This window comes from Leptodactylus fuscus, chromosome 6, assembly GCF_031893055.1.
Source record: "Leptodactylus fuscus isolate aLepFus1 chromosome 6, aLepFus1.hap2, whole genome shotgun sequence".
NCBI classification, from domain to species: Eukaryota; Metazoa; Chordata; class Amphibia; order Anura; family Leptodactylidae; genus Leptodactylus; species Leptodactylus fuscus.
This window is the reverse complement of record NC_134270.1, coordinates 34810916-34883004: the sequence shown is the minus strand read 5'-3', so window position 1 is coordinate 34883004 and position 72089 is coordinate 34810916. Positions and strand designations below refer to the sequence as shown.

Sequence of the window (72089 nt, the reverse complement as noted above, 5' to 3'; positions counted from 1 at the left end):
TCACCTAAACCCCAACAGTACAACGACCTGCTGCTGGTGTAGGGGCCTGGTGACAGGTTTCCATTAAAGTATACCCAGTCTACCAATAAGTATTTGGACACTGGTGGTAGAATAGAAAAACAACATTTATTCCTATACAATAGTTGGTAGACCCAGCAGATGATTCCTTACGGATGGTATTGAGTGACACAATACTCCCGGATCCCTGGTGAAACTCCTGGGGTATGTGAGCCATCAGTTGGGTGCGGTTTCTCTGTCCAGCGCTCGTCGGTCTCTATCTCCCAGTTTCGGGGGTCTGCCAACACAGGGCACATTCCAACAATCACCACTCACCTTCCAGTTCATAATCACATAGGCCTCTGTCGATTTTGGGTAATTCAGTTTGCTTGCTATGCCCCTTAAGGATCCACCATTTCTGTTGTACCCCACAATTACTCCTTTCTCAAAATCAGGCAACTCTGCACTTTGTGGCATCTTACATGCGACTAATGCCAATGCTGTTTCCTACTTAGTGGCGGAAGGTGTGACGTACATCAAGACCGCAGATATCTTCATTTGCATGGGTGTCCAAATACTTATTGGTAGACAGTGTATGAGTATATGTACTGTATCATTCATTGATCAATATTGTCCTACAGACCAAATCCAAACATTCTGTACAAATAAGTATAGAAGCACTATTCTTAGCAGTACAGAAATAACAGGGGAAAATGTAAAAAAAAATATACCAGGACTTTGTGTCCGTGCAAAAAAAAAAAATGGTTTCCAGGCGGAGAGGCCGACACACCAGTGGTCAAATCCCACTCAAATGAATGGGTTTTAAAGCAAGCCATCTGCTGTCCAGTGTCCCCGGAGTTTAGGACGGACACCCGGGGGGCAGACAGCAGTGCTAGTATGAATGGAGATTCTGACTCTGAGACTCTGAATCTAGTAATAATTTTGTGGTGCAAATATGTTCCCTATAGTTCTATAGCATGTATCCCCTTTCTTTCATAGGACAAGAACACAGTTCATGCAACACAGAACATACTTGTATGTAGCCAGCTGGTGAACGTCAGAGAGCAATTCTGTAAGTCAAATGGGAAGTTGTAGATATTGAGACTGCAGGCGGTCACCACTTGGATGGGCTTATAGTTCTGCACTCTGCCTTCATGGTTGACGTAGACATAGGGAATATCTGGAGACTTTCCAACATCCACACTGAGTGATAGAGATCAGTTGAGTATAGACAACCTGTATACATCTTGCAACCAATGTTCATAATAGTTTTAACACTTTAAAGAGATTTCCAAGATAAAAATTATTTTTTAAATTAAAGAGATCCTATCATGCAATCACATTTTTTTCTCATTAACACGTAGGAATAGCCTTAAGAAAAGCTATTCATCTCCTACCTTTCGTTGTCTTCTCCGTGCTGCCGTTCACTTGAAATTCCCTTTTTTGTAGGTATGTAAATGAGTTCTCTCACAGCACTGGGGGCGGGCTCCAGCGCTCAAACAGCACTGCGGCATCCCCAATGCTGCGAGAGAACTCTCCAGCGCCGCCTGCATCTTCTTCTGGAATGAGGTCTTCACCGCGTCTTCTTCCGGCGGTGGCTTCTAACTTCTAGTCCTCGGGCCTAGGGCAAAGCTGACTGCACATGCCTGCAGCCACATGAAAAATGACCTCTTACACAGTATTGTAAGCAGTCATTTTCTCATGGACAGTGGGCATGCGCAGTCAGCTTGCCCTAGGCCTGAGGCCTAGAAGTTTGAAGCTTGCGCCGGAAGAAGACGGGTGAAGAGGACGTTGCTGAAGAAGATGGAGGAGGCACTGGAAAGTTCTCTCGCAGCATTGGGAACGCCTCCAGTACTGTTTGAGCGCTGGAGCCCGCCCCCCAGTACTGTGAGAGAACTCATTTGCATACCAACAAAAAACTGAATTTCAAGCGAACGGTGGCACGGAGAAGACAATGAAAGGTAGGAGATGAATAGCCTTTCTTAAGGCTATTCTGATGTGTTAATGAGAATAAAATGTGATTGAATGATAGGATCCCTTTAAGCCGGGGAATGTGCTGCTCCACTGTCTTCTTTTGTGGGAAGTCCTTGCTGGCTGTGATGTCCGATGTCCTTCACTGAGTCTGCTGATTGACCTCAGTGGTCATGTGCACTGAGGACTTCTGCCAGAAGAAAACACCAGAGCAGCAGGACCAGCGGAGCACTGCCCAATGGCAGCCAACCAGAACCAATTATACCATCCACCCTCTCCATAGTCTTATAGCAGATGTCTGGTCTGCCTCTACAGTGTGCGGTTTTTAGTTTATACTTCAGCTACTCTTCTGTTTTTACACTTTTGGTAAAGGGTTGTCCTAGACTGGATATTAATGGACTATCCTTCAGGTAGGTCATCAATATCAGATCAATCAGAGCTCGACATCTCGCTGATCAGCTGTTGCAATCGCCATTTCTGTAGAAATTCATTAAGGTGAACAGTGATGGAGAAGAGTATGGAAACATGGAGGTTCAGAATGGACAGGGAAAGAAGCTGGATAACAGTTAGGTATAGAGGTATCAAGAAGGATAGTCCTGACCTGCTTCCATAAGTAAGCAGCCATATTCTCTAATCCTGTACAACCCATGTAAGTAACTCCACAACTTGTATGAAACCATATGAAAAGGAGACATCATGGTACGTACAATTCATTGATCAGAATATCAGGGACCCAAATCTTCTCAGTAGGAATAGAAATTTGAGATACATTTTCGTATTCCTTTGGATCCCAGGTTAGAAATTCATCAACCCAAAACTATGTAAATTGCAAAAAGACAAAAGGAGAGAATATTGTAAAAACTATTACAAAAATGATCACAGAACAAACAATATCAAATGTGATATTATAGTTAAACATACAAATATGAACGATGCGGATAGATAATACAATGCAGTGTGAAATATAATTGAGCAAACATAGATGCAGCAGAGCCGAGTCTGTCACGTCAGTCTGGCACCCTCACTAACCACAAGAATTGTGCTGCAATTCCCATAGAAATTCCCATAGAGTCCCATAGTCCCATACAGTCATCTCTAAGGGATTGATGAACATAGTAAAGGACAGCGCTCAGCTATATCTGTCACCTCCATGGACTTTGAATGGAATTTCAGCATGCATGCGCTACAACTGCTACATTCTAATGGGACATGTGGTCCACCATTTTTGCAACTATTGATGGTTCCAGCAGGGACGTCCTTAACCATTAGACACTTATCACCTATACTATTTTAAAAAAGGAACATCTAAGTCTATGTTTGTACTACATTATTACAGTCTGTTGCTGTCACCTGTCATAGGATGACAGCAACAGACATTAAAGGTGGCAGAGTAATGGACACAGATGACACTTCCTTCCGCCCCATTGACTATAATGTAAAAAATATGATGGACGCTGTCTTCCGTTATGTTTGTCTTTTATAATAAAGTACTGCGTGGACGGAAAAGTAATAAAGCTTCCGTCATGTTTTTTTTTTTACATGTGGGTCAATGCACACAGACCCCTGATGGAGGAGAATCCATTTACATCTGTCTTTAATACCCTTTGATGGATGAGAGCAATGGACATTAAATAACAGGAGTGTGAAGGCACCCTTGGTAGTAAAGGGAACAAGGGATTTAGGTAAAAGTAGGGACTGTCCCAAAAAAGCGGGACACCTGAGGGCTATAAAGATAACAGTCATCTCTTAGGACATGTTTTATATCATTCTATAAAATGGCTTGGTCATATTACCTGTCTGTACCATATATACGTTGTAAGGACTTGGTTCTTCTCATCCTATATGGATAAATATTCCAAATAATGGATTAGTAACATAGCATATCATTGCGGTTACATATAATACTGTATAGGTCTAAAGATCTCATATAATAAACAATATAATGGACAGCAAAGTACAATAGTCAGAGACTGGACCTCTCTCATACATAGGCCAATACTTCATTGTCTTCTCTTTCTTCTGTCTATAAAATTCTTCTCACTTGCTCCAGGCCTCACTAAAAATAATAATAACCACAATAAAGGAGGTGGCACAGCCCCCGATGTAAGATGTATAAAACGGTGGCCCTCTACAGCATTGTGGAATCAACCAGCCTATACTAAGAGGGTCTATGGGGATCTATTTCAATAAATATCCTCCAAAACGCAAAGAGCTTTCCTACGTGGAGGGGGACGTTCTGACCCCTACATCTGATACCATGTGTAACTGATACCAGTTCCCTACTGCCTGGGGTACATGGGGTTACTTCTTTGTCAATACATCCAAAACCAAATCCAAAATTTGAATAAAAGTGTTGTGGTGGAAGGTATAACCTCTCATTGAGGCCGGGTGTCTCAGACAAGCAATGTGTTATAAGATAAGAGATAAAATAATCCTTTAATAGTCCCACATTGGGGATATTTCAGCGTGTTACAGCAGCATAGTAATACAGGTACAGGATAATACAGAGTAATATATTACAGACGTAGACACAGATAAGCTGAGAAGAGAAGATATACTAGGAGTCCATGGCAGCTAAGGAAAAAAAAAAAAAAAACGTAAAGAGGATCGAGGGGTATTTTGGTCAAAGATTAGTCAGGGAATAAAATGTATACATTGTCTTAATATACCCATTCTTAAATTAAGACTTTTGCTGAAGAATCATCTAGAGATGTATCAAATGTAAACATGACACTTAACATGATAATAACGTGGCACAGAACTTTAACTTGACTCTTTCAATGGCTCTTCAATGGCTGTGTTCTATGCTAAGATATCATGCTGCAGTGTCAAGTTAAACTTTGCTATATTAATTTGTTCTCGAAGTTCAATGTCAAGTGCAAATTGTCTCTATATGATATAGTAACATTGTGGTTTCACCAGACCTCCCAATCGTCCCAGATTCAGCGGGGCAGTCCCAGATTTCAGGTCCTGTCCTGCTTTCCCTCGTTCTAAAAGTTGATAGGTATGGTTTCACACTGTTTTCAGGTATGGTTTCATTGCTGTTTTTGGGGAATTCATTATAGGTTTTGAGAAGTAGGAAGGAGAAGTATAAGTTTTTCCTTGATATTTCCTTAAACAACTGCAGTGATTGCAGTGACATTATTCTCTATTAATCTCTGCATTAGTGTGATCCCCATGACATTACATATCTTCAGAGCCCAAAATACAATATGGCATTCATTACTAATATACCAACAGATGCAGCAAAGTATAACTTGACTCTTAACTGTGTCAAGTTAAGCTTTGCTGTATCTGTATATCTTTATAAATATCCCAGCAACAGATGTCTTGTTGACTCACCACTCCTAATATAGCGTAGACCATGACGTCTATAAACACGGTCGTGGTCTGCCTCCAGTTGTGTACGGGTCTCACACCCTTCTTGTATCCTTCCATGAGCTTGTCTGAGAGACGCAGGAGGGCTGGCTTGGAGGAATTATCCGTCCTGTGAGCTACAATGTAAGAGTAAATAGAAGAGTCTTATCATATATGAAATATGGGAAATGTATTACCAATGTGATGAACTCATCTAACAGAACAATGCATGCGTGTAGTACACACCATCAAAGGTTTCTATACATCAGGCCAAGCGAAGATCACTCCGCACAGAGAACTAATGATTATGACGATGACCATGAAGTCTTCCTCTTTCTCTTCCATTATTTCCTTAGCTTCTATGGACTCCTGGTATATCTTCTCTTCTCAGCATATGTGTGTCTACGTCTGTATTATATTACTGTGTATTATCCTGTATCTGTATTACTATGCTGCTGTAACATACTGAAATTTCCCCAATGTGGGACTATTAAAGGATTATCTTATCTTATCTTATCTTATAAATTAAGCTAAGGTGCCATGGTCCTCACAACTTCACAATTTACTGCAACCATTGCAGATTGGGATACATACACTATGATGAACTGAAGCTGCCCATGACTTTTTCCGCCATAGGGGATCACTGACGTAGCCTCCTGATAGACCCACAATTTTACTGTGACCAAAATTAAGTCAAGCCTTAGAGTCACAAATAAATCATCATGTCTTTATTGCAGCACACTATATCTATGACAAGTCGCCTCTGGAGTATTGTATTACGACTCCCATGAACACCCTCGGGATTCAATTTAGACAGACACAGTTGGTTTTGCAGCCTATTAGATGTATGTGAAACAGGTCAGAATGAATCTTGACTGACATCTCTTTTCATCCATTATCAATCTATTTCTCAAATGCCATCACTTCTGATCCTTTTTCATCAGGTTTTTTTTAATCTATTATGTTTAGTTATTACACATTGACCTTAATAAACTGCAGAAATACTTTATATTATATCACATGTTCACATGCTCGTCCTAGATGAAAAGCAAAAATGGCCGGGGGGCAGAAATGACTTTCATGGAAATGTAAAATGGACCATCTGGCTCTGGTGCTATAAAAAAGCCCCGTTTCTGACCAGCTAAACAGAATAAACCCCGAACGTCGAGAGATACAAAATGATGACAATGAGGAATCTAAGAACAAAATCTAAGGAAATGCTTAGACACTTAGACCCATGTCCTCATTACCATAAAAGACACAAGAACGGATTCGCCATCAATACATAATGAGATTCACCCACTCCGGTATGATTTAGTTCAATGGTACCTTGCTTATATACACAGTAATACCAATATATTCTGCAGAAATGAGATTTGCACTTGGCACAGTTCACGGTTATCGCTGGGTCTTATCTATGGCACTGCAGACAAATCTACCGCATTATCTTAAAGCAGAGACTCGTAATGACCCAATAACAAACTTCTATATGGACAAAAATGTTACCTTTACATCTACTGCACTTTCATAGTGGAGTGAAATTTCTCCACAGACCACCCCCTTATCCAGACCAGTGACAGATTTTTTACCTCCACCAAATATCATCCCAACCATCTTCTTTGAGAAGACCGCTCTTTGGTGGTTGTTTAAAAAAAATGTTACATTATATAAAGGATGAATACGGATGGACAGAACTTACCTGCGCTGAACATAAGGAGAGCCGGGACCAGCATACTGTGGTGTATCCAGAATCTTTTTCGTACCATCTTGTCCAGTAGCTTCAGATATAACATGTGATGTAACCAGGCACCAAGATTTGTTGGGTTTACCCCTTTCTTGACGTTCTATATCTCAGATTGTCCTTGATCCTCAGGCATTGGTCCTCCTTACAGTTCTTACGTTCGGATATCGCCCATACACGCTTGGGTTGGCTTTGCCCCGTAGGCCCAGTGGGGCTTGCTGTTCTAATCTGTGTTATGTCTTCTTACTAGGTCTCCAGCTCTGTCTTAGCTCCTTCCTCGGCATCAGTCTCACAAGCTATACCCTAGACCACAAGTCTTCCTCGTCTATAACAATCTTTTGTACCTATCCTTGTAGAAGATGTCAGATCTTACCCAAATGCAGATGCTGTCCTCTCTTTCTTTCTCCCTCTATGGCGAGCAGTACCTATCTGGTCGTCCGTCCATCTCTTCTGTCCCCTTTTTACTTGATGTTCGGTAACTTTCCTAGATATGTTTTCCCGCTGTCAGCATCTGGCAGCTTGTCACTCCTCTGCGTGATGTCACCCTGTAATCTAAGGAGTCAGGCTGAACCTATTGCCCCCTGCTCCCCTGCCCATTAGTACTGTCATGTCCACTTAATGCTAATCAGGCAGACGGATGGTTTTGCACAGAGCAATTAGTTACCTGAGATCCGATTAACCCCTCTCCTGCCACCAATACCTTGCAGAAATGCTCATATGCCATTGCTTTGAGTATCGGCCTTGAAATCCATAAGACAGAGGTCAAAAATCTGGATAAGGTTTCAAGATGATGCAGTTTATGCAAGAGACTTATGAAGGAGGCAGACCACAAGTCTGGGCTGGCTCCGACTTTTTTAAGGTTCTCTTAAAGGTGTAAGTGTAAATTGGGTGACAAATCAGATATCTTGATCATAAGACTTGGTTTTAATCTCTTATTAGGATTTTTCAGTTTGATCTAAATTTCTAAATATTTGTAAACTTTATACAGTGGGGGTTGATGGAGAGATGGCGTCAAGTTATAGCTTCATGAAAGCAAGTAAAAATTAAAGTTAAAGGGGTTTTCGAGGCTTATAAGATTGATGAGCTATATTCAAAGATCGGAGTAGGTTCAACTCTGAGGACCCTTACAGATCAACTGTTTGAGGCAACAGTGACAATCCATGAGGCCATATGGCATCATGTTCTTCAGTCAAGTGTCCTGATTGACGCCCAGTTCTATTCAAGTGAAAGGCGCTGAGCTGCCATATGAAGCACAGCCACTGTACAATGTATGGCTACACAATTCCTGTAAACGCTGCTGTCTATTTAAATGGCTGATCAGTGGGGAGGCCATACCCCCGCCAATGGATGACCTAGCCAAAGGGTAGATCATTAATCTTATAAGCCCAAACAACCATTTTGCTCAAAGGAACCCATGTTGGGTAAAAGCTATAATGTATACTTCGGAGTACAGGTTGGGGACCAGGACAAGCCCTGGGCACCGCACTACACATGTGAAAATTACAAAAGAACACTTGAGGGATAGGTCCGAGGGGAAAGGAATGCCATGAAGTTTGCTATTCCAAGAATTTGGCGAGAGCCTACCGACCACTCAACCAACTACTACTTTTGCATGGTCAATTCTTCCAAACGTCGAAGTGGCAAGAATGCTCCTCCAGTGGCGTATCCTGATATCCCATCATTAATTGCTGTAGTACCACACTGCACTGAGCCCCCCATACCTGCACCTTCTGAAGGAAATCAGCCATCATCAGAAGAAAGTGGCACATCAGATTTTGAACAAGAAGATGTAACTGATCCAGTCTATAGTGTCAGTAGGGGGAAAACGGAGCGATACTACCCCAATCAAATGGATCTCAACGACTTGATATGAGATATGGGACTCACAAAGTCCAAAGCTGAGCTACTGACCTCTAGACTGAAGTAGTGGAACCTTCTGGACGAAATTTGCAGAGCAGCGGAAACGGCATCGAACATTTGCTAGTTTCTTCAGCAATCGTGACGGTCTGTGCTACTGTCACGATGTCACTGGTTTATTCCTTGCAATTGGTATAGTCTTTAACTCACAAGAGTGGCGACTTTTTATAGAAAGCTCATCTAGAAGTTTAAAGGCTGTGCTGCTACATAATGGGAACAAGTATCCATCTATTCCTTTGGCTCACTCCAAACACTTAAAGGAGGTCTACAACTACGTCAAGACTTTGTTGGAGATGCTTAAATATGCTACTCATCGTTGTTATTGGAGATTATAAGATGGTAGCGTTTCTTACAGAGTGGTAACATAAAATATCTCTGATACCTTTGCCTATTGGATAGGAGGGACAAGAATGTGCAAGACCACAACGTACTGAGTTCTCTTTAGGAAAAAGCATTTTTATTGTTTTCGATGCCGTGGTCACAAAAACAAAGTTGATTAATAATAATTAGTATTTTCTGTAATCCCAACCTATACACTGTTAGGAAATAACATTTGATGAACAAGGACAAAAACTCTGTTACATAGTGTTATTTATGAAGAAGATCAAGAATGGTCCCTAATAGGGCCCACCAATTGAGGTATTCTGAAGGGCATTTGTAGCCCCCTATTGTGTAAGAATCCAGGTCCCTCAGACAAGCCTCTTACATTTTGGTGGGCCAATCCAACCGTTTTGTTAAATTTGTTAAGTCCATGGTGAATTTCATAGCAATTAGAAGTGATAATATTTCTAGTTTACATAGATCTATATCCAGGGATGACACAACCCGGCAGACATGTATTATTTAGCACATAGCTTACACCAGTCTGACAGCCGCACTAGCATGAAAGACTCATTTTATTAGCCAAACTCAATAAGAAACAAACAGTTCAGGAAGCGAGTCTCTATCCCCAGCTCACTATGGGAGTCAATCTAATTATACTACAATTACCTCCACTAAGAGTGCTGACACCAGAGCTACAGATAAAGTCCCGAGACATATGACGGTCAGTCTACCTAATCAATTGATGTCTCTTTCTCATTGGAAAAGTGGTATATCTGATGGGTGTGTGCTGCCTGGCTAGATATATTCTTCTAATTTACCAGTATGTTATAATATCTAAAGCCTATCAGTTTGCAACAAGAAGTGCTCATTACTAATGTAACCAAAACCAAAATTTTTAGAATTTGCCACTCATGGATCCACCAAAGTTCATTGTTATACTCTTCAAGCCCCATTTGGTGCCAGGGATGGTGAATAATATTTTTGAAAAAGTTACCATTCCTGCACAATCACTGCAGTCTGCCATGTCTTCTTGCCCCATGTCACCAATAAAGCCTCCGATTGGGCTTCAATGATCAAATAGGAGTGTTGATTTGATACGTCAATGTATGATGACGTCTGGGGGCAGGGAGACATGGCATACAGCCCAGATAAAAGACTGGAATACCAACTGGGGACAGAGATTGAGGTGGGAACATGAAACTGGGGCAGAGATGGAGGGGGACATGAAACTGGGGGCAAAGATAGAGGGGGGACATGAAACTAGGGGCATAACTTGAGGGGGAGACAAGAAACTATGTGCAGAGATGGAGGGGGAACATGAAACTGGGAGAAAAGATGGAGGGGAGGGGGACAACATGAAACTGGGCGCGGAGATGGAGATGGACATGAAACTGGGCAGAGATGGAGGGGGGAAAAGAATCTGGGGCAAAGATGATGGGGGAGATGAAACTGGGGGCATAGATGGAGGAGGACATGAAACTGAGGGCAGAGATGGAGGAGGGGACATGAAACTGGGGGCAGTACTGTGTGTTGTACAGCCTGCCCTTCATGCATGGTGAGTGCGATACACTTACAACTCACCCGTCTCAACGCTCCAGAAGGTCTCAACTATGCTGTTCACTGCTCACACCATCCCCCTGCACAGCTATCTTCTTCCTGCGTGAAACTCCTCCCCTTAATTGTCAGGACGCACGCTGCTGAGGCCTTACCCTGCCCAGAACCCGACACCTTAGGTAGCCTTGGGCCTCAAAAAGTAAAGTTTCTTTTTTATTTTTGGCATATTAGTGAGGGGGCCCGAGCCCCTAAGGTGTCGGGCCCTGTGGCAGCTGCCACCACTACTACCGTGGTAGTTTCGCCACTGTTCACACCTTATGTAACTTTCCAAAAATCTCAGTTAGGCTAAGGCCCCACGTAACTAACCAAATTTATCCATCAATAATAAATACCGTGGTAGTTTCACCACTGTTCACACCTTATGTAACTTTCCAAAAATCTCAGTTAGGCTAAGGCCCCACGTAACTAACCAAATTTATCCATCAATAATAAATACCGTGGTAGTTTCGCCACTGTTCACACCTTATATAACTTCCCAAAAATCTGTTAGGCTAAGGCCCCACGTAACTAACCAAATTTATCCATCAATAATAAACAAATAACCCCATAACTAATATAACTAAAACATAACAAAATTTGAGGAATACAAAAAAAATAAATAAAAATATATATTTATTGAAAAGTAATAAAACACATACAACACATATAACATACAATGGAGAGCAACACAGAGGGGTCCGACTGTATAAAAACAGTCCGACAGAATCGTACCCCTCTCACTACTGATGAACCCAAGAAAACATCCCCATATATGACATATAATCCGTATTAATCCAATCCTCATAAAAAGGAATAAATATATACACTGCACTGACAAAATGCACACATGTAGAATAAACAAGGTGCAAAATATTGACCCCCAAAAAGATTATATCACATATGACAAAGTCCCCACATCTAAGGTATGATAAACCTATAATGAGAAGTATCCTAATAAAAAATAGATAGGAGGTACAACAGTAAATGTCATAGGTCCAATATCAATACATACCCATAGACATGTTGGCAGTGTAAATAAACCATAAGGGGTTAACCCCGGAACATCAGCAGTGAGGGAACCAAGACACCCCGACGCGCATTTCGCCTTAGCGTGGCTTCATCCCTAAGGCCCCATGTAGCAGGAGTCAGTGAAAAAGCGCTGCGGGAAAAGCCGTGACAGAAATGCATTGTGGTTTTTCCTGCAGCGCTTTTCACAGAACCTCTGCAGACGTTCTACTTCTATTATACCTATAGGGGAACCTCCAGCATTTCTGTACGTATTATTGACATGCTGCGATTTCCAAAAACACATTGGTTCTGGAATTCGCCGCATTTCCACTGCGTGTATTTTTCTGCAATGTGTTGATGGGATTTTCTAGAATCCCATCCACTTTGCAGGGACTGTAAAATGCCACTGTTTTTGCCACGTGGGGCCCCGGCCTATGAAGCCCTGTGCAATGTATTTCTTACTCTGATTACCAAAACAATTCATTACAAGAAAGATATTTCTAAGTAATGTTCCTTATCCTGCTTCTATGGACAATGTGCAGCTATGGGCATGTGTGAACCCGGCCTTATAGGTGATCCCTCATATGGACAATCCCTGCTCTACATGAGGATTCCCTGGCGGTAATCTGATGGTTACGGGACTGGCAGCTCATACCCCCACCCATTATCTGTTATCACTGGAGGAAACTGCGTCCCCACCAGGTCACATGTCAGTTTATTGCTGTATTTTCTTTAGTACATAGAGCAGTAGGTGATATGTATTACAGTGTGTGTCATGTATGACGATATATCATGGCTTACATGTTGGGCTATGATACAGTTTTATGTTGGTGCAGTCACTGTTATAAATCTGTAATGGTGATCATGTACATGATGGCTTATGGTGCTGATCTCTGCTGTATTGTAGACACCACATGACATCACAAGGCACATGACATCACCAACATTCCGTGATGTCACAATGGGTGTACAATGTCTACAGCTCTTAATCTGAGCAATCTTGTGTCACTTGACAGATAGAAGAGGACGGTACAGATGAAGATGACTGCGGATCAAGATCACATACATCAGTGTGCCAGTCTGAGGCATGAAGAAGAGGGAGTATGAGGGAGATTTATGGAGACCGGTGTATATAACGCCAGCCTTCATATCCCCTGCAGGAGAGGTGGCGGCCTCTTCATAGATCAGGCGCACCCTCCACTAGGCCTCGCGCCTGCACACTCAGATCTTCCAGATTTCAGGGATCATTTAAGTCAGTAAAGTGACATAAATGATAATAAACCTATTGTGCCGCCTCCGCAGCGCAAAACAGAAAAAGTCTCAAATCTTTGCGCAAAACCCTCTTTTGCTCAGAAAATTGGTGACTATTTTATGCCTTGAATGTCAGAAAACTGATGAACAAGGTATAATAATCCTGCCCCTATCAAAATTGTGGTTTATTTATGATATGAAGGGGCTTTTGTTGTTGTTGTTTTTTCTTACCAGTTTGCCTGTATGGACGACGATGGATTCGCTGGACGACGATTGATTCGTTGGACGACGCTGGAGTAGGCAGCAGGCCAAATATGATCCAGGGAGATATCCGATCGCCATTTCTGGGGTCAGGAAGGAATTTTTGGCCCCCATGTGGTAGAAGTCCCCGGGGGTTTGTTTCGCCTTCCTCTGGATCTTCGGGTCCAGTGACTGTCATCTCAGGACAAGGGTAGGACTGGTCAAAGTGAACAGAAAGTTCTTTACCATCCATCATGCCTGACCTCCTGACCTCTCAGTCACTGTGACCATTATTTAATTTAAAGTGCCAGTAATAATTTAATTACAATGTTGCCAATAAAAAAAAAAAAAAAAAAAAAAAAGAATCTACGTTGTGCTGTTTGTCTTTTTTCGGGATTGCTGCTTACATAATAGCAGTAGATGTGGCTGCTGATACTGCCTATAATAACGTGTAGCTTTACATCACTCTGCTCACTGGGATATTACAATGTCACACCCTGTTATAGGTTACATTGCAAATACCGCGGGGTTCAGTGTTATAGGGTTTGGTACCCCTGACGGGGGAGAACACTGTGCATGCATCCTTCAGTAAGCAAGAGCAACTGAACACAAGAGAGACAGAGGGTCTTACATAAAAATAGGGAATAGACTACGGGCCCTATAACAAAACCTGGAAAGGGGCCACTAAGCAAAGCCTGCTTTACCAGACAGTGGCCCACAGTAACTAACTGCTATATACTAAGTCAGTCTATGGAAAGGAGAGAGTTGGAGTGATTTGCTGCAAATGTATTAAAGAATACCTTTCATGAATTCAGTGCACTGTCGGCTTTTGGAGTTATTGGTGCCATTACTGATCTCTGATAACTGTCAGAAGAGTGTTCCTGACAGTTTAGTCGGGCTGTGGAAAAAATCTCCCCCCCACTCCCCGACTATAAGACTGCAACTAAAAAGGAGAAAACTGAGCACAGGTGTGTTTGCCACATAACAGTGAACAATGGCATAACTACCAGGGTAGCGGCTGTCACAGGGCCTGGAACATTAGGGGCTACCGCACCACTGTGTTTTTTTTAGGGCCACTATGGGTTATAACACTGTGTACAGGGGCCACTATAGGGCATAATACTGTGTGCAGGGGCCCTTATGGGGGATAAATCTGTGTACAGGGGCCACTATGCGGTGTAATACTGTGTGTGTGGGCCACTATGGGGGATAAAACTATGTACAGTGGCAGTGGTGTAACTACCGTAGAGGCAGTGGAGGCGGCTGCCACAGGGCCCGGGCCATTAGGGGGCCTGGTGACAGCCGCTACCGCTGCGTTTTTTTTTTTGTTTTTTTTTAATAGGCTGTTACGGGCCCTATTTACTTGCCGATCCTGGCAGGGCTGGGATCGGCATGTGACACCGCGGGCCCCACAAATACTATCATTATACTCGGGGGTCTGCAAAGATATATATATATAGTATATACAGTATATAATATAATGATCAGTGGACCGGGAGAGGTAAGGGAACGTAAAAAATACTGTTACTTACCTCTCCACGATCCTGCCAGGCCTGCTAGGCCTCCTTCATACTTGTCTGACGTCATATGAACCCAGCCTGCTTCCCGGGTCATGTGACGTCCGACATTATTAAAGAAGGACGAGAGCGGCGGCCGACAGCCTTGGAGCCGGGGGACAGGTAAGCAACTGTTTTTTTTATATGTTTTTATTCCTCCGATTATTATACTCTGGGGTCTGAAAAGACCCCAGAGTATAATAATTGTTTATGGGTGTCCACAGTGGGACATAATACTGTGTGCAGGAGCCATTATGGGGGATAATACTGTGTGCAGGGTCCACTATGGGGAATAATACTGTGTGCAGGGGCCACTAATGGACATAACACTGTGTGCAGGGCTTACTAAGGGACATAATAGAGTGCAGAGGAGGGGGTCGGTCGAGGTCACAGTGTCGTTTGGGGGGAGGGGGGCCCATGTCAAAAGTTCGCCATGGGGCCCCACCATTCCTAGTTACGCCACTGTACAGGGGCCACTATGGGGGATAATACTGTGTGCAGGGGCCACTATGGGGCATAATACTGTGTGCAGGGGTCACTATGGGGCATAATACTATGTGCAGGGGCAACTATGGGGTATAATACTGTGTAGAGGGGCCACTATGGGGCATAATACTGTGTGCAGGGGCCTCTATGGTGCATAATACTGTGTACAGGGGCCACTACGGGGCATAATGGCGTGTACAGTACAGGGGCCACTATAGGGCATAATGACTATGAAGTCTTCCTTCTTTCTTCTTCTGTTCCTTAGCTGCTATGGACTCCTAGTATATCTTCTCTTCTCAGCATATGTGTGTCTATGTCTGTAATATATTACTGTGTATTATCCTGTATCTGTATTACTAGGCTGCTGTAACATGCTGAAATTTCCCCACTGTGGGACTATTAAAGTGTTATCTTATCTTAATAGTGTGTACAGGGGACACTATAGTGAATAATAGAGAGCTCAGGAATGTGGGGCGGAGGGATATTCGACAGGCGTCGGTCGGTTGGGGGGGGGGGGGAGCATGTCAAAAGTTCACCACAGGGCCCCGCCGTTCCTAGTTACGCCACTGGCAGTGAGATGTTTGCTGCTGCAGAGCCACCCTATTGCCCCCATCTTGCAGTCTTGGCACTTACTTGCCCAGGGCTCACTGACGCGGCTCATACAATAATTGTAATAGATATATAATACGTGTCACCACCCCCTAGGCATTCACGTAACACCTGTATATACTCAGGGCCTGGAGTGGATGGGATATAGACTTAATCTACGCCACGTTATTTTGCCTGGTCTGTGAGTCACTATGTGTCAGTGTGTTATTCTGCGCCTGGGTTCGGGGTGTATGCGGCAGATACATGTATACCTCTCAGCTTTTGTGTAGCTGAGTCACATCATTACAAGGATTTATACAGCAACTAAATCCATCATTATAAATATAATTTTAGCAACAACCGATCTTGTGAATAACCCGATTGACGCAGCGAGGGATGTATCCTATTGTAATCTGACAATTACATCTATGTGTTTTGATGTTTCCGCCTCTTGTCACAGTCATCTCCATCTTCTAGAAGACCCAAACCCGGGATCTTCAGTGCCCAGAGATTATTAAAATAGATTTTCTCTGTTTGTGTCTGGTGCATAATGAACCTGAGCTAAAGTATCAGATTCTTCCTGAATTCAATTGCCATAATGAGATTTCATTCCAGTACTGTAACTCGCTGATCTATAATTGTGTTTCTGGGAAGTAGGTTATAGGAACAAATGCTATAATCCGAATAACAAAACAATACCGGGGATGTCAGACGCTCCATGATCAATACAATTAATGAGGAAAATAAAACTAAGAGGCTTAATTAAACTAAGAAACAAAGCTGTCTATAATAGCAACCACTAGATGGCGCCTGCGCTGAGAATTTGCAGGTTGTCAACCACTAGATGGCAATGGCTGCTTGTGCTGCCAGGTAAGTTCTGGAACTCGCTGTAAGTCATGAACAGTGCCAACGCTGCGGGACCTGCAAACAGTAAATCGGCCTAGGTCATCAATATCCAAAATACTAGAAAAACACTTTAGACTGGGGCCTCATGTGGTGTAAACACGGCGGTTTGGCCATGGTGAAAAAATACACTGTTGCGGTTTTGGAAATTGCAGCATGTTCATTATACCTATGGAAACGCCGGCGCTTTCCCTGTAGGTATAATGGAAGCAGAAAGTCAGCAGGGGAAACCGCTGTAGGCTGTCCATGAAAAGTGCCGCGGGAAAAAACGCGATGCCTTGCAGCTGCAGATTTTCCCACAGCGCTTTCTTGCTGAAGCCCCCTACGTGGGGTCTTAGCCTTGAACCAAAATGTGCAAACCTTGACACTCCTCTGTTGCCATTGCTCTAATACTCTAGATGGCACTGATTGACAAGACAGGGGTTCTATACAGTGTGGCCCTATTAAAGGGGTTGAAAACCATTAAAGGGGTTTTCCAAGCTTTAAATATGGATGAACTATTCTTTGTACAGATCACCAAACTCAGATTGGTGGGGTCGGACACCTTATAACCGATCAGCTCATAGGAGTAAGGGAGTCCGCACACTGAGTTACGCTCTGCTCATTCTGAACGTAAAACTCGTTCAGAATGAGCGCGTAAAAACCAGATCCCATTGATTTCTATGGGTGCCGACATACGTGTGCTACCCATTGAAATCAATGGGAGGGTTTTTTCCCTATTGCTTTCAATGTATTACGCGCATATCACATTGAAAGCAATAGGGAAAAAAGCCTCCCATGGATTTCAATGGGGAACGCACGTATGCCAGCACCCATAGAAATCAATGGGATCTGTTTTTTACGCGCTCATTCTGAACGTGTTTTACGTTCAGAATGAGCGGAGTGTAACTCCGTGTGCAGGCTCCCTGACAGTGGAGATCTACACAGTATACATAGAAGGATGCAAACAGCGCCTTCTACTGTGTAGTGGCTGTTCCTGTTTACTGCAGCTCAGTATAGTCCCTATAACCAGCACAGGCACTATATAGGCTCAGACTGGCCCAAAGTTGAAAAGGGGAGTCCCCCAGTGGGCTCCTGACTCAGGCTGGGCGCAGATCAACCAGGCATGACACAGTATACTTAATAGAAATATTCATCATACAGCATCTTAACCAGGCTATATGACTGTATAATATACTGAGTAAATTATTTAAGATACTACTCAGTGTATTTTTATATCCTGTAGACATACATAAAGAGGAGTCCCCCAGTGGGCTCCTGACCCAGGCCGGGCGCAGATCAATGGGGTATGACACAGTACATTCTCTATACTTAATAGAAATATTCATCATACGGCATCTTAACCAGGATATGTGACTGTATAATATACTGGGTAAATTATTTAAGATACTACTCAGTATATTTTTATATACTGTAGACATACTGGATGGTTGAGATGACATCCAAGTGTAGAGTCAGGCCAACCAGTATCCTTCCTCCTTTGTTCCCCATCTTCATTATCACAATGTAGGGGCCCCAATCACCATGTTATTCCAGTATCTTCCATATAGGTATAATAAGGGCAGAAAGTCAACAGAGGAAAACTCTATGAAAATGCAGAAAAATCACGATGCGTTTTTTTTCTGCAGCATTTTTTTGTTGCGTGCTACTATACGGGGTCTTTACCTAAAGGTTTGCAACCCCTTTAACATTTGTACATTCACTTTAGGAATCGGACATAATATACATACGCCATAATACCCAATACTGTATTATAATATATTAGAATATAATAATACCCTACTTTACTATTATGTCACCCTGAAAATCCTGAGGACAACTGTGAAGAACGAACACATGTATCACAAAATAAAAGATTGTCCCTGAGAGTCCAGACGCTAAACTATTTAAAGCAATCTATGAAAAAAATAGAATTCATGAGATTATTTTTGCCAGTTGTGAAGAATTCCATCTCGGAGTCAGCTGCAGCTGTCAGGATCAATAATAAATAGTTATAAAGTGCCAAGATGCGGGTCCCCTCGCTATGCTCGGAGGTGTCGGCTGCAGCAGATGATAGTGTTTACAGAATTACACGTCATTTATCATTTAACGCCATACACCTGATGTCCAGCACTATGTGTGCCGTCTATTCAGATGGGAGATTTATTTGAATACAGGCTTGTTCATGTGCATAAATGCAATATATGCTGCTGATTCGCTTTAGAAGATGGAGAAGGGAGGGGATGGAGTCTTCCCATATAACTGTGTGTGCAGCCATGGGCCACGGCAACCAATCTGTAGTAATACAGCGGCTCCTTCCTGCTTGGAATGCCAGGATAAATCCGTGATAGATGAACATAAATTTTGATTGAAAATAAATATGTACAAATTATGCGGAAAATTATGTTTGAAAACATAGAGATGACGGAGCATATCATACAAGACCAGCTCTGGTCAGAAGGTCCGAATAAGAGTACTTCAATGTCTGAACCTATGTTTCAAGTCTAGTACAGAACTGGACAGAGAATTGTGCCCCCTAGAGAACAAGGATAGAACATTGCATCTGCATCTGAGCCCATTCAGCTGGTGAAAGCCAAACTGCAGCAAATTTGCAGTAGAATATCCCATAGTGGCCCTTCCACACAGTATAATGACCCATAGTGGTCCCTCCACACAGTATAATGTCCCATAGTGGCCCCTCCACACAGTATAATGTCCCATAGTGGCCCCTCCATACAGTATAATGTCCCATAGTGGCCCCTCCACACAGTATAATGTCCCATAGTGGTCCTCCCACACAGTATAATGTCCCATAGTGGCCCCTCCACACAGTATAATGTCCCATAGTGGCCCCTTCACACAGTATAATGTCCCATAGTGGCCCCTCCATACAGTATAATGTCCCATAGTGGTCCCTCCACACAGTATAATGTCCCATAGTGGCCCAAGTTGAGATATAGGGATCAGTTAATATTTTATATGATATTCTTCATCTGAATCATCTGATCAATGTAAGGTTTGACCATTGGTAGCCGCACCAATCTCAGAATTTGTGGTTGCAGTGGGCCTCAATATTTTTGCTTCTATATGGGCCCCAGGCTTCCCCCTTCACACAAAAAACTCTTTGACAGAATAATGTTCCATACTGGCCCCCACACAGTATAATAAATATACCATAGAGGCCCCTCCACACAGTGTATTGTGGCCCTTCAACACAGTGTAATGTCCCTTAGTGGCCCCTATACAGTACAATGTCTCACAGTGACCCCTCCATAGAGTATCATATCCCATAGTGGTCCCTCCACACAGCTTAACATCCCATTGAGGCCCCTATACAGTACAATGTCTCATAGTGACCCCTAAACACAGTACAATATCCCATAGTGGCCCCTCCATGGAGTATAATGTGCTATAATGGCATATACATACATAGGGTTGATCAAATGGGTTCTGATTACAAATTTTCCCAACATTTTTGTAGTCTGTCACCCACAAACTACTATTATACTGTGGGTTCTCTACAGAGCCCAGAGTATAATAAGCAGAGGCCTGGGGAGGTGAGTAAACAACAGATAACAAACAGTGCTACTCACCACCACGGCCCTGGCATATCCTCTTCATACCTCTTCTGGACTCCTAAATTACTTCAGGGACATATAGAACCATTACACCAGCATGACCCACATGATTGCTGAGACCCAATCACAGGCTTCAGTTGTCCCCACTGATCCTGAGAAATCAGTGCTGATAGTTTTGGTGCCTGAGTTTTGGTACGTTCTGTACTGTCAGGAGGGCGGTGTCAGGCAGGAGCAGACAAGGGATGTTATTCTGAGCTCTGACACTGGCTGCCTCTGATTGGAGCTCTGAGTCACACCCCCTGCCTGACCCTCCCCTTCTGACATTACAGAGCTTAAATAGTACATCAGATACCAAAACTAACTGCACTTGTTGCTCAGGAATGGTGGGGGCTAGAGAGAAAATTCCAACTGTGCTGGAATTAGTGGACTAGGATATGCTAAGAACTTAAATGGTTGGTAGTGAGGAAAGTCCTCTTTAAATCTTATAAAAAAAACAACTTTACATAAAAACCACACCTTTTTATTATAATAAAGCTATCCTTATAGAGAGACTTCATCTGTATACAAGGACTGGCATAAACTGCTGGGCTACAATGATAAACCTGTATTGGGGCGCCTTTATAATGCTGGCGTCCTTCATTCCCATAGGCACCTGGATAACATCGCTACTAGAGATGAGCGAACACTGTTCGGATCAGCCGATCCGAACAGCACGCACTCATAGAAATGAATGGAAGCACCTGTGACGCCGGCCGCCGGCAAAGTCAGCGTCACAGGTGCTTTCATTCATTTCTATGGGAGCATGCTGTTCAGATCGGCTGATCCGAACAGTGTTCGCTCATCTCTAATCGCTACCTGTACAGCCCCTATAGCTACAACCATGTATACAAGCACCTGACCATTGCCATTAGAAATGCTCGAGTTCACTTTCCAGTTAGAAGATTCACAGCTAACTGGGCAGATTGGCATCTTGGAGAATGAATGGAGACGATAATGTGTAAAGACTGTCTCATCTCTAAGTGACACCATGCATAGCACAGATACAGACATGTTTGATGTATACACTGGGATATAGAGTACAATATGAATCTGCAGACAATTGCTCCCCATTGATTTCCCTTCCCTCGGGTTGATAATTGTTCAGAATCAGACCCTGGAGAGGTATCAAGTTTTCAGCCAAGCTCTGCTACCTTGTTAGCTTTGTGATTAGATCAAGAAGTGTGCTCGCTCCATGCAGTGCTGAACATTAAACTTTATTTTATTCGCCTCGCTGATCTAATAAGCGTCATGGATCATTTAAATTATGGATGTGAGGCCATCGGCGGCAGAGGAAGCTTTTCTGAAGAACAATATCGGACTGATCTGAAACCTCCCCCCGTACTGTACAATGAATGTGGAGCCTTATTGTATCTCCAGACTCTCCTGTTTTCCTCGGGACTCACAGCAATAGGATGTGACAAGGGAAATAGTCAGATCTTCAATGTAAAATAAGGCGCATAATCTACACAGATGGGACAATGGAGAAGTCACAACCGTGATCTGTATCACATCAACATCAGTTCAAAAATTTTTAAATTTTGTAAAAATTTTTAATTGATTTGTATTTGATTTTAAGCCAGTTAATACTGGTGTTGTGATTTTGCCTTATATTGGAGGCTACAAATTTGCTTCATGGAGACTATTGATGGCGATTATTGGCTTATCATGGGGTTATATGGGTTCTGTCCATCACCTCACAGGTTCTGCTTAGGTATCCGTCATTTTGATGGGAAAATTATGCCCGATGCAGCGCTATTTCCCAGTCAAAAATGGCAAAATTGTGATGGCTCCTATTAGAGATGTGTGAACCAGTTTGGACTGCGCTGGATTCGACCTGAATTTCCAAACGTTTCATGCTTGACTCAAACCTTAAATTTTTGGGGTTCATCACTCATGGACCATTATTATACTCTGAGGTCTGCAGTTTAGACTAATAAGTGGGGGTGGGCATCTTTGTGTTGTGTTTCCCTAAGGATCCTCTTCTGGCCTCCTAGGTGACGTCACACACCTCAAGTGGACGTCCCAGTGACTGAGTCTCAATCAGTGGCGTAAATACCGGGGTAGAAGCGGTAGCGGCTTCCACAGGGCCTGGGACATTAGGGGACCCAGTGGGCCCAAATTATTTGTTTTTTAATAGGCCATTCAATAGGAGTAACCCCAGCCGATAACAGGTCCTATATATTTATCGCACCCCACTCCTGCTCACAGCCGCCTGCACTTCCTCTTCTGCGGAGGCGGCTGTGATCCGGAGTAGGGATCGGTAATTTTTCTATTTTGCAAATTTAGCATCACCATTATCGTACCACATAGTCAATGCTGTAAAAATTGTCGCAAATGTGCTTTTTTTCCCAATTTCACCTCATTCTGTATTTTTTCCCTCATTTCCCAGTACATTACACAAGATATTGAATGGTGTCATTACAAAGTATAATTTGTTCCGCAAACAATAAGCCATCAGGTGACTCTGTTAAACTGAGAAATTTATGTCTCTTGGAATGTGGGGAGGAAGAAATGGAGATGCAAAAAAACTGGCTTGGTCCTTAAAGGGATTCTACCATTAAAGCAACTTTTTTTCTAATTACCATGTCGGAATAGCCTTAAGAAAGGCTATTCGCCATGGGCCACGGCAACCAATCTGTAGTAATACAGCGGCTCCTTCCTGCTTGGAATGCCAGGATAAATCCGTGATAGATGAACATAAATTTTGATTGAAAATAAATATGTACAAATTATGCGGAAAATTATGTTTGAAAACATAGAGATGACGGAGCATATCATACAAGACCAGCTCTGGTCAGAAGGTCCGAATAAGAGTACTTCAATGTCTGAACCTATGTTTCAAGTCTAGTACAGAACTGGACAGAGAATTGTGCCCCCTAGAGAACAAGGATAGAACATTGCATCTGCATCTGAGCCCATTCAGCTGGTGAAAGCCAAACTGCAGCAAATTTGCAGTAGAATATCCCATAGTGGCCCTTCCACACAGTATAATGACCCATAGTGGTCCCTCCACACAGTATAATGTCCCATAGTGGCCCCTCCACACAGTATAATGTCCCATAGTGGCCCCTCCATACAGTATAATGTCCCATAGTGGCCCCTCCATACAGTATAATGTCCCATAGTGGCCCCTCCATACAGTATAATGTCCCATAGTGGTCCCTCCACACAGTATAATGTCCCATAGTGGCCCCTCCACACAGTATAATGTCCCATAGTGGTCCCTCCACACAGTATAATGTCCCATAGTGGCCCCTCCACACAGTATAATGTCCCATAGTGGCCCCTCCATACAGTATAATGTCCCATAGTGGCCCCTCCACACAGTATAATGTCCCATAGTGGTCCTCCCACACAGTATAATGTCCCATAGTGGCCCCTCCACACAGTATAATGTCCCATAGTGGCCCCTTCACACAGTATAATGTCCCATAGTGGCCCCTCCATACAGTATAATGTCCCATAGTGGTCCCTCCACACAGTATAATGTCCCATAGTGGCCCAAGTTGAGATATAGGGATCAGTTAATATTTTATATGATATTCTTCATCTGAATCATCTGATCAATGTAAGGTTTGACCATTGGTAGCCGCACCAATCTCAGAATTTGTGGTTGCAGTGGGCCTCAATATTTTTGCTTCTATATGGGCCCCAGGCTTCCCCCTTCACAATAGGCCATTCAATAGGAGTAACCCCAGCCGATAACAGGTCCTATATATTTATCGCACCCCACTCCTGCTCACAGCCGCCTGCACTTCCTCTTCTGCGGAGGCGGCTGTGATCCGGAGTAGGGATCGGTAATTTAAGAAAGGCTATTCGTCTCCTACCCTTAGATGTGGTCTCCGTCGCGCTGTTCCTTAGAAATACCGGTACTTACCGGTATGCTAATGAGGTCTCAGCAGCAATGGGGGCGTCCTTCTTCTTCATCTGCCTCTTCCCCTTGTCTGTCGTCTTCTTTCTTCATCATGTCTGACGCCTGTACTGCGCATGCTCAGTAAGGTCTGCACAGTCCTCCAACGCGCGAGTGAACTCATCCAGGCGTCGGAGGGCTGTACGGACCTTACTGAGCATGCGCAGTATACTCTGTTCGGTGAAGATATGAGGAGCGTACTGCACATGCGCGCAATTGCAGCCTTGGAAATATGACCGCCGGCCGGCATGCGCAGTCGGCTCTAACAGGGTCTCGCTGTCAGAGCCAACTGCGCAGGCATCAGACATGATGAAGAAAGAGGATGACAGACAAGGGGAGGAGGCAGATGAAGAAGAAGGATGCCCCCATTGCTGCCGAGACCTCATTAGCATACCGGTAAGTACCGGTATTTCTAAGGAAAGGCGCGACGGAGACCACATCTAAAGGTAATAGACGAATAGCCTTTCTTAAGGCTATTCCGACATGGTAATTAGAAAAAAAGTTGCTTTAATTGTAGAATCCCTTTAAGGGGTTAAAAGTGAAATCCTGCAGTGAAAATGCACAGAAAATGTTGTCATGCTACTAATTTAAACTCTGCCAATATGCCAATTTTTATGTACAGATTTTTTCGGAAGCTTGTGGATGAGATTCGGTACTTTCACCTCCTCCTGCTGTAATACAATGTAGGTTTTCCATCTGTTGAAAAGTTGCAGCAATTTGGTTACACATAGCCTAAGAACTTATAAGAAAAAATAACAAAAACCAATACACAATGACATATTTATTGTTTGTAAAACCGCTTTGACTTTGTTGTCTGTCTTGGCAACTTCATGTTGGCAGTGAAGTAAGTTGCTGAACGGAGTCACTGCGATATTTTAAGCAGAGTGACCCTGGCACAGTCAGCTGTTTAGTGTGCTGAGTAGTGGCGGAAGACTTCACGCCTGACTCATCACGTTGTTGTGTAAAGTCCTATATACTAATAATGGGACATGAAGACCAGGTCCAAGGAATGTAAGAACAATCTGGAAGTGTTACCGTTGAGTATAAAACCAGTGCCCTGTAGCTAAATCCACCAGACCAGAAAGCAAACCAAGAGACAGCTCTGCCAAGAACCAAGAAGCAAGATGTTGAGCCTTCAGCTAGCTAAGACGTCCTCCCCAAGCCCTTTCAGACCTTTTCTCCGACCTCTGTGGCCACTGTCCATAGACATCTTTTCAACCCTGGAACAAGACATGATACGCACACTAGAAGAGATAAAAGCCAGTATGAAGCTTATGGACCAGTTTCACCAGCAGCTGCTTCAAGAAACAAGTGGGCATAAGAATCTCCCAGTCCTGGCCTCCAGCAATACCAAGGATATCGAGCACAAATCTGAGACTCTACTAAGCTCTATCAGTGCAAAGTCCACTGAAAATAATACGGAACGCGCTCTAACCATCAGCGATATAAAGGCAGTTGACGGCGGTTTTGTGGTTTCCCTGGGGGTCCAAGACTTTTCTCCCCAAGAGCTGACAGTCAAGGTAGTAGGAAGGAAACTTTTAGTGAGCGGAGCCAAGGAATACAAAAGTGATGATGGAAACGGTTCCTTTTCCTACAAGTGTCAGATCTTCAGAAAGGAGCTAGATCTTCCCCAAGATGTGCAAGCTGAAGACCTGAGCTGTACAGTGACCGATGGGGGCCAACTGCAGATAGAAGCTTCCAAGACACCGTCTCAGGAAAGGATTGTGCCAATACAGCATACAGCCGTGCAGGCCAAGACCAAGGTCTCCGACAGTACCAAAGACTCTAGCGCCTAATCCCAACCCTATAACTGTATACCTGATCTATTACATTGTCATATGTTGCAAATAATTATGTACTTTTCTTAGACGTTAACAATAAAAAGATTGTTCTTATAAATGTTTTTAATGATTTCAAGTGTGTTTTACAAATAATGGGAGCGCAGTATCTGGGGTCAGGAAACCCCAATATGTATATGTTGTACTCTACTCTGTAGTGCGATGGATACATGGGGTTGTGCAGACATATTTTTTTGCCTCATATAACATATAGGACTGGACAGTTGCTGAGGTAGAAACAATATTAATATGGTGTTACTCTAATTTACATGACATATAGTGTTGCGTACCGCCAATAAAGTACTAGGTGGTATTATGCATTTAAAGTTCGGTTTGTTACTGTAACGTCACTTTAAGAAATGAATTCACCAGGACTGTCTGGTCCTGGTCCTCATTGCTCCGATAGAGCTAATTTACATAATGACATAAAAGGCAATATCTCAGGAAGAGAAAACACCATTTGATTCTAGTGACCCTAATCTATCTATCTGTAGGGCTGGGGTGATATTCTGGTTCTGGTGACACTACCCTATCTATCTGCAGGGCTGGGTTTATATGCTGGGTCTGGTGACAGTAACCTATCTATCTGCAGGGCTGGGGTGATATGCTGGGTCTGGTGACAGTAACCTATCTATCTGCAGGGCTGGGGTGATATTCTGGTTCTGGTGACACTACCCTATCTATCTGCAGGGCTGGGGTGATATGCTGGGTCTGGTGACACTAACCTATCTATCTGCAGGGCTGGGGTGATATGCTGATTCTGGTGACACTACCCTATCTATCTGCAGGGCTGGGGTGATATGCTGGTTCTGGTGACACTAACCTATCTGCAGGGCTGGGGTGATATGCTGGTTCTGGTGACACTACCCTATCTATCTGCAGGGCTGGGGTGATATGCTGGTTCTGGTGACACTACCCTATCTATCTGCAGGGCTGGGGTGATATGCTGGTTCTGGTGACACTAACCTATCTATCTGCAGGGCTGGGGTGATATGCTGATTCTGGTGACACTAACCTATCTATCTGCAGGGCTGGGTTTATATGCTGGGTCTGGTGACACTAACCTATCTATCTGCAGGGCTGGGGTGATATGCTGATTCTGGTGACACTACCCTATCTATCTGCAGGACTGGGGTGATATGCTGGGTCTGGTGACACTAACCTATCTATCTGCAGGGCTGGGGTGATATGCTGGGTCTGGTGACACTAATCTATCTATCTGCAGGGCTGGGGTGATATGTTGAGTTCCAATGAAGCCCTGATGAAGCCTTGTTTAGGGCAATACGCATCGGTTGACAGCACCCTATAGTACGTGTTGGTTTGTGACCTGTAGTTCCTTGTAAATATGCCTTATATTATATAGATAACCTGTCAGCTTATATATATATATACTATATATCTAAGGGTGCATTCACACTGAGTACACGCTGACTGATTCTGAATGTTAAAACACATTCAGAATCAGCGCGTACAAAGCAGATCCTATTCATTTTAATGGGAGCCGGCATACGTGCGCTCCCCATTGAAATGAATGGGCTGCTTTTTTCCCTATTGGTTTCAATGTGATACGCGCATATGCCGGCTCCCATTGAAATGAATGGGATCTGCTTTGTACGCGCTGATTCTGAACGTGTTTTAACATTCAGAATCAGTCAGCGTGTACTCAGTGTGAATGCACCCTAATAGTGCTGTCTGTATAACTAATGTCATTTGTTTGTTTATTTGTCACTTCATGCTTTACATAGCACTTCATACTTCAACATTAAAGTTACTGTAGAGTTATAGGTTGGACTTGATGGACCAGTGTCTTCATCCATCCTCATCTACTATGTAACTATTAATAGAGATGAGCGAATAGTGAAATATTCGAGATTCGATATTCATTTCGAGTAGAGCCTCAATATTCGACAACTCGATCGAATATCGAACCCCACACTGTATAGCATTCGGCCAATTAACGGTGGATCTGAATCAAATATTTACTGCGAATAGCTAGTAGTATTCGATCGAGTATGAATATTTCGAATACCGTAGTATTCAATCAAATACCTACTCGATCGAATACTACTCGCTCATCTCTGAATATTAGTATTCATGTACTAGAATACATTTTTGTCCCATCAGCTCGTCCTGTTAGGTCTTTTATGTTGTTAGGAGTATTTAGGTTCTTTAATTTCTATTTTTCTTACCTGGGGAGTTTTTGGCTGCGCAGTGTCTGAGGTGGCATCCTGGCGCTGCGGGGTTGTCCTGTCGTGAGTATTGGTGCACACCTTCTGACTTGCATGCGCGCACTGCTGGTAGGCAGCTTTATCTCCTGGTTGATTAGTCTGTCCTCCCATTTGCACCTGGGAGGAGTGGTCTCTACTCTGTATTTAAACCCATGCCTCCCATGGTTCTGTGCTGAGTGTCTCTTTTACAGTGCTAGGCCTTAGCAGGAGGAGTAGGTGGTTATCTTGGATAGAGGAAGTTCCGTGGTTGATTTTTGGGAGGTTTGGGTGAACGAGTTGGTTTGTGTGTTTTCCCTTCTGTGTTCACCAATCCTCCCTCTGTGTATAATTGACTGTGTGAGTGAATTGCCTTATCCTTTGATTTCTACTCAGTTTCCCTGTGTTTGTTTCCTAGTGTAAGGTTCCTTCCCATATTGGTTTGGGGAATTCCTTTCCTACATGTTTCCTGTGTGCTGCTTGTGTTGTTAGTCAGCGCACACCCTTGTCAGTCCCTGTCAGTAGCAGCTTCACTTGTTCGTTAGGGGTGACCCCCTTTAGTCTCCAGTCCCTAGAGGTCTTATAGGGCCTTCCTTCTCCCACTTCCCTCTAGGCCTACGGAATCAGTGAGAGAGGAGCTGTCGGGGTCAGGCTTAGCCTGAGTACAGCCGACCCACACCCGTGAGGCAGGGACCGGGATAGCTAGTGGGAGTAGTGCAGGGCAAGTTTCCCTACTGCTATTCCTTAGCCCCGTTGCAGCTACCTGGACTGACATAACAGTACACTCAGCCGGTAAAAAAAAAAAAAAAAAAAAAAAAAAGGTTCGTTTGCATTATGACGGACCTGAAACAGTTGTACCAGGCGGTGCAGCAGATTTCCACTGAGATGGAGGGGATCAAGCTACGAATGGATGCCATCCAAGCTTCTGGCGTATCTCAAGTACAGCAGTTGGCTCAACACACAGCCTCTCAGGTGGAGGGCATACAGAGGCAGGTGAGTAGCGCCCCTGTGGGTCGGCCTCTGGAGCCAAAAGTCAGCTTACCTGAACCCTTCCGAGGTAAGAGGTCAGATTTTTTCCGATTTCAAAAGGACTGTCTTTTGTATTTCCGGCTACGGCCGTTTTCCTCCGGTTCTGAGGTACAGAGAGTTGGGATTATTATTACTTTATTGAGAGATGATCCCCTCATCTGGGCACATTCGTTACCAGCCGACTCAGCTTGCTTACTAACTGTAGAGGCGTTTTTCTCCACAATGGGGTTACTGTATGACGACCCAGACAGGGTACGCACGGCTGAGTATAACCTACGACGTGTGGTGCAAGGGGATCACGCTATAGAGAAATATTGCACAGAGTTTCGTAGGTGGGCAGCAGAAGTACATTGGAATGACCCCGCTCTACTTAGTCAGTTTGAGACAGGGCTCTCAGACCAGGTTAAAGACCATCTAGTTTCTCACCCTGTTCCAGGAGATCTAGATGAGGCCATGCAGCTGGCAATTAGAGTTGGACGGCGCCTCCGGGAGCGTGGAGACAAGAGTCCTGGGGGGCTTAGCCCTCCTCAATTCTCTGTTTTTAGAGAGGACCCGGGGGACCAACCCATGCAGATTGGGGCCACTGTGCGAAGTGCAAGACCCAAGAGTGAAGGGTCCCGCACAGTACGCTGTTTTGTGTGTGGAGGGATGGGACATGTAGCAAGGGTATGCCCCTCCAGAGAATGGTTCGCCAAGGAGAGTAATAACCCCAGGTCTATTGAGGGTAAAGGGAGAAAACCTACTAAGGAGGGAGGTGTGCATATTTCCTGTACTCAGACTGCCGGGTTGACCCTTGAAGGATGGGTAAATGGGCAGAAGTGCCGGATTTTGGTTGATTGTGGTTCGGCAGTCAACCTTATTGACTCAGAGTTTTGTGAGCAATTAAGGGTGAGTCCTTTGGTCTTGGAGTCTCAGATACCGGTGTGGGCTATTGATAAGACCCCTCTACAGCAAGCTGTCATCTCCAAACAGGTGGAGGGTCTGGAGTTTATTGTGGGTGGCCACAGGGAAGAGATTGACTTGTTCTTGTTGTCTAAATTACCAGCACAAGTAGTTTTGGGGTGGCCCTGGCTGAAGCAGCATAACCCTATTATCAACTGGGAGACCGAGTCAGTAGTTTCTTGGGGGCAGGGGTGTAATGGTCGATGTCTGCCCATATCCGTTATGTCTTTGTCTATAGACAATTTGCCTCAAGAAATATGTGAGTTCAGGGAGGTCTTTGAGGAAAGGGCAGCCAAGACATTACCACCACATCGCACCTATGATTGCTCGATTAAATTTATACCTAATGCAGTGTTACCCAAGACAAGGTTGTACAATCTCACTATTCCGGAGAGGGAGGCGCTCAAAGAGTATATTGAGGGGAGTCTAGAGGTGGGGCATATTCGCCCATCTAAGTCCCCAGTAGCAGTGGGGTTTTTCTTTGTAAAGAAGAAAGATGGAGGGTTGCGCCCTTGTTTGGATTTTAGGGAGATTAACAAAATCACGGTGCGGAATCCCTATCCCATTCCGTTGATCTCGGATTTATTCAGCCAGATTACGGGAGCCCGCTGGTTTAGTAAAATAGATTTACGTGGGGCGTATAACTTGCTGAGAATCAAGAAGGGGGATGAGTGGAAAACAGCGTTTAACACACCCCTAGGACACTTTGAGAATCTTGTGAGGCCTTTCGGTCTAACCAATGCGCCTGCGTTTTTTCAGAATTTTATTAATGATGTACTAAGTGCCGTCATAGGGAGGGGGGTTGTGGTCTATCTGGACGATATACTCATTTACACCCCGGATTTGGAGACTCATTGGGAGAGAGTGAGAGAGGTTTTAGATCTCCTGAGGGTTAACCAATTAAGTGCTAAGCTGGAGAAATGTGTGTTCGCGGTCAATAAATTATGTTTCCTTGGCTATATCCTATCGGACAAGGGGTTCGAGATGGACCCTGAGAAGGTCAGGGCAGTCTTGGAGTGGCCGCGACCCGAGAACCTAAAGGCGGTCCAACGGTTCTTGGGGTTCTCCAACTATTATCGCCAGTTTATCAAGGGATTTTCTGAGGTTGTGAAACCTATCTCGGACTTGACTAAGAAGGGGGCTGACTGTGCTAAGTGGTCGCCAGAGGCGCTAGCTGCGTTTGAAGAACTGAAGAAGCGATTCTCATCCGCTCCCATTTTGAGACAGCCGGATGAGAGGTTGGCCTTCTGAGTGGAGGTGGATGCCTCCTCGGTGGGGGTGGGAGCAGTACTTTCTCAGGAGTTCGAGGAGGGTACGCATCCCTGTGCCTTCTTTTCTAAGAAATTCTCTGCCTCTGAACGGAATTATGACATCGGAGATAGGGAACTACTAGCAATAAAACTAGCGTTCGAACATTGGCGTCATTTCCTGGAGGGGGCCAGAAGTCCAGTCCAGGTATTTACTGACCACAAGAATTTGATTTATCTTGGGTCGGCGAAGAGATTAAATGCACGGCAGGCCAGATGGGCTCTATTTTTTGCGCGGTTCCATTTTAACGTGACTTATGTGCCGGGTTCAAAGAATGTTAAGGCTGATGCTTTATCCCGGTATATGTCGACTGAGGAGGAACGAGAGGCGCCTGCCACTATTCTTGGGGATGGAGTGGTGGTAGCAGTATTGGGCGCGAAATTGGAGAAGGCCTTGATTGAAGCGCAACACGCTGCACCTTCCAAGATACCTAGAAACAAGCTTTTTGTCCCAACTACTCTCCGACAAAGTCTCCTGAGGGAGTGTCATGAGTCGGTTCTTGCTAGTCACCCGGGGGTTTCAGAGACCATGAGATTGGTGTCTAGGAATTTTTGGTGGCCAGGGTGGAGTAAGGAGGTCTTGCAGTTTGTTCAAAATTGTTCGGTCTGTGCAAGAGCCAAGGCGTCGCATACCCGTCCCCACGGTCTTCTACATCCATTGGAACCTCCTAAGGCACCTTGGACTCATCTGTCTATGGATTTCATCACGGGCCTTCCGGTGTCTAAGGGTTTCACGGTCATTTGGGTAGTCGTTGACCGCTTCACGAAAATGTGCCATTTGATCCCGTTTTCCAGGCTGCCATGTGCCAAGACACTATCTGAGGCGTTTATTAAAGAGATTGTAAGGTTGCATGGTCTTCCTGAGGAGATCGTTTCGGACAGGGGACCGCAATTTGTGGCTAAATTCTGGCGGGCTTTTTGCAGCAGGTTGGGAGTTACACTGTCGTTTTCCTCCGGGTTTCACCCAGAGTCTAACGGACAAACAGAGAGGAAGAATCAGGATGTGGAACAGTTTTTGAGGTGTTTTGTTCGAGAGAACCAAAATAATTGGGCTGCCTTTCTCCCCCTGGCAGAATTTTCCCTAAACAACCATGATTCCAATGCCACAGGTACCACACCTTTTTTTTGCTCCGGTGGTAGACATCCTGTTTTCGGAGTATTTTCTTCCATTTCTTCCCCAGTTCCGGAGGAGGAGCTATTTTCTAAAAAGCTGCAAGGGGTATGGTCCCGTATCCGAGAGAATGTGGTGCGGGCGTCGCACCAGGCTAAGGTCCAGGCGGATCGGAAGAGAGGAGAGTTGCAGTTCTTCCCTGGTGAGATGGTTTGGTTGTCCACCAAGAATATCAGGTTGAAGGTTCCTAGCAAGAAGCTGGGTCCCAGATTTGTGGGTCCTTTTAAGATCATCAAGATGGTAAATGAAGTGGCGGCGCAGCTGCAACTACCTAAAAGGTGGAAGATAAACCGGGTCTTCCATGTCTCCTTGTTAAAGAAGGCCAAGAAGGGAACGTCTCCAGTTAAGGTTCCACCAGTTTCTGAGTCCGGGGAGTATGAGATATCCCGAGTTCTGGATAGCAAATATGTTCGGGGGAAGCTATGGTATCTGGTGGCATGGAAGGGATACGGTCCTGAGGATAATTCTTGGGTCCTGGAGTCGGATGTGTCAGCTCCCAGACTCGTGGAGAAATTCCACAAGGAGTTCCCGAAGAAGGATGCTCCTAGAGAATCCGGAGTCTTCTCCTTGAGGGGAGGATCCTGTTAGGAGTATTTAGGTTCTTTAATTTCTATTTTTCTTACCTGGGGAGTTTTTGGCTGCGCAGTGTCTGGGGTGGCATCCTGGCGCTGCGGGGTTGTCCTGTCGTGGGTATTGGTGCACACCTTCTGACTTGCACGTGCGCACTGATGGTAGGCAGCTTTATCTCCTGGTTGATTAGTCTGTCCTCCCATTTGCACCTGGGAGGAGTGGTCTCTACTCTGTATTTAAACCCATGCCTCCCATGGTTCTGTGCTGAGTGTCGCTTTTACAGTGCTAGGCCTTAGCAGGAGGAGTAGGTGGTTATCTTGGATAGAGGAAGTTCCGTGGTTGATTTTTGGGAGGTTTGGGTGAACGAGTTGGTTTGTGTGTTTTCCCTTCTGTGTTCACCAATCCTCCCTCTGTGTATAATTGACTGTGTGAGTGAATTGCCTTATCCTTTGATTTCTACTCAGTTTCCCTGTGTTTGTTTCCTAGTGTAAGGTTCCTTCCCATATTGGTTTGGGGGAATCCTTTCCCACATGTTTCCTGTGTGCTGCTTGTGTTGTTAGTCAGAGTACACCCTTGTCAGTCCCTGTCAGTAGCAGCTTCACTTGTTCGTTAGGGGTGACCCCCTTTAGTTTCCAGTCCCTAGAGGTCTTATAGGGCATTCCTTCTCCTACTTCCCTCTAGGCCTACGGAATCAGTGAGAGAGGAGCTGTCGGGGTCAGGCTTAGCCTGAGTACAGCCGACCCACACCCGTGAGGCAGGGACCGGGATAGCTAGTGGGAGTAGTGCAGGGCAAGATTCCCTACTGCTATCCCTTAGCCCTGTTGCAGCTACCTGGACTGACATAACATATGTGATGTTTTTAAATATTTTTAAATCCATCTAACTCTTGTCACTAAAATCTTTTTTTTTCTTCTAGAATATCTTGGGTTGAGCATCTCCTTCTATGTATGTAGGGGACACATATTGGATTTCAACAGGCCCAATACTTTTGTTCTTTGGGTGATAACCAAAGGTGCCTGACAACCCCTATACTGTATGTGTATAGAAGATGGCGGTCAGAAAAGACCAAGAAGAATTCAGCTGATATATATGTTACATCATATCTTCAAACTTCCAAAGGACAGAAAGAGGGACGATATCTGTGACAATATCTGTTGCAAGCCATGACTCTATCGATGTCCAGTCCTGACTGTGTCTTCCATTGACACTGCCCTGTTCTTTTGTGCGCATACACAGTAATACTCTCCTCCTTTCTTTATCAGTGGCAAGGCCTAATAAGTGCCCCATATACAGAATAATGCCCCTTTAGAGCTTCCATAAAGTATATATTCTTCAAATAGATATAATGGGGGATTTATTAAAACTAGCGATTTTTAAACCAGACTTAATTCATTCCCCAAATGGTACAAGACAATCCAGAATTACTAGGTTCCAGCATCTTAGTAATTATTGCGAATGTAGGTTCATGTGATCTCAGCTGTACGCCAATGAGGAACTGGCACAGATGTCTGGTATATCTCATGGCTGTTTTCGGTCCTACTGGGAGATTTCAGCTCTGAAGCTGACAAAATTGTGAACGCAGGTCTGGGCAATGGCAGAGACTGTAACCCAGGGTCTCGGTGCAAGATAAGTAAATCAATGTAGCCACAGAAGTGATGTTCAATGGTAATATGTTTAAAGGGGTTGCTTGGTGAAACAAATAATGCTTCCAAATCATGGTTTTTAGCAAGATAAGATAAGATAATCCTTTAATAGTCCCACAATGGGGAAAGTTCAGTGATACAGTTTCATAGATGGTACAGTAGTATATAACAAGAGAGAAAACACATACAAGCTCATGGCAGATAGAGAAATACTAGGAATCATAGCAACTAAAATGGAAAAATACAAAGACACACTGCAGGATCATTTAGTTCTCTGTGCGAAGTGATGTTGATAATACTTTTCTAATAAACAGTCAATAAATGTTCCTAATCTTCCATTCTGTCTTGACATGAAGCTTCTCTCTATTAATACAGTAGGAAATATTTCCTGGCCATCACTTCCCATCGCTCTTGCATTGCTCCTGTGATGCCTCTAAATATTTCAGGCAATTTCTATAATAGGTCTGTGATGGATTTTGACCCCAGAACCTCCGGTATGCAAGACACAGAGCAATGTTCTTTTTTACAACAACAATGTAACTCTGTTCACACTAAGGTAAGAGATATATTTCTATACACCAGTACTTTGATGTTGAGGATGCTAGTCACCCGATGTCTCCCTCCATTGCCCCCTCATAAAGTTGTAGTGCAAGCAGCGTTCCTTAACAATTGAGTCTTCACCCAACTGAACTACATTTCCCAGAGCAATGTCAAATGCAGGATACAGATTGACAAGCAGAATAAGAGATTGTATACAATAATAAATAAGACATCAACCTATCTTGTCCTGATCTCATATTTCACAACTCCAGCAAGCAACATATAGCTCAAACAGGACTTTCTTAGAGAAATACAGACTTATCCTATATACAACTGTATAATCTGTTACGTAGACCCTTATGTGATATGATTTTAAACAAGCATTTCTGCAATGTAACCGTGGGCTACTTCATTGTTCTGATTGTATGTATTGCTTTCTATATTTGGTAAATCAATAAAAATAAATTTTTATTAGAATAAGAGTCAGAATACAGAGGAATAAGAGGCAGAATACAGAGGAATAAGAGGCAGAATACAGAAGAATAAGAAGCAGAATACAAAGGAATAAGAGGCAGAATACAGAGGACTAAGAGGCAGAATACAGAGGACTAAGAGGCAGAATACAGAGGACTAAGAGGCAGAATACAGAGGACTAAGAGGCAGAATACAGAGGACTAAGAGGCAGAATACAGAGGACTAAGAGGCAGAATACAGAGGACTAAGAGGCAGAATACAGAGGACTAAGAGGCAGAATACAGAGGAATAAGAGGCCGAATACAAAGGAATAAGAGGCCGAATACAGAGGATTAAGAGGCCGAATACAGAGGAGTAAGAGGCCGAATACAGAGGAGTAAGAGGCCGAATACAGGGAAATAAGAGGCCGAATACAGAGAAGTAAGAGGCCGAATACAGAGGAATAAGAGGCCGAATACAGAGGAATAAGAGGCCGAATACAGAGGAATAAGAGGCCGAATACAGAGAAGTAAGAGGCCGAATACAGAGAAGTAAGAGGCAGAATACAGAGGAATAAGAGGCAGAATACACAGGAATAAAAGGCAGAATACAGAGAAATAAGAGGCAGAATACAGAGAAATAAGAGGCAGAATACAGAGAAATAAGAGGCCGAATACAGAGGAATAAGAGGCCGAATACAGAGAAGTAAGAGGCCGAACACAGAGGACTAAGAGGCAGAATACACAGGAATAAGAGGCAGAATACAGAGAAATAAGAGGCAGAATACAGGGAAATAAGAGGCAGAATACAGAGAAATAAGAGGCAGAATACAGGGAAATAAGAGGCAGAATACAAAGAAATAAGAGGCAGAATACAGAGAAATAAGAGTCAGAATACAAAGGAATAAGAGTCAGAATACAAAGGAATAAGAGGCAGAATACAAAGGAATAAGAGTCAGAATACAAAGGAATAAGAGTCAGAATACAAAGGAATAAGAGGCAGAATACAGAGGAATAAGAGGCAGAATACAGAGAAATAAGAGGCAGAATACAGAGAAATAAGAGGCAGAATACAAAGGAATAAGAGTCAGAATACAAAGGAATAAGAGTCAGAATACAAAGGAATAAGAGTCAGAATACAAAGGAATAAGAGTCAGAATACAAGGGAATAAGAGTCAGAATACAGAGGAATAAGAGTCAGAATACAGAGAAATAAGAGTCAGAATACAGAGAAATAAGAGTCAGAATACAGAGGAATAAGAGTCAGAATACAGAGGAATAAGAGTCAGAATACAAAGGAATAAGAGGCAGAATACAAAGGAATAAGAGGCAGAATACAGAGAAATAAGAGGCAGAATACAGAGAAATAAGAGGCAGAATACAAAGGAATAAGAGGCAGAATACAGAGGAATAAGAGGCAGAATACAGAGAAATAAGAGGCAGAATACAAAGGAATAAGAGGCAGAATACAAAGGAATAAGAGTCAGAATACAAAGGAATAAGAGGCAGAATACAGAGGAATAAGAGGCCGAATACAGAGGAATAAGAGGCCGAATACAAAGGAATAAGAGTCAGAATACAAAGGAATAAGAGTCAGAATACAAAGGAATAAGAGGCAGAATACAGAGGAATAAGAGGCCGAATACAGAGGAATAAGAGGCCGAATACAAAGGAATAAGAGGCAGAATACAGAGGAATAAGAGGCAGAATACAGAGAAATAAGAGGCAGAATACAAAGGAATAAGAGTCAGAATACAGAGGAATAAGAGACAGTATACAGATGAATAAGACAGAATATAGAGGAATGACAGGCAGAATACAGCCCTGAAAAGCAGATTAAGAATTAAAATATGGCAGAATAAGGGACAGAAAACAGAAGGATGCAGTGGAATAAGAAGCAGAATATAAAGGAATATAGTTTTGGTTACAATTATTATTGTCACAGGGTTACTGGATATGGTCATGGGTGGTCTCTCAAATAAAAGTCTTGCATAAAACTGGTTCCTGCCTTTAGAAAACTTGGGAAGCACTTCTCCAGAACTACTGTAGTCTTGGCTTACCTTGCATACTACAATTCCTTAGTTTACCGCCCAGCAGAGACATACTGAAATATTTAGAGGCATCTTAGGAGAAGAGTTAAAATGCCGGGGGGTAATAGACTCGTGATACAAAAGGAAGATGTCGAGAGAAAAGCTTCTGGGCAAAGAGTCATGTATGGTGTTGATCTGTTTAATGATTGTATATATGAAATGTATGTGGAAAGATTTCTGTTTTTGCCCGACAATCCCTTTCATTACAATCTTAGCTGATTCATGCAGGTACAGTGTATGAGCTCCAAGCCCACCATAAGAATGTAAGAGTAGCCGCATAGGCAGTGAAGAGCAGCATGTAAGCTCTGAACATAAGACTGTCTAACTTATAGCACAGGTTAAGCCATTTGCTATGCCAGGTTTCTTCTGACTCCATCTCCTGTACATAAGAACGGATCGAGGTGACCTCCTGTAGGATTTGCTCCATCATTGGATCGTCTGATGTTGCTGGGCTCTGGAACATCTCATCTATACCACACAGGCTCTCTAGAATACAAAACAAATGTCACTTACAGCAGTTGCCCTATACAAGACATGTGGACATCATACAGGGAGTCCCACCATGGAGGACTTGGTGCAGCCACGTGGTAGCCTATTGATTTTATTTGGTTCTGTAAATAACCCATTTATTTTAGCAATATTAGTTGAATGATTTGGTGTTGTAGAAGCTGGACGGTATCAGCTGGATGCCAAGGAAGGCTTTCTTTTGAGGAAAGGTTGTCATAACTGTAGTAAGCCTGATGAGCTTCAAGGATTTGGAGTGCCCTTGATGGTAACTGCAGGATTAAGACTCAGGGGGCACATATATAGCACATCTACCCACCTTATTTCTTTAACCCATTTTCCATTCCTTAATGTAGCATGTATATTACTACCTACTTAAGAGATTCTCACTCTAGAAGGCCATTTCTAAAGTCAATTTTGGTCATCTCAGTAGGATTTCATTGTATTTTCTTTCACATCCTGGCTCTCAAGCTTATTTATGACACCACATTTGTATGACATCCTAAGATCCATTGGGTATTTCATCAAACCCGTATTTATACCTGTTGTTCCATCAGTTGAACCCATGGAGTTATCTTCAGAGTGACTGTGTCTTCTCAGCATTGAACATTGTGATATAAGATGAGCTCCAGATGAATCTTTGTCAATGTAAAGGAACTTTATCACCACAATAGATTTGCCAAGGCTCAAAACCATAAGGGCCATACACACAATAAAGAATACACCTATAGATAAAAAATATTTCCAGTTAGTGATTCTCTGACATAAATGTAAGTAAACATTTCCCAGCCATGGACCTTAGATGCTTGGAGGTGTTTTACTGTGGAGGGGGGCAGTCCTGCATGCATGACTTTTTACAAAGTAAACAAACATGATGGAAGATAGTGTCCCTAGGTAGTGTCCCTTTGTCCCTAGGTCGGTGTCCCCAGGGATCAACCACATTCCCCAGCTTCATGGTTCCCCCCCTACATCGGCCCCGGTGTAGTTGGACTCACCTTGCCACGCTTCGCCGCCGCCCTCTGCACATACTGTAGGTGTCAGGCGGCTGCCTGCATATGGCAGGTAGACTGAAATAGAGGCGTCGGTATTCTGCAATGCACTGCAGAATACCGGCGCCTCTATTGCATTCTACCTGCCTAGGCTGCAATAGAAGCGAAAGACTGACAGGCCAGGGAGGCAGCGCAAGGCTTCCAGCTGTCATAGAAACCTGACTCTGGCCCCCGATCTGCCTCATATATGCCACACGCAGCCAGCCGCCCGACAACTATGTGCAGTGAGCGGGCGGAGAGAGCGTGGCAAGGTGACTCCAACTACACTGGGGCCGATGTGTGTGTGTGTGGGGGGGGACATGAAGCTGGGAGCAGAGATGGGGGAACAAGAAACTGGCAGCAGAGATGGGGGGACAAGAAACTGGCAGCAGAGATGGGGGGGGAAGAAACTGGCGGCAGAGATGGGGGGGGGGAAACTCGGGGCCGAGATGGGGGGACAAGAAACTGGAGGCAGAGATGGGGAGACAAGAAACTGGAGGCAGAGATGGGGGGACAAGAAACTGGAGGCAGAGATGGGGGGACAAGAAACTGGAGACAGAGATGGGGGGACAAGAAACTGGCGGCAGAGATGGGGGGGGGAGAAACTGGCGGCAGAGATGGGGGGGGGAGAAACTCGGGGCAGAGATGGGGGGGGAGAAACTCGGGGCAGAGATGGGGGGACAAGAAACTGGAGGCAGAGATGGGGAGACAAGAAACTGGAGACAGAGATGGGGGGACAAGAAATATAAGCAGTTCAGCGCCACTGCCAACCCGCAGACAAAGTCGTGGGTAACTGCTAATCCATTATATATATATATATATATATATATATATATATATATATTTTTATTTTTTTTTATGAAATATATAGACCTTTAGGTTACATGCACATGACTGTAGTGGTTTTTACTGTCCACAAGAATGGATCCATATTCCATAAAATACATGTCCACCTTGAATCTGTAACCATGGATCCACAAAAACGATCCTATGCACTTGTATGGGTGAGTCTGTTTCACAAAAACTATGGACATGTATAGGGTCCTTATACTATCTGCGATTACAGATCAAAGAATGCAGACAATATAGGGAAACCAACTTGGATCGTGTGCAATGGGTTGATAGACTTACCGATTAATGGTACACTTAAGGTGCTAGCTGGTAGTTCATCTGCCATGTTAACCCTAAAGACCGTGTATCCAACAAGAATGCTGGTTTTGAACATGATCCGAGTCCCGCTGTCAGGGGGCAGGTAGAAGCTCATGAGGTCCACGACCATCAGCAGAATGCTAGGTAGAAGAATGCCGACTATATACAGCAGGGGACGTCGGCGGATAACAAGCTAGAAAACAAAATTAATTGGATGGTACTTGGTTAAGACAAGGTTATACAAAGCGTAATCAATGCTAGAGATATGTGCCCTTTAAAGTGGGGCTTCAGTTCCTTCCACCATCAGGTACACCGCGGGGCCCTTTGACATTGCCCCATCTTGGGAGGTGGGCTGGAGTGTCCTTGGCCTACAGTAAACAACATTGCTACTACTCACTTTCCCTTTAATGAGTTGTATGCAAAATATATAAGAATTCTTATACGTGTCAAGGGGTTCTGGTATGTATATTAATTTTAATGTGTGATGAAGGGGGTCATTTGCACTACAAAACTGAAAAACAAATGATTGTATATCAAGAGGGAAATGGTAAAAAAAAAAAAAAAAATGAAAAAACCCTCGAGCAAGAAGCTATAAAGTCGTCTACCATTCCCTTCCCTGGCTCTATTCCAAACCAGATAATTAAAGAGAAATATATATCTATATATATATCCATCTTCCTGCTTTGTCGCTTTATTTGCAGCAATAAGAGACTACTGCAAGTGAACATTAACTTTGGCCTTATGCACACGACTGTACTTGTTATACTCAATTGTGGTTAACAGTACAAACCCATACATTTGTATGGCCCCATACACACAGCTGTAGTTTTTACAGATGTGTGTCCATGACATAGAAAAAAGCTACAATATATAGAATAGACCCTATACTTCTCCATATTTGCAGCTCAGTCAATTCACTTGCATGTAGAAATATTTCTGTAACCAGAATTTTGTGCCATGGAATGGAACGTCTTAAAGGGATCATGCTACAAAGGATACTTATTCTTCAATTCTCTCATTGAAGTAAATGGGGGTGTGGATGTGTCCTATCCAACTACCCAACAAGGGTCCCTACATACAGTTTTCTGCCAGGATTAATGGTCTCAGCAGTCAGACCCCTCACCATTCACCTATTAATCCTATGAACAGAGGATAGATATGTTTCATGGCACATATTTAATACATATTTTTTTGTCTGATGCGAAGGATAGATGTTAATGTTTCCACACACATGTAACAAGAGGCAGCCGAATTTATAGATATTTGCAAATCTTCTTAGGGTACATAAGCCCCCAGAGTAGCCTGGCAGTGGCTCACTCTGCTGCCCCCATCAATAACATATGGACTGGAGAGAGCATGCATGTTTATGGTGGAATCTGGAGGAATAGCTGCTGAAAGTTACAGACTTGAGCTTTCCTAGATTTCGGATCAGTTACTTCATTAAATGAACTCTACAACTAGTCTTTCCTTAGCCTGAAATGGTAACATGTGAAAATAGATTGTATTGAACCAAACAGGAAAGGACTTTTGGGTGTAATAAATTAACATGTGGTCACTTACTAAGCCCATCCTTCCCTTTCTCAATCCCACCACAATTCCCACAATCCTTAATCTGTTCTTGAGGCATCACATTCGCTGGCAGATGGTATTCCCAAATGAAGCCTGTGCCAGTTGCCCTGTTCCCGCCCAATAATATAGCATGGCCTACCTGTGAAGGTGCCCATATACTTGTTCAGCCAATAGCCATTTCTTCTAATTACTTACCTCATCCATATACATACTTGGTTTGACATGTGTTCTGTACGGATAAGGGCCCCTTCACACGGCGTAAGCGCTCGGCTCATTCCGAGCCGTGCACGCAAGCGCTTCTAAACACTTCCCATTCACTTTAATGGGAGCGCTTGTAAAGACGTTTTTACGCGCGCTCCCATTGAAGTGAATAGGAAGTGTTTAGAAGCGCTCGCGTGTATGGCTCGGAATGAGCCGAGCGCTTACGCCGTGTGAAGGGGCCCTAAAGAGGTAGTAAGCCATTCCCCAGTGAATGAAAGGTTCGGGCATTAAAATTCAAGTTGCCCAATCCTTCTTTCCCCCAACATCATCTTTAGGGAGAGTTGAGAGGCTCCATACCGATTGTGCAGCATCCCACTGGACACTGCAATATATATCTCAAGTAGGAGAATGAGTCTTCCCTGAACCTTTGTAGAGGTTGCACAGAGAGGTAGTATAGAGAGCCCGGGCAAGATCCCTGTCTGGCGTGGAGGCTTCTTATTGAGCTCCTATTGCAGAGGGAGAGTACTAGACATGGGTTGGAGGATAAACTGTGAAAGGTGCAACGACCCTGCCTGTGCCCTAGGACAGACTGGGCATACTGTAGAAACCCTGCTGAGATTTTACATGACAGACACAGAGAGAGAAAGAGAGTGGCCCCTGGTTATAGTGAAGGATTCCTTAAAGAAACAAACACAGGTTACATCTGGTAATACCATCCACTGGCCCAGCTGATCTACCCTGTTTCTGCAGCACCCATTCTCCTTCTTGGGAGTTACGGAAACAGTAAAAACGCAGCACTCAATAAATCCCACCCTGGGGGGTTGAAGCTTCAACAAAGTTATTCCCAATTTAGCAGCATGCTGAGGAGACCGGATTAACCCTTTAACATTCAACAAGCTGCACATATCGCATTCTGGCAGCATATTTCCTTTCTGCTTTACATTCCTGTAATGTGGTCGGAAAGATAAACATATTGGATATAGATGTCCACATTAACAAGTAAATAGGGAAAAGTATAAAAAAAATACTATTTAATTTACCGCATTTTATTTTTCTCCTTTACTATTAACGACACACGGTGGAAAAACTGTACCTTTAAGGGGGGGTTGCTGTATACACTATTGTTTAGAATTCCCATTGATGATAATGAAAGGAATAAATCTAATTGGGAATTTGTACATGATGAGCGCACAGAAGATGAAATAGAGGCCCTACGGTGTTAGCCTAATTGCTCTGCTGCTCGTCTAACCTTCTGCTGGTTCATTTGATAAGGTTCTCTTTATGATGCTATGAATTTCGGAAGCGCTCATTTATTCCACACATAATTCTCCCCCCTCCTCTTTATTTCACCCTCTGCTCATTTGTGAGCCATTGTCGCAATGATAATGATTTTGCCATTAAAGCTGAAATCACTGCTGCATGAGAGAGCTATGTCCCATGCCGGCCATTCATCTCCCTGTGTTTTGTGTGGTTATCTTGTCTTGCCAGGGTAGTTGTTAGTTCTGGACATGCCAAAGCGGAGGAAAAAGGGTGTCAGCTTGGAGATCAGTTATCATGAAAGACTGGGGCACACAGGTTAATTATAATGTAATGGAGGAAATGTATTATTCGGCGTCCAGTAATGCCCTTGGCTCTACTAAAGGAAGTCTATTGTGCAAGTTTTGGAGACAAAGTATGGCCATATTCATGGCAAGATCCACCGTCCTACATGCCATTTTGTGTACCGCTCATCTATTCTGTGTGTGATGTAAAAGGATGTTCCAGAAAAAACTCATTTGGGCTTCGATGAAAGTAAAGTGAGCCCATGTTTAATTCATTGGAAGTGAAGTGACCAGCTGCATTCAGTCTCCGCACATATGTGCTGTCGGCTGCCATAGATGTTACTAGTGCGTATAAAACAGAGGCGGTAATATCAGTCTTACTACGCTGCTATGATATGGCGTAGGTCATAGTTCACCAACTTTTTGCAAAGTTATTACATTTTTTTCTAGAACTTCTGTATCAAGCAGACCCTGGGGAAGTCACTGGTTGCTGGATTTGGAGTTTGGGGGTAATTGCCTCCCACTGGATCAACAGGGTAGGGTTATAGGTTGGAATTGATGGGCCTGTGTCTTCATTAACCTCATCTTCTATGTGATGCTAGGTTCACACTAGAGTTAGGGTTCTGTTCTTTGGATCCACTTGGGGAACAAAAAAACGGAAACCCTATCCACTTGTAGGACTTTTCTCTCCACATATTTCAAGCAGAATGGGGGATGGAGACCCCGAACAGACCATGAACGCCAGTGTGACCACAGCCTTTCTATGTACAGCTAAATGATAAGCAATATACAGTAGTTCCTTCTATTGGAGTTACCAAAATGATAAAACTTTTTTTTTTTTTTTACATCCTTCTCTTCATATTCTGCCCCATATCAGGAAGACAAATAGAAAACAAGTGAGGGCGCTTTCACACCTGCACCCGGTGTCCAGTTTGTGCATTCCGCTATGCTTCCGTATTCTGCCATGGCGAAACTGAACCCTGCTTTGTGTCCGGCTAAAAAAAAACGGTTTCCCCGTGGACAGGCAGAAGACGCACATGAGTGGTCACCTATGCAAAACCATTCAAGTGAATGGGTTTGAAAACTGACCGCCAGGTTTCCGTCTCCTGTCCAGTTTTGCCAGGGCAGAAGACGGAAACCTGGCGGAATGCACAAACTGGACACCGGCGCAGGTGTGAAAGCGCCTTTAGCATACATATAGAATAAAGAGGCCGGCACTGCTCACGACATTGTATCTTCCAAGCAAATGTCCAGTTGCAATAGGATTCATTATAATTGTGTCCATTGTGCTCGGCTACTTCACTGCAGCAAATCAATAGTACACGTAGGAGAAGGAAGAATGTAGCAGCACTCACTGGTGGCTTCAAACCTCTCCTTTAGTCAAGGCAGGTTATTACAGATACAGCAATTCTTGGCCTACGGCCGTTTCAGATACTGAAACACTTTAGGTGAAAGTTCTGCCACATCTCTAATAACCTGCCTGGAATAAAGACGTTTAAAGCAAACAGTGAATGCTGCTACAAAAAGAATGTCTTCTATATGGGTGGGTGACCTTCCCACATGTTAAAGGGGTATTCCCATGACACTTGTTCACCAACCTGCAGGCTGTTGTGCTCTATTAACTTCCTGCTTTTCTCGGCACATTGATAAGCAGGGTTTCACTTGCACGGGATTGGTTGTAAATGAATTACCACCGTATGAAGCTGATGTAGCAGAGCTGGATTTGAGTCAGTTTGCATTACATACAGAGGTAATGGACTCCCTATCTCAGCCAAATTCAATTAAACCGACTGATAAGAGCTCAGAAATCCTGGAGCTCTCACCTCCCCTATCTGAGAAGCTCCGCTACTTATCAGACACAAACAGCTCAGAGCTGCTCCCAACCCCTCCTCCCGCCCCCCCCCCCCACCACCCCGAGAGCAGGCAGCTACATCACTTGACAAATGAGCAGATAATCCCAAGGGCAATAGAAACGGAGTGTAAACAATGAAGTGAATAAATTAAGATAGCGGCCAAACAAAGCAGTTTTGATAAAGCAATGTATTTAGGAAAAGTCTTAAATCCTCATAAACTAGCAGTATAGATAGGATCCTTGTGATGGGACAACCCCTTTAAATGAAACTATTTTCTGACAGCATCTACCACCTCCTGCCCCACAATTAAGGTCTCCTGCACACAACCATAGTGGTTTTTACTAAATACTATGGTTTTAGTGGTTTTTACTAAATACTGATCTTCAATCTGAAAAAACATGCTCGCATGTCGATTGCAATCAAGGATTTGCAAAATTACTTGTATGATCCCTATAATTGTGAGTGCCGCAAACACAGTCAAAAATAGGATGCAATTCATAACTGTATACGGCATGGACACACTGCCATATCTACAGACATATGTATAGGCCCAAAGAAATGAATGGGTCCATCCTTTTACTGTGAACAAAAACTATGACTGTCAAAGTCAAAGCATTAGGTGGTCATCACATATAGAAAAAGACCAAATACTGTATATAAGTTGTCCATGCAACGGTAGTAGGGAAGCAAAGTTCTAGGCAAAAAAATGCTGCAAAGTAAGAACGCTTTCACAAACAGTTTCTTTTTGTCAATTATTAAAATGCAAAGTGAATGAACAAAAGAGAGATCTAAATGACATTGACATTTCGTGTGACCGCCCTTTGGAGGAGGAATTCAGAAAAATATACGGCCCCCACGGATCCCTGATCTCAACATCATCCAGTCTGTCTGGGATTACATTAAGAGAAAGAAGCATTGGAGCAAGTCTACATCTACAAAAGATCTGTGTGTGGTTCCCTAAGATGGCAGGAACAACCTCCCTGCCGAGTTCCTTAAAATACTTATTGCAAATCAAGGTGGTGGTTAGTTGGTAAGCGATTGGCTGTAGTGGTGACCTCAGTGGTATTAACAGGTCACTGTCCAATGTTTGACTAAAGTGGCCACATGTCTGTGTTGACATTAGAGATGGGCAAACCTCTCAGGATTCCTTTAGTTTTGGATTTGGATGACTCAGATCCTAGATTCTCTTCGGGTCAAAAAAGTTTGGTAGGAACCACACCTTAACTTGGCAAAAAACATAGTATATAACATTGTCATGGCTCCAAGGAACCTATCTATTCAATTTCTAGTTCTTTAAGGTGAAATTATTACGTTCTAGGGTCTCTTCAGACCGCAGAGTAAAATAGATGGAGGCCTAAGGGAGGTTTATAATGAAAACATTCATGCTCACCTTCCATTACCTCATTTTGGGCCTCCTCATGGCATCCAGCACTCTCACCACCTCCTTGGTAACGTCATGTGTCCCAGGTCATTGCTGAGGCCTGACATTGGGGACATGGGAACACCAACCGCCATGATGAGAAAGTGCTAGACCTCACAAGGAAGTTCAAAAGAGGTAAGGGAAGGTGAGTATGAGTTGGTTTGTACATATTGGTCAAACAAGGACATGTGACCACCACAGCCAATCACTAGCTGTAATAGTGACTTCAGTACACATATCACTGCTACATCGAAAGTAGTCACATGTCTCTGTTGGCACGTCCTCACAGGAGCAAGAAGAACAGAGACCCAGAATACAACACAATAGGAATGACATGGAATTGGTTAAAGGGGTTATCCAGGGAGTAATAAATCTTAGCAGTGCATTCCTTGAACTGGTTAAGCTTTATTATTAACGTACACCCCAGTCCCTGAAATCCCATTCATTACTTTTGTGGAGGGCTGTAGGGGAGGCCAGAACTCTCATTCCTGCCTCCCTGTTATGGTCTGGGGCTCTTTGACCAAAGACTGGCCCCTGACGGATGATTTCTCAGTCAGGTTAACAAGAAAAACATACAAAAAGCAGAAGCATGAGCAGTTTGGAACACTAGTGTGGATACTCCTATACCCTGTCTTGCACAACTAGAAGTACAACTTGAACCAGTCCAATCACACCGTTAACAAATGTGGATAAACAATAGGAATAACAGTCAGAGAAACAGAATTGAACATGGAAATTGTACAGTACTAGTCATTGTGTTTAGATCCCATGCCTCCCACTCCTCGGTGACTCTGTAGACTCCATGTATCTCAGTGCAATCCCTCTCCCAGGTAATGGTGTGTGGCCTATTAGCTGTTTCTTGCATTACTTGATGTGCAGCTGTGTATTCCATGCAACACTTGCGATCCTGTTTGGCGGTAATGAGGCTATATGGCTCATATGCAAATTAACGAGCTGGAGAATTTCAGCTTAGAAAAAGACGACGTCTATTTGTAATTCACAGCTAAACCACCAATTCTGGTCCTACAGAATCCAGATAATAATGTCCCGCATTTGTTTTCATGCTTAATACAATCTATGCATCATGAAACGCTCATATTACCAAGACTAGGAGTTCTCCTAAACCTAATTTCCGATGTCATCTAAATACATGTTCTGTAAGCATATGTAAATCATGTATTCTTACGACCAAAGGGGGATCATTACAAAGTGTCTGCATAGATGCCCTATGCTATGCGCTCCATATAGAAATACAGTCATGTGCAGATTTATTGACCCCGATTAGCGTGGCGCATAATGTACATCAACCAGTCGTGAATATTAGATTCTCTTAATTATGGCAGCATTTAATTAGTTCTCAGCAGCAGGAGAATATTAATGGGAAAGGGCACTAAACTGGGCACTAGGACAGCCCATGATATGCAGATATGTTACCAGGGTCTGAATGTATCATTTTGGCTGTTGGTCTGCACAGTTTCGGACTTTGGTGCCCAAGTTCCACAAACCAGTGATTTCCAGGGTGGCTCACTGTACAGCTACATGCAAGTATTATCTTACCACTTTTTACAAAGTGTTCCCGAAACTGCAGCCGCACGCATGGTTTCCAGTAGTAGCTTGCTGCCTAGCCCTTGCCTCTGATGGTGGACAATGACTGATGATTGGAGTCCACCCAATGCTATTGAGAAGACAGTGTTCACGAAGGAAGTGACTGGTTAGCCTGACTCTGCACTTTACAGTATACTGTTTATGAAGCAGGTATATGCCCACCCAGGGTTAGGAGCGAACCACGGATTTTGGGGGCCGACCTCTTTCCCGTGGGCCAGTCTAAGCTTAGGTTCTTATAAGAACCACTCTACCCTCAATTCCCTGAAAAAGGAAGGAACGGAATTAATCCACCTCCCAAATAGTGAATAGTACATAAGTGTACCCTTAGCCGCTTCCCAAGTGCAAGTTTTGCTAACACTCTTTTGCATACTCATACTGCACATAAGTATTGGATCATGACATAAACATGAGATGGGAACCCTATTAGAGATAGCCTACAGAAGCCATAGTAGCCACCTTTTTTGTATGTAGGTTCTTGGAACCAGTGGCATAACTAAAGTCGTGTGGGCTCCGGTGCAATCTTCTGTCTGGGCCTCCTACTTCATTCCAACAGAGAATTCTTGAAAGTGATGGTTATGGGAGCTAAGGATTTCAATACCACCTTAGTGTGGTTAGGGTGATCTGTAGGTCTCCTTGGCTTATGGGCCAGATGGAAGCTGCATTCTCAATACTGATGCCAGTGCTTATGGGCTCCCTAAGGCTCCTGGGCCCTGGTGCGACTGCACCCTCTGCACCCCCTCAAGTTACACCCCTACTTGGCACTGAGTATTAACATCATTCCATAATGGCACTGCCATAATATTTTGCACGTCACCTTTTTAGTATGGTTATGCAAATTGAGGAAGTAGCAAGATCTGCAAATGATAACATTTTGATAAAATTGTCAAGCACCGAGCTCCAATCTGTAGTAAGTAAGATGGGCATAAAAGTCAGACTGAATGCAAAGTTTGTTACCCACTTTAAGCCTCAATATATCAGATGAAGTAGTATGTGTGATGTCTCCGGTTCATCAACATGCCAATTATCACCATTTTTCACAAACTGAGGCACAGAATCCTTGAGCTGAGAGACCTTATCAATCCTACAGATCAATATGTGCCTTGGCCAAGATGGCAGCACTGTTCAATGTTGTGTGTCTCAGGCTGGGGTCACATCAGCGCTGGCTCTCCTTTTGGGGATTCCATTCCCATCTCCACTTGAAAAATGTGGAGAGAAAAGTACTGCAAGTGGAAACCAGGCAGACTCCATTAATGTCCGCGGGTAACTGCTTTTTAAAGCAGATTAGGTTTCCATTTGGAAACCAAGTGGACCCTCCGAAAGGAAACCCAAATGTAGATGTGAACCTAGCCTCAACAATGAACTGGAATGACAGCAAAAGTTGCATGGAGATGAAATTTCTGCATGAACGGATTTTAAGTAGAAGAATTGAGCATAGCAATTGAGCATAGCAATCCATTCTGTACAGCAAGTGGAAATGGATGTCACATCCCAAGTAGGGTTGAGCTGATCTTGAGATTTCAGGATTGTTTTTAAAATCCGATTTCCGATCATTTTCCATTCGAACCCGATCCCGATCCCAATGCAAGTCAATGGGATTTTTTTTCAAAGATCGGATTTTAAAAACGATCCTATTCACTACACGGCATGGAGTCTAAAAATTGAACGCTTTAATTGTTAGACTACACGCTGGGTAGTGATTAAAAAATCCCCCGGCTACTTAAGTCCCCAGTGCTGTCCACTTACCTGCACAGAAGCGCTGCTGCTGGTCCGGTCCCCGCTGTTCTCGCCTCGCTGCCCCGCCTCCCAGGTTAGTGTTACAGACCTAGGAAGAAGGCGGGGCTTGTGGCTTAGGAGAGTGTGGGCGGGTACAGGGCAGGGAGACGAGAGTGCTCCCCTCTCAGTACCCGCCCTCACTCTCCTAAGCCACAGGCCCCACCTTCTTCCTAGGTCTGTAACACTAACCTGGGAGGCGGGGGCAGCAAGGCGAGAAGAGGAGCGAGAACAGAGGGGACCGGACCAGCAGCAGAGCTTCTGTGCAGGTAAGTAATAATGCCCAATTCACACATGCTGATATGTTCCGTCATGCTGATGTGTTCCGTCCGTAAGGGTCCATATGTGGACCCTTATGGACGGAACACATCAGCATATGTGAAACAAGCCTTAGCTACTAGAGATGTTAGCTAGCCTCCCATTAGAATAAATGGACGCAGCCGGCGCGCAGGGGGTTAAGCGGTAGGACGCCGACACAGGCTGTGTGCTGGCTGCATCCATTCATTCCTATGGGACCTAGCTAACATTGTTAGCTTTTCCCACAATGCTTGGCCGGTAGCAAAGCATTGTGGGAAATAATCTCCAACCTCGATCCCGCCTAAAAAGATCGGGATCGGAATTCCGATCGCGATCGTGAAATTTATTCGATCGCCAATCGGAATCCGATCTTTTCTGATCCCGATCGCTCAACCCTAATCCCAAGCCTAGGGTGGCAAACAGTATCGGCACAAACCATCAGAAAGCATTTGTATGCTATAGGCCTCATGCTACCCCTCTAAAAGGCTGTCATGGTGCACATCCTTTTTGTAATGAGTTCCAGTTTCTGACATTGTAAGATAGTGGAAGATTGGTTTAGAGACTACAGGGGCAATGCCACGAAGAGGCCTTCACAAGGGCATGCTATCTGGGTCCTACTCTATACTTAATGTATGGATGACAGACCCCTCTAGTCTTCACTATAGGTACAGCTCAGTGTTACATTGATTTGGTCATAAAACCAGTGGTATGGTCATTTTTCCAAAGGGCAATAGTGATGGGATGACTAGGTAATTTAGAAATTACAAGAAGAAGAAGAAAATACTTGGGGGAATAAACAATTTACAGTAAGGCCTATGCAGCACTCTGTGATATGTCCTGGCAAGATGTATAGGGAATATATCATGTAACTTGTGAACTAACTGAACGGAATGAACTGATACATATGGCTGAGCACAGCAGTGACACCTATGGTAATTTAGTGGTACTGATTTCGGATTCCTTGGACAACCCTGTTCCCTTGTGCACGCTTTGCTTGGCTGTATTTTACTTGCTGCCTCTTGTATCAGTGAATCTGTCGACAAACTACATTTCTCATGATTCATCTGACTACTCTTACTCTCTGTGTTCCCCTCCCTTCTCCACTCTCCCCTGCAATAAAACCACAGGTAATAAATCACTCCCATGTGCTGCTGTGATGTTTCATTTGCTGGCTGAACTGATCACAGGGAGGGGTATTGGGCTTGCAAACAAAATGTCAAAGCTAAGGTCAATGAACTGAAAATAAATGAGATAAACAGTGTTGAATTTAAACAGGAAATATGTTAGGAAGTGTTTTTCATTAATGCCCCATGTTTTTTGTTTGTTTTTTTTAATTGGTTAACCCCTTTCACAACATTAACTTTTAGAAACATTAGTATAACTTTTATATGACTATTTATACTATATTTTAATACATAGGTATAATAGATATAAAGAAGACTTTGACATACATTAAACTGGACCTGAGCAAAGCTTCCCCCATGGGTATGTAGGATCTCATAGTTGGAGGGCACCGATAGAAGTTCCCACTCTCCGTCATTTAGAAATATACTCTTGTCGTTGCTGATTTCTTCGTAGCTCCTCCAGATGGAAAGATTCAGATCGTTCACTACAACACAAGGCAATTGTTACACTAATATAGGTTTGCACTTTATATAACAGTTCTGGATAAAGCAACTCTGTCGTAACTTAAGATTGTGTTCACATTAATGAAGCCAAGACAGCTTTGATGGATCGTCTTGGAACCCTTTCTAATTAATTCTGATGGATGACATTGACTTATAATTGGTTTATTAGGTTTTCCTTTTGAACACATGGAAAGATTTGCTCTTTGGACTGCACTATCTTTGGTGTCGAAAAGCAACAGAATCCAGACACAATGGAGACTAGCCACAGCGTGAACAACCTTAAAGGGGTTGTCCAGGATATATCAGATGAAGTAGTATGTGCGATGTGTCCGGTTCATCAACATGCCAATTATCACCACTTTTCAAAAACTGAGACACAGAATCCTTGAGCTGAGAGACCTTATCAATCCTACAGATCAATATGTGCCTTGGCCAAGATGGCAGCACTGTTCAATGTTGTGTGTCTCGGGCTGGGGTCACATCAGCGCTAGCTCTCATTTCGGAGATTCCGTTCCCATCTCCACTTGAAAAATGTGGAGAGAAAAGTACTGCAAGTGGAAACCAGGTGGACTCCATTAATGTCCGCGGGTAACTGCTTTTTAAAGCAGATTAGGTTTCCATTTGGGGGTAACCAAGTGGACCCCCCGAAAGGAAACCCAAACGCAGATGTGAACCTAAAGGGGTTGTCCAAGGTATATATATATTTTTTTAATTTTAGGCCAGGGAAGGTGAAAAAAAGATACTTGATTGTCCCCGGTGCTCCAGTGTCTCCCATGGCGGTCCAGTCCTGCTGCTCTACTGGCTTCTTCTGGCAGAAGTCCCCACTGCACATGACCACTGAGGCCAATCGGCAGCCTAAGGAATGGAACATCACAGCCAGGATTTCCTTCAAAAGGAGACAGTGGCGGGGCCCGAACCTCGCTGGTTGGCACCAGAGCATCAAGGTACAGGTGAATATGAAGTGATGCTAAAGCTCTTTTCCTGATCAGAGGTTTGTGCCCTACACTTCTCCGTGCCACATCTCTCAAGGCAGGATTGTTCGGACAGCGGTCTGCCAGCTGTCATACCCCTGCCTCCATAGTCACAGTGGCCAGAAGACCCTACTTATCTCCTGACTGCTGCCCTTTAGCATTAATACATTACTATAGCAGCAGAGGAATCAGTAGGGTCTGTGTATGGGAGACAATCCGGACCACGGGGGCACAATGTGAAATTATACTGTCCTTATAGTCAAAAGAAAAAATATCTTTGTACCGTGTTAGTATCAATGTTGTTCCATTGTCACAGAACTTCAGAGAGACTGAGGAACCACCTCATACATCATTTCTACAGCATCAAGAGCAAAGCCCAAACAGAGATTGAAACACTTATAGTCATTGTTATACATGTCTTTTCATCTGGAAAGATACTGTACGTTGGTGTCTCTGTTGTTGCATGTAAATCAGCTCTTCAGAGCAACGATGATGTGACCTTTGCCCCAAGGAGTTAATTTACATATTAAAAAAAAGTGATATCTCATTGATGGAGGAACCAATTCACGATGGGATAACACTGATTCAGGGGACTCTAAACTATGGGCTGGGCTGATATATTGGGTCCTGGTGATAGACTCGCTTTAAAAGGTGAGATAAGGTTTTTGTCATTACTTTTTTTTAATGAAATCATGCATCTAAAGAGGTTTATTGATGTAGAGATTCACAGTAAACTTTTCCATTATTTGTTTTGACTGACCGGTACATGATGTAGCTGCGACTACTGACCAATGACCCATGAATCATCCATTAATATCACAAGGCACAGATATTTCCTAATCCCAGCATCCACCTTGGGTTACTAATAATACCATGAAGATCACACAGCTATCGGACACTGAATATACTACTACCCCTATTACCTGTATGTAAGCAGCTGCTGAAGGTCAGGCTGCAGTTCTGGATATCGAAAGGGAAGGCGTACATCTCCAGGTTACACGCCGACACCACCTGCATAGGCTTGTTATTCCTGATAGTTCCAGAAGAGCTCACATACACATAGGGTAGATCAGGAGTCTTTCCATCTTCTACACTATAGGAATATATAGCAATAATGTATTTTATAGCAATAAAACAAGTAAATAACTAATAGAAGTATCATAATATATAATAAATATCACACTTTTCATATAGACTTAAAATGGAGACTCACTGCTTTATTCAATATGGGGACATCTGTTCCTGTGATGCAAGGTTCTGCATGGGAACCCGAAAGACAGAAATCCCAGATAGAGAACCCGTCCACTAAAACAGCAGTTACCCGCGAACACGCCATAGACTATAATGGGGTGCGCCAGGTGTCCATTGGGTTTCCCCCGGTTCTATACTGAAGCTAGCAAGGTCCCTAGTGCTGGACTTTTCTCTCCACTGATTTTAGACAGAATCTGGTCCATTAAATGCAACCTATAACTAGGGTTGAACAATCGTGTTCGGAAAAGATCGGATTCCGATCGGCGATCGAGAAAATTTTCGTGATCGGAATTCCGAACACGATCTTTTTAGGTGGGATCGAGATCGATGATTATTTCCCACAATGCTTTGCTACTGGCCAAGCATTGTGGGAAAAGCTAACAATGTTAGCCTTCACACTGAGTATATGCTCCGCTCATTCTGAGCAGAGTGTATACTCAGTGTGAAGGCTCCACTGCGGTTCAATAGGAATGAATGGAAGCAGCCAGCACACACCCTTAACCCCCTGCGCGCCGGCTGTGTCCATTCATTCTAATGGGAGACTAGCTAACATCTCTATTAGCTACTTACCTGCAGAGATGGCTGGTCCGCTGCCCGGTGTTCTCGTTCTTCTTCGCCTTGCTGCCCCCGCCTCCCAGGTTAGTCTTAAAGAGCTAGGAAGAAGGCGGGGCTTGTGGCTTAGGAGAATGTGGGTGGGTACAGGGCAGGGAGACGTGATGTCTCCCCTCCCAGTACCCGCTCACACTCTCCTAACCCGCCCACACTCTCCTAACCTGGGAGGCAGGGGGCAGCGAGGCGAAGAAGAACGAGAACACCGGGCACCGGACCAGCCATCTCTGCAGGTAAGTGGACACCAGGGGGGACTAAGTAGCCAGAGGATTAAAAAAAATCCTCTGGCTACTTAGTGATTAAAAAAAAAAATCACTACACAGCGTGGATTCTAACAATTAAAGCGTTCAATTGTTATATTCCATGCTGTATAGTGAATAGGATTGTTTTTAAAATCCGATCTCCGATTAATAAAAAAAATCCCATTGACTTGCATTGGAATCGGAATTGGGATCGAGATCGGGTTCAAATGAAAAATGATCGGAAATCGGATTTCAAAATCGATCCTGAAAAGTCAAGATCGACTCAACCCTACTTATAACCCTACAATCCCCTACAGTGTTGATCCAGGGGAAGGCAAAAGAAAAACCCTATGAGGCTCATACCAATTGCCCCATTTCAGGGGAAAAAATTCATATGCATGGAGTCTGTATGGCGTATATAGTGTAAGTGCTAGAGGTATTTAGTGAACCCCAAAGATTCCCTAGAGTAATTGAGAACTCCATACAGGGAATCGGCACTATTCAGACAATGGTACAATGTTATAGAACTGAGTGTGCCCTATTACTTCATTACTATTGACTATATAATGCACCATATGTCTAACCCCCTGTATGACCAGCAGTTACCCAATACAGTACATACAATAGACAGACAAATGTACTCAGACATGGCATCTACTGTTACCTACAATTCATTGATCACAATGTCTGGAACCCAAATAGCACTGAGTGGGAGGGAAATTTCCCCAATTCCATCAAAATGACTTGAATTCCAGGCCAGAAATTCATCCTTCCACATCTAGAATAAAGAAGGGTAAATCTGGAAGATACAGATCATGGTGTTTGTAGGTAGATGATATACTGTACATGTACAAGTTTTCGTAAATGTTTTTAGAGAAAGTCAGTCACCATTAAATTAAATACAGCGCCTGGTAGGGGTGCGAAGCGTATTATATAACAAAGTTTTATCCAATACGGAAAATGAGGCTACAAGAGCCCAGTGGTCAATCCGAAACGTGGGAAGTGCACAAGTTCTCCAATAGAACCCTTCCCATGTACCCTTCCGTATTTTTTTATTATACATTTTGATCAAGGTAACTAAGCCCACAACCTCTTTAAGTGAGGTAATGTAGAAATGTATAACACATACCTGTCTGTACCAAATACTGGTCGTCAGTTTCTGATTCTGCAGATCCTGGAACATAATAAACACATTCATCGACGTAAAGAAAATAATGTATCCAAATAGAAATGTTGGATTGCTGCAAAACTTAACATGTAGCTATGTCTCAGGCATATATGGAAATGATGTGGTCTCATTAGACACTGGGACTTGTCACAAGAGGGTGTAAAAGCACTTCCCCTACTGCCTTATAAAAAAGCTCTCAGAGGCTACTTTTGGGTAGCGTATCTCTTGGTGAGAAATTGTTGACTGCTAGGCAGAACTATATGACACTCTCAAAGACGTTTTACCCAGTTGACAGACTTCGAGGGAAGATGCATTATTGGACTAAGAGAAATAATTTTGACAAACTTTCTGCCATCTTGGCTGTACTGACCTAGTAGTTAGGAATAGTTGGTGGCAGTGGGGACACTAAACCACAGAATGTCCTTATGGACTGGTGCTTTAAAGGGATTCTACCATTAAATTTTTTTATTTTTTTTTGTGGATAAGACGTTGGAATAGCCTTTAGAAAGGCTATTCGTCTCTTACCTTTAGATGTGGTCTCCGCCGCGCCGTTCCTCAGAAATACCGTTTTTTACCGGTATGCAAATGAGTTCTCTCGCAGCGATGGGGGCGGGCCCCAGCACTCAAACAGCGATGAGGGGTCTCCACCGCTGCCAAAGAAGTGTCTCCATGCGCCGCCTCCTTCTTCGTCCGCCGGGTCATGTTCAATGTCTTCTTCTGGCGCAGGCTCATAACCTAGCAGAGCAGAGCAGACTGCGCAGGCACACAGGCCACAGGAAAATGGCCGCTAACAATATTGTGCAAGCGGCCATTTTCCCGTGACCTGTGCGTCTGCGCAGTCTGCTCTGCCCTGCTAGAAATTATAAGCTTGCGCTGGAAAACATTGAACATGACGCGGCGGACAAAGAAGGAGGCGGCGCTTGGAGACACTTCTCTGGCATTGGTGGGGCCCGCCCCCCATCGCTGCAGAAGAACTCATTTTCATACTGGTAAAAAACGGTATTTCTAAGGAACGACGCGGCGGAGACCATGTCTAAAGGTAAGAGACGAATAGCCTTTCTAAAGGCTATTCCGATGTCTTATCCACAAAAAAAAGTTTTAATGGTAGAATCCCTTTAATGTGATTTAAGCTTCTATATTTTTTTACTATTATTTTTAGACCCCTAGGTGTATTAAATCTCAGGGGATCTGATCACTAATCCAATACATTGCAATGCTAATGCACTGCAATGTATGGTAAAACCTCTATACTCTATACTTCGAATAATCTAATGACAAGCCTGGAAACCCTCAGGCCTCGTTCCCACGGAGTAATGCGTTGCTCATTCTGACACGTAAACACATGTCAGAGTTAGGCGCTTCAAAACAGATTCCATTGACTTCAATGGGTGCCGGCTTACGCATGCCACACATTGAAATTAATGGTTTAAAAAGCCTCCCATTAATTTCAATGTGTAGAGTGTGTAAGTCGGCACCCATTGAAGTCAATGAGATCTGTTTTGAAGCGCCTCACTCTGACACGTGTTTACGTGTCAGAATGAGCGGCGCATTACTCCGTGGGAACGGGGCCTCAATAGGATCCCAGCTGTCATGGTAATGGATTGCTGCCCCTGGATCTTGTTCCTGGGGACTGCCAATGTTGCCTCAGGTTTGGAGACGTGGCGACTACAGTGGGCGCTCAGCAACATCTACTGTTATTGTATGTTGGATGCGGCGAAGGGGGTTGAGGCCCTATGGTCCTGGTTGGGACATGGCCCTCTTACAAGCCACGGGCAGAAAGCTGAATATTTTATTACTAATAATAATAAGATCGTACTGGTGCAATAAAGCAGTGGCTGAATAACTTTGTCAAAAGTTTATTTCTTGAATAATAGTGCTGGTGAATTGATCACTTGTTTTCTATGTAGTTGTTTCTGCTTTATCTCTGATTAAATGGGACGTCACCTTCAGATGACACGAAACAAATCACCGGCGTCCCGCACTATTTTAATTAGTTGCTGAGTCATTAATCAGGATGTTGAGGAGAACAATGTTATTCAGGGGTTCTCCATAAGAGAATATACTGGAGGAAAAGCTTATTCACTACCTGTGACTATATGTTCACCCTGTGCCATCAGTGCTGCAATGCTTTACATGTTGGCCCTCTTTCCAATGACCCAAATAAAGAAAAATCTGTTACCAAGCTGTAGGCCGCATGCTATAGTGTAGGATCATGTTATAAAGCATTCAGTATAGCCTAATATACCTTTATTCATGTATAACATATTCTGGGCTTAAAGAGGACCTTACTTCACTTCCACCAATTCTTAGCATCTGTTAATAGGTGCCGCTCCACTGATTCCAGCACAGTTGCAATTTTCTTTCTAGCCCCCACCGTTCCTGAACAACAAGTGCAGATAGTTTTGATGCCTGATCTGCTATTTAAGGTCTGTATTGTCAGGAGGCGGTGTCAGATTAAGAGCTCCAATCAGAGGCAGTCAGTGTCAGAGCTCAGAGTCACACCCCTTGTCTGCTCCTGCCTGACACCACCCACCTGACAGTACAGAGACTAAATAGCATATCAGGCACCAAAACTAACAGCATTGATTGCTCAGGAATGGTGTGGGCTACAGAAAAAATTACAACTGTGCTGGAGTCTGTGGAAGAGTGCCTATTGCTATGTTGGAGGTGGTGAAAGGTCCTCTTTAAGAGTCTGGTAGTTCTATGACGGGGTTCAGAAACAGCGTTTGTTACTATGATGGTATGCATGGTGTACTATTCTTCCCATTAAAGGGAATGTCTTGTCTGAAAATTATTTATTGTTAAAACATATTTTATGTGATTTTCTTATGTGCATATTACCCAGAGGTCATTGTGCAGTGAGGGAAGCAAAAAAAAAAATGACTTATTGTGGCTAGTGGATTTTTGGTGTTGTATTTAATTATCTATATTTATTATCTATATTATCTATATTGTATTTCTATATTGTATTTATTATCTATATTTTAAAAAATCCTGAAAAATTTACCAATCTGCCACTTCAAACTACTGACTTCTGTGGGAGAATTTTATAGACATGCTATGTGCTGTGTAACATGTGCAGAGGGAGAGGTAGATAAACTGTGAAATTACTTATTGGATTCCATGTCATAGTTACATATACATCATAACTGTGATTATCAGTGTCCTGATAAGTGATGTGGATGACTCCATTATAGTCTATGAGGTCTGTGGGGGTCTGCAGGTAACCGCTGTTTAAATCAGGGGGCCTTAAACTACGACCCGCGGGCCACATGCGACCTGCCAAGGACATTTTTCCAGCCTGCCGGCAGCCGTCGCCTGGTTCACTCATTAATGGGGAATCCAGTACAGATTCCCTGTTAGTGAGCGATCGCGCTTTCAGTTGTATGTGCAAATGCCCATACAACTGAAAGCTGTCAGTGTAAGCCACGGCCTACACTGACTGCAAAGTGTGACCTCTGTCCTGGCGCATGCGTGTGGGGGTGAGTTGTGTAATGAGGAGCATATAATACTGTGGGGGGGTATTGAGGAGCATATAATACTGTGTGTGGGGGAGTGTACTGAGGAGCATGTAATGCTTTGGGGGGGGGGGAATACTGAGAAGCATGTACTACAGTGTAGGAGGGTGTACTGAGGAGCAGATAATACTGTGGCGGGAGCTACTGTGGAGCATATAATCTTATATTATTTTTTTAAACTATATTTCAGCCTGCCAATGGTTTGAGGGACAGTGAACTGGCCCCCTGTTTATAAAAAAGTTTGAGTACCCCTGGTTTAAATGGTCTGACTCTCCATTGTTCAGGACCCCCTGATGACCTGAGCAACTGAAACCTGTGCGCAGATGTGATCCCAGCCTTTTCAGCTGCCTACCAGATGTATTCAATAGGCTACAACATATATATGAATGCCATAGAAGGGAATCCCCTGCTCAGTTTCCCCCTCCCACTAAATATCGGTTGCTCTGGCTGGGCCTTAGTCTATCCAGTGTTACGTTGAATAGCTGACATATAATATTACATTCCAATACATTCCGGTTTTTATTTTTAGTTGCATAAAGGCAAAAAATTATTTCAAAAATATTCACACCCTTTAATAAAAGTGTTAAGGAGAACATACATTTACAACCAAATCATTATAAGAAATAGATATTGGCTTACGACATCCAAAACAGCATGGACAAAGAGGTCTATGTACACAGTGGTGGTTTGGCTCCAGTTCTTCACAGGTCTGACACCTTTACTGTAGTTGATCAAAAGGTTCTTTGTCAGAAGAAGTAAACTGGAATTCCTTATTTGCGGAACATCAATGGCAAATGTGTGTAGTGTGGCGGCTGGAAAAAATATATATATAGTGATTCTTATATGACAAGACTGAGTTGTCTGGATAAAGGAATTGTCATTGCTAAAAGGAAAAGTGTTTAGATTTTGGTAAGTTAGTATGGTAGACACTAGAATTTCCAAACATGTCTCCAGTGGCGTAACTAGGAATGGCGGGTCCCCAAGGTGAACATTTGACATGGGCACTCCTTGCTGATGTTGGCCACCTTCTACGATGGAAGAGAAATCACTTGAACAGGGCCTGTGTCGCTACGCTACACATAAGGACACAAGCCCGGCCACGTGATGTCTGAGACATCACTAAATAGGCCCGAAGCCTTCCGGAGCCCGGGAGAGATAAGTAACAATGTTTTATATGTTCCCTCACTTCTCCAAGCCTGCCAATGATTATACTCAGGAGGTCTGAAAAGACTCCCTCAGTATAATGATACAGACCTGCGGCCTCACTTACCGATTCTGGCCCATGCTCAAAACCGCCAGAAGAGGAAGTGCTGATGGCCATTTGCAGGAGCCAGGGTAAGTAAGTAAACAGGGCCCGATACCTGTTGGAGTTACTCCAGCAAGTAATGGCCTATTTAAAGAAAAAAAAAAATCCACAGCATGGTTAGTGGGGGTTCCAGTAGTCAGACCCCGTCCAACCATGTATTACCTATCTATAACAGATGATGAACTATAATCAGGGGACAACCCCTTTTATAGTGGGACATGCAGGGGCGTAACTACTAGGAGCATGTTCTGTACTGTAAGGACTGTAAATCTGTGGTATAGCCTACCCAGGAGCTGGTCACAGCAGTCACAGCTTCAAAAAAGGATTAGAAAAATAGCACTGATGCTTATGGAAATATATATAATATTTAGTTCCTTCAGTCCTTTCCCTTGGTTGAACTTGATGGACATTTTTCAACTGTTACTATATGAAAGTCCTCCATTGTTTTCAAAAGAACGTCTAAAACCACTGCATTGTACTGTATATGCTGCTGCTGCGGCTACAGGGGAAATATTGTATATATGTATACGTATAATACACACCACAGCTGCTGAAGAAACTCTTCTTAAATAAAGAGGGAGCACAACATGTCCGTCACAAGTGAAGGAAGTTCTAGGCAGTGACGCTAATCTCTATATAATCCTCACAAAGGTTACATAATAAATTATATTACTTATATTAAATAATATTTATAGATATTACAAAGGAAAAAGGTCATTGATGTGTATTATACTATTGTTATCAGTATTAGACCCCACTGGAGGTAAGGGCTACATGATAATATTATGTATATGTACAGTACACTAGCATCTGCCCGCGACTTCTTCTGCGGGTTTGCGGTGGCGCTAAGCTGGTAATATGTAGGCACGTGCCCTTGGCTTGGACTTGCTGTGCGCTGCCATGTCCACCCCTGCGTGACCCCGTTACATACGCTGCTTGCGTGGCTCTGTGGCCTCTGTATCTACCGGCTGTTCCCTGCACTCATGCCGCTTCCCGCCCCGGCGCCCCTTGGGACCACTTTTGGCCCCATGGCCTGGGCTCCCCCCTTGCAGCAAGCCATGTGCCCCCATTCCATCACTGGGCGCCGTGGCAGCCCTGTCCCCGTCACCCTTGCCGTGTCCCCCACCGGACCAGCAACCCCGCGCACCCCCAACACCCCACCCCTCTCCCTTCTCAAAGTCCCCTAACTCCCCTGCCATCACATCTCCTCTCCCCTGGCCGAATGACATGGCAGACTGACCAGAGCAGATATAGGCGACATCCCCGATGGACAGGCAGACTCCAGGCCAAACCAGCATTCCAGACCGCGGTGCAAGCGACCACCTGTCCGGCCACGGCAGAGCACTCCCCCGCTCCCGTAGTGAGCTCACACAGGTGGGGCAGCCTATGAACTTCTCGCTGCCCCAGAGTACGGCCGATTGTTCCGGATGCTCCGGACCTCTGAAAGACGCCATGTTTTTCTGCACGCCGGCCGATAGCGCCGCCCACATAGAGAAGTGGCAGCCAACCGGGTGAGCAGCTGAAAGGGCTGGGATGACGTCATCCCAGGTCCTAAAGCGTCCCAGGTCCTGCAGTGAATTCCAAATTGAAAATCTCCGGTCACGGGAGTGAATTGCGGTGGTCTACGGGAGTACCATGTAGCCTGTCTTTCAATCCGGGATGTGCGCAATTTCAGGCAAATCCGTTTGCCCGTCTAGGTGTCATTGAGGAACAAACATCCAAACACACAAACCCACAAACATCCAAACACACAAACTTTCACATTTATAATATTAGTAGGATTAGAATAATAGAAGACTGATAGACGAAATGGACCCCATGGCCCAACTAGTCTGGCCCTATAATATTAACCCATTCTATCTAGACATATACGTTTATACCAGCACAAACAATGCAGTCAAACGCTTCTATATACGGAGGACTATAAGCTTATTTTTTTGCAAAATGAAAAATATAGTATAGAATATTTTAATATACTGGGACAAACTTGTATCTAAGCTGTTTTTGTTTTTTGGTTTTTTTGACGGTCTTTCCCTGCTTTTTTGCAGTCTTCTATTCATTTCCAAATAGTTTTCAATATCTCAATTTACTGTCAGTGAATTGAAAAACATAAAACACTGAAGAATAATAATAATAATAATAATAATAATAATAATAATAAATAGTAATGGTAATACTATAACAATAGTAATAATAATAGTAGTAATAATAATAATAATATTAATAATAAATAGTAATAATAACAATAATATAATTGTAAAAGTAACAATAATAGTAATAATATAATACTAGTAATAATAATAGTAGTAGTAATAATAATAATAATAATAATAATAATAATAATAATGGTAATACTATAACAATAATAATAATAATAATAATTAATAATAAATAGTAATAATAACAATAATATAATTGTAAAAGTAACAATAATAGTAATAATATAATACTAGTAATAATAATAGTAGTGATATTATTATTATTATTATTATTATTATTATTATTATTATTATTATTAATAATAATATATGACTATTATCATCAGTAACGACCACAAATATTGAGATTAGACATGGCGTCTCTACTCTGACCAGTGGGAATTACATAACAGAAACGCCATGATAACCATTGTTGAATCTCGTAATAATAATGAATCACTGAAAATTTATTTCCATATCCCAAAATAACCCAGATATTCACATTAGGATTTAGTAAGCAAAAGGATTTAGTCCTTGTAATCACACACAAGTTAAAAAATTCAATGTCTTCTATGATCTGAATACCTTGTACCATAAAACTTACGGTAAAATGAATTTCTGACAATTTGTCACAGTAAGACATATTCTTACACATACATCCCTATACAATAGAGTTCCTTACCTGATAATAAGGTCACCATTACCGATAAATAAGCCATCGGAGTAGAGATTCTGGATCAGACGTGGATCCCTCTGTAAGAAAGGGGCAGCTTCTTGCTGGGTACTTAGGAGCGTTCACACATACCCATATACGACACGCCAAGGCCTGAGCTCCTTGAAGGAAATGTCTATAGTTACCTGTAAATGAGCAAACCCTCCGTCTACCCTCCTCATCCGAAGTAATCCTATTAAAAGTCTGATTTAATCTTTCCTAACAGAATAGCAGATACCACAAGCTCTCGAAAAGCTCCAAATGAACAGCTAATTGGATTTGGTGGAGATCTTTTACCTGTGGCTTACGTCCAGCTTCATGATTTTCATACCCAGCTAATAGGAACACCCAAAATAGCATCTGACCAGAGAAGATAAAGCCATCTTGGATCAATGTGACCTAATGGAAGGAATGAAGGGCACTGCTAAAGGGTGTTGAGTGCAAAACCATAAATTTAGTTAGGTCTTCAGAACAATAAGTGAAATCAAGTGTCAACCATGCCTTCTAATAAGACAATAAGCTGTAGAACACATATGTACCCAGTAATGGCGTCCTGTGTCAGCTGCAATGAGATAGTTGGGCCCCATGTAGCGTTAATGCCGCAAAAATGTGGCCAAGTGAGATGGGCCCTTGGGTGATGGCAGAGGCCCATGGACATTAAATAACAGTATTGTGAACCGACCCTTAGAGATGAATGGACTGGCATAGTTCATGTAGGATCTTCTGCAACATTCATATAAGGTACAGAAACCCAATCCCAATGAGGACGTTATCCCCTATGACCTAGATAAGGGACAACTTGTAGTTACTAGAATACCCCTTTAAGTGCTCAAGATGGCCCATAGTGAATATACCTGACATGTGAAGTAAATGTTCACAATAAAACGTTCCCTTCTTAACATGCACATAAACAGCTAAAACAAATCGGTTTCTATCCAGTAATCTGAAATGCCTGATTGTTTTTGGTAAGTAATTAAACAGTAATGACCCTTCTTCTTCACCATCTTCACTTGATTAATTACCGAAATGAAAATTAGATTTTTAATCAATTTTTAGGAGATGTTCCTTAAACCCCTGAACTGCAAGATGTACACGTACATGCAATAGTCTTATAGGTGAGGGAACATGGAGCGGAGCTGGAAGTTCTCTGGATAATAAGGCTTTGTTCACATCATACTTGGCCTTCGGTGTAGGATATAGGCTGGATGATACATCTGACTTAATCGCAGATCATATATTCTTCATTGAAAATGGGCACACGGAAAGAGTACTATTGAGGTTTTGAGGGGCAGAATCGGTTTCTGGCACTATGTCGCCCATGCAAAGCCCTTAAAGAGCCAGAATGGTGGAAACCCCAAAACTTTACACCATTTTTTAAGAGCATTTGGACCCCACAGGTATTGCAATAATTTATTTTCCAAAAATTGATGGTCAACAGAGGTTGAAAGGTAAATCTGTGTAGAGTACATGACGGTATAAGGAGGTGATATGCCATGGAAAATAAGTTATAAAACCAATAATCCATAGATGTGTGGTACAGTCTTAAGCATAGGCCATGATTTTCTTGGCAGGTGTCACACTGATAAATGGCGTCATTCCACGATGGGCGGGCATTCAGGGTGTGTCTTCTTCTTCATCCACGCCTCTTTTTCCTCCGGTCCCGTCCTCCTCCGGCGCTCGCAAACTGACACTGATACTGACACTGAGCGCATGTGCAGTAGACATAGTTGAAGCCGCATGCTACTGCGCATGCGCCCAGGCCATTTTTTTATATCAGTGTCAGTTCGCGAGCGCCGGAGGAGGACGGGACCGGAGGACATTGGAGGAAGAAGAGGCGGGGATGAAGAAGAAGACACACCCTGAATGCCCACCCAGCGTGCACGACGCATAAGTAGATCATATTCTTTTTTAGGGTTTTATTTTAAAACGGGGGGGGGGGGGGGGGGGTAGTTTAATATAACATTTACGGTGCCTGAATAGCCTTTTTAAAGGCTATTCACGCATATGTGGGGCTCTATCAGCATGATTTTACTGATAGAGCCCCTTTAAAGAGTGGGATGCTGATGATGAAATTATCCACACAGGGGTGGGGTCTAGATTGGTTCAATAAAATGAGAAATCGCCTCAGGATATTGTTCTGGGGCAACTCCGTTTGGGTTGATGATCACTGGATGATGAGAAGAAGGAGGCGGAGGAATAAGAAATAGATAGAATGGGGCATTTTCCTCTTCTCTTTCACTGGCCATACCAATGTTAGAGGCCAGTATGGTATATGCCTCTTCTGTTGAGTATAGTCTTTGGTAAGTTCTGAAGCTGTGGGACATTGGTGCTGTGCTTTTACACTTGGATTGAAACTTTTTTTGTTGAAATGCTTCAACATGTGTATAGAGGTTAAAATTTATTAAGTAGAGAGAACTATATGTATATATATTGTGGGGAAGGTAGCTTGGTAGCAACAGTGGTGTGGACCCAACCAGTCAAAGACAGGGACATAAAATGTGCAGCAAACTGCTTTAGGGTGGGTTCACATCTGCGCCCGGTCTCTGCTTTGTGGGTTTCCGTCTTCTGCCCAAGAAACTGGACAGGAGACGGAAACCAGCAGTCAGTGTCCGCCCGTGAGCATCTTCTGGTCTCCATGGCGAAACCATTTTTTTTAACCGGACACAAAACCCTACATATCCGACTTTGTGTCCTGTTAAAAAAACGGTTTCATCGCGGAGAGGCAGAAGAAGCTCACGGGTGGACACTTTACAAACCCTTTCCAATGAATGGGTTTGAAAACTGACTGCCGATTTCCGTTCCCTGTCCAGAAGACGGAAACCTGCAAAGCGGAGACCAGGCGCAGGTGTGAACCTGCCCCTTATTTAGAAAAAAAAGGAAAATAAATAAACCTTGACTTCAAGCACAAAATGAGCAAAATAAAATACAGCCTTAACTTCAGGCAAAACTATAAGAAACAAAATCCTGCTCGTCTGAGCTTACTAACAGCCACAAAAACAAACCCACAAGGACAATACAGTCTCACCAGACTCAGAGTAATAGGACAGACCCAGACGCCTCTTCTTACTCCCTGGATCTGCCCTGACGTGCAGGCTCTTCAGTATTTTATGAGTCAGTAATCAGGGGTGAACCTGCCCCTTTCGCCGCCCGAGGCGAACGACAGAAAGCCGCTTCCCCCCCGGGAGGAGGGGGCGTGGCGGAGCGGAGAGGGTGGGGCATATCATAGGGGGCGGGGCTTAGTGCCATTCACAGGCAGAGGGCAGGCACGGAGAGGACCTGCTCTCTGCATGAGCGTGAGGGGAGGCTGCTGGAGCAGCGCTGCTCCAGTGGCCTCCCCAATCCACCGCTCGGTGCTAAGCCAGTCCAGCAAAAATGCCACCCTCCCTGGGGCCCTGGCATAGCGCCGCCTGAAGCGGTCGCTTCAGGTCGTCTCATGGGAGGTGCGGCGCTGTCAGTAATGCACCTAGGACCCACACCTGACCGAAGCCTACTTCAGACCTGCACTGGACCGCACATAAGTCAGAAACCTGGGGCTAATACAGCAGGACTGCAGCATTTTTTCTTTCACTATATATATATATAGCTAAGCGAATCTTACCAGTAACCTATGTTGCTCAGCGCTTCAGAGCGCATCCAAAGAAATTGTTTTGTGTTAAAAAAGTAATTGTATTATAAAGATATAAAATCCTCCATAGAATCTATCTAGTCCCCTACAGACTACATAGTATTTATCTCACGGTCTCACCCCTCTGTTTCCGGGGTTGTAATGGATTTGTGTATGGCCTATCACTACATACTATGGACTGTTTTACACACTGTTACTTCCCATTCCTGCTGTATTTTATCATAATTCAATAAATTCCTTCAAAACTAAGAATGCTCTACACTTAAAAAAAGATCTTGTCCTAAAGCTATCTAAGATTTTCTATAGATAGATAGAAAGATAGTTATAGCTATTTTTATAGCAAGTAACTAATTCTAACCACTGTTAGAGTTTTAGAAAGAAAAAACCTGCGGCAAAAGATTGAGCACGGATGTGATTGGTGATGTACGTCATTGACCAGCGCTCAACGCCGCAGGACCCGTACTACGGCTTGCGAGCTAAAAAAGTAACCAATATAAAAATGTACTACAGTAAAAATAGAACCTGTCATAAAAGCTACCTAATATATATATACAGTATACAGTATATATAACAATTCTAACTAATTCTAATCACTATTAAAATTATCAGAAAAAAAAAACGCACCAAAAAAATTGAATACCAAAAACTGAGTACCAATCATTGTCATAGACCGACTAAGAGAGAACATATAAACTAGATGTCGTCCTTGGCAGGATTTGAACTCAGGACTCTGCAAGGTTAACCAATGAGCCACCGTGCAGCCAAGATTATGGTATGCACTGTGTAACTGTTTGTGACTATTCTTTTTCATAAATCTGTTGTATTTTTTATATGGATTTTCAGCAGGCAGATACCAGGCGCAGATGTGAATATATCATCAGTCTCAGTGGCGTAACTACCGTAGAGGCAGCGGAGCCGGCTGTCACAGGGCCCAGGCCATTAGGGGGCCCGGTGACAGCCGCTACCGTTGCGTTTTTTTTTTTTTTTTTAATAGGCCGTTACGGGCCCTATTCACTTGCCGATCCTGGCTGGACCGGGATCGGTAAGTGACACCGCGACCCCCACAAACTCTTTGCAGACCCCCAAGTATAATGATCGGAGGCCCGGGAGAGGTAAGGGAACGTAACAAACACTGTTACTTACCTGTCCACAATCCCGCCAGGCCTCCGTCTTACTTGTCTGACGTCTCTGATGTCACATGTAATATATAGAAAGCAATGGAACCGCACACTTCTAAATAGGGAGTATGGGTGCTAGCAGACAAAGAGTCCTGCGACTCACGTACAGTGTAGATAAATGCTGCTGCACACCGTATGGACGTGAAGAAGTGAAAAATTTATTGATACATATACGCCATGAATTAGTTTATAAAGCATAAAGAAAGCACTAGATCATTGTAGTAAACATAACGTTTCGGTCATTTTAGACCTTCCTCAGATAAGATCTAGAATCTAGCAGAGTGCGCAGAGGAATCATGGCGTGGCGTGCGCAGAGGAATCATGCGGCACGCCATGATTCCTCTGCGCACTCTGCTAGATTCTAGATCTTATCTGAGGAAGTTCTAAAATGACCAAAACGTTATGTTTACTACAATGATCTAGTGTTTTCTTTATGCTTTATAAACTAATTCATGGCGTATATGTATCAATAAATTTTTCACTTCTTCACGTCCATACGGTGTGCAGCAGCATTTATCTACTCTGATGTCACATGAACCCGGCCTGCTTCCCGGTCATGTGACGTCCGACGTCATAGAAGAGGGCCGACAGCGGACAAGACAGGGTAGGAGCCTGGGAACAGGTAAGTAACAGTAATTTTTTGTGTTTTTATTCCCCCAGGTCTCCAATTATTATACTCTGGGGTCTGAAAAGACCCCAGAGTATAATAATTGTTTACGGGTGTCCACTATGGGCTATAATACTGTGTGCAGGGGCCACTATGGGGCATAATACTGTGTGCAGGGGCCACTATGGGGCATAATACTGTGTGCAGGGGCCACTATGTGCTATAATACTGTGTGCAGGGGCCACTAAGGGACATAATACTGTGTGCAGGGGCCACTAAGAGACATAATACTGTGTGCAGGGGCCACTAAGGGACATAATACTGTGTGCAGGGGCCACTAAGGGACATAATGCTGTGTGCAGGGCTTACTAAGGGACATAATAGAGTGCGGAGGAGGGGGTCGGTTGAGGTCTTCGGCGTCGGTTGGGGGGGGGGGGGCGTCGGTTGGGGGGGGACCCCATGTCAAAAGTTCGCCACGGGGCCCCGCCATTCCTAGTTACGCCACTGGTCAGTCTGTGGTAACGAAGTATGGGACTTCCCTAGTAACAGGGATTGAACAGTAAATTAGTTAGAAGGGAGACACCTAGTGGTAGTAACTTTATAGAGGTTTTTCAGACAGAAAAAAGCAACATTTTTAAATAAAGTACTTTTTGGTCCAGAATCACAACCTTTATTAAGATAGACTAAGTTGCCTGAAAAGTAAGTGACCATTTAAAGTTGTTGACCCCTACACAAAAGTCATTGAACAGAATTTGCAGGTGTAATATAGACATAGAATACATTTTAGAGCCATGTTCATATGTGTCTTGGATGTCGTATAAGAAGCTTCTGTTACAAGTATTAAAAAATGCAAACATAATGGTGCAGCACGCTGTTTCATTTTGTTAGTGCCAGGCCTCCTATCTCCCTATATTATAAAAATGAATTTCTGTCTGTCTGTCTGTCCGTCTGTCTGTCTGTCTGTCTGTGCTCTAATGCGAACCAAACGACTGGACCGATCTTCACCAAATTTGGCACAGAGATACTTCAGGTATCCGGGAAGGTTTAAGACGAGACTCCAACTCGCTCGGACGTACCGTTGCTGAGATACAGCATTCCAAACACAATGCCCCCCCCCCCCTTAGCCAATACAAACCTGCAAGTCTTTCACTCATATTCCAACTGCAATACACATGGTCACTCCACATGCACAATACAACACTGATATCCAAACTGAGATACATGCATCAGAGGATTAGATACACAGATCAGCACACAGTATCACACGCCAGAGGATTAGATACACGCATCTGCACACAGTCCCACAAACCAGAGGATTAAATACGCGCTTCTGCACACAGTTCCACATGCCGAAGGATTAGATACACGCGTCTGCACAAAGTACCACACGCCGGGGGATTGGATACATGCGTCTGCACACAGTACCACATGCCAAAGGATTGGATACACGCATCTGCACACAGTTCCACACACCAGAACATAAGATATACACATCTGCACACAGTACCACATGCCGTAGGATTAGATACGTGCATCTACACACAGTTCCACATGCCGTAGGATTAGATACGCGCCTATTCACACAATACCACACAGGGGAGGATTAGATACGTGTGTCTGCACACAGTACCACACTTTGAAGGATTAGATACATGCCTCTGCACACAGTACCACAAGCCAGAGAATTACATACACGTCTCAGCACATAGTACCACACAGGGAGGATTAGATACATGCGTCTTCACACAGTACCACATGCCGTAGGATTAGATACGCGCGTCTACACACAGTTCCACATGCCATAGGATTAGATACGCACCTCTTCACACAATACCACACAGGGGAGGATTAGATATGTGTGTCTGCAGACAGTACCACACTTTGGAGGATTAGATACATGCCTCTGCACAGAGTA

At 43.6% G+C, this 72089-nt stretch overlaps 3 protein-coding genes across 3 annotated transcripts in view; 1 reads left to right on the top strand and 2 right to left on the bottom strand.

The window, feature by feature from the left end:
• The window catches only part of LOC142210512 (5-hydroxytryptamine receptor 3A-like), a 15253-nt gene extending 8062 nt beyond the window's left edge, over positions 1 to 7191 (bottom strand). Inside the window, exons 1-5 of the mRNA XM_075279716.1 lie at positions 7025 to 7191; positions 5311 to 5462; positions 3762 to 3806; positions 2676 to 2785; positions 1031 to 1200 (exon numbers count right to left, since the gene is read on the bottom strand). Of these exons, the coding sequence (XP_075135817.1) occupies positions 1031 to 1200; positions 2676 to 2785; positions 3762 to 3806; positions 5311 to 5462; positions 7025 to 7118 (571 nt within the window). The 5' untranslated portion in view covers positions 7119 to 7191. The remainder of the gene's footprint in view (positions 1 to 1030; positions 1201 to 2675; positions 2786 to 3761; positions 3807 to 5310; positions 5463 to 7024) is intronic.
• Positions 7192 to 25397: 18206 nt separating this feature from the next.
• On the top strand, positions 25398 to 26303 carry LOC142209467 (heat shock protein beta-11-like). Its single transcript, XM_075278457.1, has one exon. The coding sequence runs from the start codon at positions 25563 to 25565 to the stop codon at positions 26232 to 26234; it is 672 nt and encodes a 223-aa protein (XP_075134558.1). The 5' UTR covers positions 25398 to 25562; the 3' UTR covers positions 26235 to 26303.
• A 12141-nt stretch (positions 26304 to 38444) lies between these two features.
• Positions 38445 to 64816, bottom strand: HTR3B (5-hydroxytryptamine receptor 3B). The gene is made up of 9 exons (XM_075279000.1): positions 64735 to 64816; positions 61188 to 61360; positions 56992 to 57036; positions 56531 to 56640; positions 54684 to 54853; positions 52613 to 52770; positions 40888 to 41098; positions 39271 to 39453; positions 38445 to 38710 (listed from the first exon to the last, which is right to left on the bottom strand). The coding sequence occupies exons 1-9, from the start codon at positions 64769 to 64771 to the stop codon at positions 38445 to 38447; spliced, it is 1353 nt and encodes a 450-aa protein (XP_075135101.1). The 5' UTR covers positions 64772 to 64816.
• Between the last annotated feature and the right edge of the window lie 7273 nt (positions 64817 to 72089).

Bases quoted from the DNA above. Each gene is read 5' to 3' on its own strand.
- HTR3B (XM_075279000.1), bottom strand. From the start codon at position 64,771: ATGGCTTATTTATCGGTAATGGTGACCTTATTATCAG. The intron at 61,361-64,734 runs GTAAGGAACTCT...TATTTTTTCCAG, and splicing joins AATGGTGACCTTATTATCAG to CCGCCACACTACACACATTT. The intron at 52,771-54,683 runs GTAATAGGGGTA...CTTGTGTTGTAG, and splicing joins CAGCAGCTGCTTACATACAG to TGAACGATCTGAATCTTTCC.
- LOC142209467 (XM_075278457.1), top strand. From the start codon at position 25,563: ATGTTGAGCCTTCAGCTAGCTAAGACGTCCTCCCCAAGCCCTTTCAGA.